The 72,089-nt window shown below is 42.7% G+C and overlaps 1 protein-coding gene across 1 annotated transcript; it reads right to left on the bottom strand.

Moving 5' to 3' along the window:
* Positions 1 to 17,906: 17,906 nt before the first annotated feature.
* Ubl3 (ubiquitin like 3) lies at positions 17,907 to 59,212 on the bottom strand. The gene is made up of 5 exons (XM_051205172.1): positions 59,062 to 59,212; positions 21,245 to 21,353; positions 19,426 to 19,512; positions 18,406 to 18,483; positions 17,907 to 18,115 (listed from the first exon to the last, which is right to left on the bottom strand). Exons 1-5 carry the CDS (start codon positions 59,086 to 59,088, stop codon positions 18,063 to 18,065), a joined length of 354 nt encoding a protein of 117 aa, XP_051061129.1. The 5' UTR covers positions 59,089 to 59,212; the 3' UTR covers positions 17,907 to 18,062.
* Between the last annotated feature and the right edge of the window lie 12,877 nt (positions 59,213 to 72,089).

The following is a 72,089-nucleotide window of genomic DNA, read 5'->3' as shown; positions in this document are numbered from 1 at the left end:
ACACACACACACACACACACACTACTACTACTACTACACATATGATCTGTCACTCCTTCTGTTTTCCTGTAAATGTCATGATTTTATTTCTCTTTACAGATGAGTACATTCTCAGGGTTATGTTTTGTTTTATTTTCCCATTCTTGGCTATTGTGAGTAGAGCAGCAATAAACATGGGCGTGTACTCATCTCTGTAGTATGTTGGCATGGAGTGCTTCAGATAAATACCCAGACATGGTATAGCTGGGTCATATGATACTTCTATTTTTAGCCCTTTTGGAAAACCCCCATACCAACTTCTGTGGAGACTGCATCAGTACACACTCTCCCAACAGTGTGTAAGGCTTCCTCTTTTTCCCTAACCACATAATTTCACACCTCAGGCATCTGACTTTAAACACAGCCTTAATAGTCTCCCTTAGGCACCGTGTAAAGGTGATTATTTACCCATTCTGCAAACGCCATTTCCCTGAGAGTCACTCCTTGTGTTCCTGTAAAACCTTGCTCGCCTGTCTGCTTTCCTGCTCCTTGTCTGTCCCACAGATGCAGGCAACTCTGCTAGAGTAGCGCATGGACTACTCACCTGCTCCTCCTGCTGTCCCTCAGCATCTAGCAAGGGCCTGATGCAGAGTAGGTGAGGTGGCTTAAGCGAGCAATGTCCCCCACAGGCTCAGGTCCCCAGTTAATGGAGGTGTTTGTGGAGGTTATGGAACCTTTTGGAGGTGCAGCCTTGCTGGAAAATGAATGTCATTGTGGGGGTGGGCTTTGAGAGTTTACAGCCTAGCACCTCTCCCAGTTCATTCTCTGCTTCCTGCGTTCTGTTGGAGATGTGATCTCTTGGCTTCCTGCTCCTGCCATACCTCTGCCATAATGGACTCAGCCCTCTGGAACTTAAGCCAAAATAAACAGTTTTATCCCTAAGTTACTCGTGGTCATGGTGTTTTATTTCAGCAATAGATTGTAAGGGATACAGCAGGTGTTAAGGATTAAAGTGATTCCTGTGCTCCAGGCTGATATGTTGTTGTCTTAACCCCCAATACCTCCAATGGGGCAGCATTTAAAAACAGGGTCACTGAAGGTATGGGTAGCTACAATGAAGTTACTGTGGATCCTAACCCAATAAGGCTGGTGCAAAAAGTGATTTTGACACAGACAGGGAGATGCCATATGAACATGAGGGCAGATAGTATTGTGTGTTTGTTGGAGACTGCCAGGGAGCCACCAGGAACTGGAGGGAAGTTCTGAGCAGAGCATCCTTTGCTACACTCTGAAGAAGCAAGCCCTGAAGACTTCTTGCCTTCAGCATCCCAAGGCAATAGTTCTCAGTGTTAAAGGTGCCCAGTGAGGAGGCTCCTTATACGGAGCCTTAGTGGATCCACAACTATGTGAAAAGGAGAACTTGAAAGAGTGTCTGGCCCATGGCTTCCATTCCCAGGAATGGCTCCTGAATTTGGTTCTCTGAGCTCCTTACCCACTTTTACTGTCTCCTCTGGACAAGAATGTGGACTAGAGATAATAAGATAAAGCTTTCGTCTTACACTGTGCAGAGTGTCCCACTCCACCCAAGGCACTCACATATTTTATGGAGTGCAGTTAAAGTTGCCATTTGCTTAAACTGATGTATACCAGTAATAAGAAGGAAGCATGCCCACCAGCTTTATCACCAGCACTCTGAAGGAAGAGGCAGGTGAATCTCTGAGTTTGAGGCCAGCCTAGTCTACAGAGTGAGTTTCAGGACAGACAGCCAGGGCCACACAGGCAAACCTTGTCTTGAAACACAAAGAAAAAAGAAGGAGCATAAGAACTCTCTCTGGGTATACAGCCGAAATATAAGGCCTGGGCTCAAGCCCTGCAGAGCAAAGTAAATTAATTAATTGACAAATATTTTGTTTTTAAATGTTGTGTGTATAAGTGTTTGCCTGTGTGCACATTGTGTTGTATGTTTGTGCACTTTAGAGGTGAGAGGGGGCATCAAATCTTCCTCTCCACCCCCTTCTCTCACCCATTCTCCTTCTCTCAACTTCCCTCTCCCCCTCCTCTCTCTTCTTCTCTATCCCCTCTCTATCCCTCCTCCCTTTCCCTCCCCAACTCTCTTCCTTTATCTCTTTCCTATTCCCTCCTCTCTCTCTTCCCCCACTCTTTTCTTCCTTCCTCCCCACTCTCCCTCCTCCCCACTCTCCCTCCTCCCCACTCTCCCTCCTCCCCACTCTCCCTCCTCCCCACTCTCCCTCCTCCCCACTCTCCCTCCTCCCCACTCTCCCTCCTCCCCACTCTCCCTCCTCCCCACCCCCACTTTCCCTTTGTGCTTCACTCACTGGCTGAGGTCCTCACCAGAGCTCAGGTAGGGATCATGCCATCCATGGAGTCTGGACCTATGAACTACATAAACCTTTTTTCTTTATTATAAAGGTGACCTTCCTGGGCTACTTAGTCACAAAAATGAACTAATACACAATACACCATGAAAGGTAAGTTCTTCCAAAATTTGCTACAATTTTTTTTAAATTGTGGGATCAGTATAATTATGCCCAACTTTTTCATATCTGGAAACTGTCTAATCTCTCTTCTATAGAGTGGGGGCCCGACGATGTGGCCCAGTTGTGGGAGGCATTCTGGGATGTAAGGTGGGAATGGGTGGTAACTTTCTAAAACAAGATCTTAAAGAAAGGCCAGGTGAGGGTCAGGGTGAAGCAGCCTGTCAGCAGGGTGGCTAAGTCATATGGGTCTACACCCATGTGTGTGCTTTTATGGAAGAAGGTAAAAGAAGATGGATGTACACCCAGTAAGTCTGGAGTCCTTCCTGACCCAAATTCACACCACTTACGTGCTCTGATTTTGGAGTGGGGGAGTAGAACTCAGAACTCTGTGGATGGTAAGTACACCCCCAACCATTGAGACTCACTCTTGCAGAGGACCCAGGTTCAGTGCTCAGCACCCACATGGCAACTCACACCCATCAGTTACTCCAGTCCCCTCTTCTGACCTGCATGGGTACTACATGGACATGGTGCACATACACACATGCAGACAAAACACTCACACACAGACATTTTTAAAAGTAGTGGTGCATCTCCCAGATCCTGTGCTCTGGGGGGGGGTGCTGTTGGAACCCCCTGGAGAGGCCATTGGTGGTGAATTTTCCACAGAACCTTGACTGAAGGACCAGTCTTTGTGTTTTACAGCCCACCATGAAGGAAGAGGGGAGGCCTGATTTTCTCCCATGACTTAATTGTTCTGCCAAGTCAATCATCCTGCAGGCTTCATGAGCCTCTGTCCCTCAGTGCTGACTGGCAGGTCCCCCAATAAACCCACCATGCTTTATATTCTGTCCCTTGAGCCTGCTCAGCCCCTGTCTTCGGACCTTATGCTGAACTCTTGCTCAATCTGTCACAATCAGCCTTAGCTGTGACCAGGAAGGCTCAGTAGACAAACCAGTAATTGAACATAAGTAAGCTGTTTACTACATCCATGAAGCACAGCCAGGCTCTGAGGAGAAGCAGCCATGTGATAGAATACTAGCCCTCATCACTCATCACTCATTACTCAGTGTAGGGTTCAGCTAGCTGTGGGAACTTGCTTTCCAGCAACTGAACAAGCCATTTCACCTGTGTGTAGTCAACCTCATAGGAAAAGGCATATGGCATAAAGATGTGGCCAAATTTGAAATAAAATAAGCTCAAGAGCATCGAGGCTCTGTGGATGAGGGAAAGAGCTTTTCCTGGAGTTTTTGAATATGTTAACATAGAAAGGAACATTGCGCTCCTTGCTCCAACGTGCACATCTCAGAGCTAAGGAACTGGTGGGTAAAGTTATTCTGGTATCATAGCTGATCAGAAGAAGGGTGGAGATGAAAGCCTGCCCCCAACTCAGTGCTGTGTGTCTGTCTGTTGTCCATGTGTGATGATTGGAGGATTCACAGGGAGGGTCTGGGGGTGGGGAGGGGGTAGCACTAATCCTACGTTAGAGGACCTGGAGCAGATGGGTACTAGACGAGGGAAAGCTAAAGTCTAACAGGCACAGGAATGAAGCAGGCATTCCTGAAGCCTGGAGGAGCCTAGACTGAAAGGCATTACTGGGAAGTTAGAGTTCAGGTCGGATGGTACACTGGTCAGAGTAGATGGTCTGGTCTCCAAGTGTCTTTGGTGATTGGTTCCAGGATCCCCTGTGGACACCAAATTCACAGATGCTCAAGTGTGAAATGACTGCCTTGAGCCTCTACAAATCCTCCTGGGCACTTTCAATCACCTCTGGGTTACTATAATACACAAGATACGGCAAATGCTGTACAAATAGATGCTAGTCCATACTGTTTAGTGAGAAATAACAGAGGCCCTGGAAGCTTAGCTCAGGGCTGTACCACTCACCTAACATGCACAGTGGCTTTAATCCCTTCACTGCAAGGGAATGAAACAAAACAAAAAACTGCAGATTCTAGACATATCCTGTGACTAGCACCAGGTGCTACCCAAAGGAGTCACTGGCAAGCTAGGAAGTCACTGCTTTCCAAGCCAGAACCATCGACCTGGCTGTGCAGCAAATGGATGCTTCTTGCTTAGTTTTGCTTTCCACACACTCAGCTGTGAATTGAAGTCTCACCCGGGGCCATCTGACCCAGGTCCTCTCTCTGCGCAGGTGTCAGGAGAGCCAAAGCATCCAGAGCTCACATGTTCGGTTCCAAGAAGGAGCAGCCATGCTCGGGAACCCACTGGCGTGGTCAGAAGGAGGAAGCCGCCGCTCATTTCTTGGCTAGAGGGCAGCTACTTCAGAAAGTGACTTTGAAAATATTTCTTTGGACATGTCATGTGTACTGTATTTGTCAGAAGTCCTAGAGGAAGAGTGTGTGAGACTAAGTCGGGCAGAGAGGAGAGGATAGTAATGTACTATGAGCTGATAAGGTAGATGGGGAGAGATCCTGTTGCCTGTCCTCAAATTCCTAGGACCACTTCCACACTTGACTCATGGTGGGTGCCTCCTGAAAGTTTAGTATTGAGAAGAGCAAGTTCAAGATTATCAGGGAATAACAACAAATGGGGCACTGTGGAAATTGGTATGGAGGTAGCTCAAAGTAGAAATGCCATAGGAGCCATCCAAATGCTTCTGGGTGTCCCCCTGAAGGGCTCTAAGCCAACATACCACAGAGATGCTTGCACATCCATGTTTGTAGCTAAGATATGGAACCAGCCTACCCCCCCCCAGATGAGTGGGTAAAGAAAGTGTAGTGTATATAGACAATAGAATTTTATTTTGCCATCTTGAACAATGGATGGGAAATGGATGCCTCTGGAAGTCATTGCATTAAGTGAAATATGCCAAACTCAGAGAGACAAATACTATGTATTTTCTCTTATATGCAGGTCAAAACCAAAAAGAGACATTGAGGTGTCCCATATGTCTACAGATTTGACCCTGGAAAACAGACACATAGACACACAGATACAAAGAGAAAAGCTGGGATCAGGTATGCTATGTTCATTCTGATGAAGTACATCAACTAACTATACAGTGCAACTTACCCAGCCAGGAGCCTCAGCAAGTTTATTGTGTGCAGCACAGAAGGGAGAAGTTAGCTAATCTTGGTGAAATGGCTCTGTAGGCAGCAATCTGAGGTTGCAGTCATCTAGCATCAGGAAGCTGCAGTTACTTGTTTTTGCACACACTATCAATTTCCACACCAGAGGAAGGCTTTGCCAGTTTCCATGAGTCTGAGGCATTGGTCCTTGTCAATAATATACATTTACTCAGGACTTCACCCATTCCTCAGACATTCAGTCAGGACTTCATCTCTCCTCACACATTCACTCAGAACTTCATCCTCTCCTCACACACTCACTCAGGATTCACCTCTCCTCACACATTCACTAAGGCTTCACCTCTCCTCACACATTCACTCAGGCTTCCATCCTCTCCTCACACATTCACTCAGGCTTCACCTCTCCTCACACATTCACTCAGGCTTCACCTCTCCTCACACATTCACTCAGGCTTCCATCCTCTCCTCACACATTCACTCAGGCTTCCATCCTCTCCTCACACATTCACTCAGGCTTCACCTCTCCTCACACATTCACTCAGGCTTCCATCCTCTCCTCACACATTCACTCAGGCTTCCATCCTCTCCTCACACATTCACTCAGGCTTCCATCCTCTCCTCACACATTCACTCAGGCTTCACCTCTCCTCACACATTCACTCAGGCTTCATCTCTCCTCACACATTCACTCAGGATTCATCTCTCCTCACACATTCACTCAGGATTTATCTCTCCTCACACATTCATTCAGGCTTCCATCCTCTCCTCACACATTCACTCAGGATTCATCTCTCCTCACACATTCACTCAGGATTCACCTCTCCTCACACATTCACTCAGGATTCATCTCTCTTCACACATTCATTCAGGATTCATCTCTCCTCACACATTCACTCAGGCTTCATCCTCTCCTCACACATCCATTCAGGCTTCATCCTCTCCTCACACATTCACTCAGGATTCATCCTCTCCTCACACATTCACTCAGGATTCATCTCTCCTCACACATCCACTCAGGATTCATCTCTCCTCACACATTCACTAAGGCTTCCATCTCTCCTCACACAGTCACTCAGGACCTCCTTGACTCCCCACAAGGCATAAAAGTAAAAGGGAGAGTTTCAGGAATGGGAGAGGTGTTGAATGTGATCAAAGTACACCATCTGTGTATGTGCTTTGTATGAAAATCTCACAATGAAACCCATGATCTAGTATAATTAAAATATTCCAATAAAATAATCAAGCAGTCAATGACTAAATAACTGTGTGAACCGTGCACATCAGCAGACTCTACCACTGCCTCTTCTCCTTGACCAGAAGAATGTGAAATACATAAATAGAACACATTCCAGGAGTCCACGGGAGAAGTGAGAAGATGGAGGTGTAGAAGATCGGGAGAGGTGTCAGAAGGGGAAGACAGAAGGGGTTTTCTAGCAGAAGCGAAGGTTTTATAGCCACCCCTGTGTGGAGGACAATCAGATGCCCGAGGACAAGCCCATGTGGAAACATGAGCTATATTCCTCCAGCCAGACAGAGACAGAGGGGACCTGGGCCATACCAGCAGATGTTGCCTTGGCCTGTGAGCCTGCCCATACAGCTTCCCTCCCCTCTCTGCCCACTCGATTTCTTCAAATTCTGGACCACTGCAATCAGAAAACCAGCCTGTAGAGTTAAAAAAAAAAAAAAACAATGCCAAAGCCCTAGACCTAGCTGAAAATCAAAGTGCGACAGAAGAAAGATGTGTGAAATGACAGTGAGTGCAAAGGAAGGAGACTGGACTGTTCACACAAGCAGAGGGGAGGGTAGACAGGCACGGGACCAGAGGAACCCCAAATAAAGGGGGACATGGGGAAGGGAGTTGGCAAGGGGGTCACCAGGCGTCACCATGTTGTGTACAAAAGGCAGGCCTGACGGCTCTGGACTTCTGATTTTATGGACTTTGGACTGAGATGGGGCAAAGGGGATTGTGTCAGTCTAGGAGTTCAAGGTCTACCTGGGCAACATTATCTGGAAGCCAGAAAAGAGGAGAGGAGGGGAGGGGACAGGAAGAGGAAGGGAAGGGATGAGTGTGTATGTGTGTGTGTGTGTGTGTGTATGGAAAGTCTTCCACAGAGGCCAGGTATGATGGCACAAGCCTTTAATCCCAGCACTCAAGGGAACTCTGTGAGTTTGAGGCCAGCCTGCTCTACAGGTGAGTTCCAGAACAGCCAGAACTACATAGAGAGATCCTGTCTTGAAAGAAAAAAGAAATTAAAAAACCCCAAACAAACAATAATCAAAGCCCCCCAAACAACAAAGCAATGTTTATGAATTGCTGAAGAGGCATGCCACCTAAGGTCATTACCTACTCTGTAACCCCGTCATATGCTGTTCATGTGTAATGGTGTCAGGCTTCTGCAGTCATCTCCTTGGGAAAGCATGTTACCAATAGAGGAATCATGATTTTAAAACAAACCCATAGCTATGCATAGTGGCTCACACTTGTAACCCTAATACCCCAGAGGCTGAAGCAGGAGGATTGCTGGGAGTTCTAGGCAGCCTAAATGACAGTGTAAGACCCAGTATCATTGTACCCCCCAAACCAGCACCATCAATAAAACAATGAAACAAACAGAAAAACCACAGGGCAGGAAGTTCTGATTAAAGACCCAAAGTCGAGGACAGAAGCCGTTTAAATATGGAGTTAAAACCAAACAGTCACAAGTACAAAGGAAGACTTTGTGGACATGTTAGGAACCTAAAAACGTACAAGAATAACCATGTGGTGAACAAAATTTACAGGAGCCCAGTTAAAAGAGATGGCAGCAGGGAATTTATCAGTGTCAAAGAAACTGACAAGCATCCTAATTTGTCTTATGTTGTGATGAAACAGCGACCAAAACAAACTCAGGAAGAAATGGGTCTATCTAGCACAGTGGTTACGGTCCATCCTGGAGGGAAGCAAAGGCAGGAACTCAAGGCAGGAACCTGGAGGCAAGAACTGCAACAGGCCAAGGAGGAACACTGCTTACTGGTTTTCTCTCTGTGGCTTGCTCAGCCTGCTTTATTATACAACCCAGACCAAACTTCCCACCCACAGTGGGCTGGACCCTCCTACTCAATCATCAAAAAAAAAAAAAAAAAAAAAAAAATCCGATACTAGCTACCAGTCTCCCCGTCCCAGTTCTACCTCTCCTTGTCTTCTTCCTCCCCCTCTTCCTCCTTGTCTTTCTCCTCCATTTGAAAGTCATTCTTTCCACAATTCTAGAAAGGTCATAGGGATCAAGTCCTAATGACAGAAGCTGCTGTGACGGTTTGGGTCCTCCTGCATTTCACTCAAGTGTCTTTTTGTTTGCTTTTTGAGATAGGGTTTCTCTGTGTAGCTCTGGCTGTTCTGGAACTTACCAGCTGTAGACCAGGCTGGCCTCAAACTCACAGAGATCCACCTGCCTCTGCCTCATGCGTGCTGGGGTTAAAAGCGAACGCCACCACTGCCTGGCTCACTTGTTTCTTTTATCAGCCCAGCGAAACTACCAACAGCTGCCACATATGAATCCCAGGTTAAGAAACCTAGCTCCGAGGCTGGCATGGATGAACCTCTAATGACATAGAAACAGGTGCTTCTCTGAACTCAAGGCCAGCCTAGGCTACATAGTAAGTCCCTGTTTCAAAAAATAAACCAAACCCCACCCCTAACTGTTCTGCCTGTCATCAATTTGAGCTCTCTGTATGAACAGAAAGCCCCCATGTAGTTTGCAAAGCACTTTCAAGTCTTCTCATTTTGGACACCCTCTCAGTTCTTTCTAATCCGCATGTCCACAAGAACAAAGGAATTCATGAATAGAAATATGGGGGAGGGGAATCCTGTGCCAAAATGATGGCTAGGTTTACTTGTGAACACAGAGGATTGACACTGACTTGTGCAAATGGTCTCGGGAAAAGCTCCAGACGCCAGAATCACTGGCAAGACTTGCAAGGTTGCTCCTGTCCCTGCTCAGCTATCCAAACTCAACTTCCTTACTTATTTCTGCTTGGTTCTGTGGAGGGCCTTGTAGTCAAGTCTTTCCTACTCAGGGCTCGGTGCCCACCCACTGTGCTCTCACCGCAGCCTGTCTTTTCATGACTTTCTTTCTCAGCCCTGCTTCCCAGCTTCCTGCTAGACAACACGCTTCCTGGGGGCAGAGACCGTTCCTTCTGGTTTGGAATCCCTAACTAAGGTTTGGGATGCAGGAAGCACTGGCTGTTTTGAAAAGGCATTTATCAGCCAAGGCCACTGATATGAGAGAGCGTAGTGATCTTGTAGCTAACCCACTGTGAAGACAGTACAGTCCTAACCTGTCAGGGAGGCCATAAAAACAAAGGGTGGGCAGAGATGTAGCCCAATGCCACAGCATATGACCAGCATATACAAGGCCCTGGGTTTAAACTCCAGCAATGTGAAAGACAAAAGAGACAGATCATGAAGAAGAGGAGGAGGAAGGGGGAAGAAGAGGAAGAAGGGGAAGCAAGCAGGTAAGACTCTGATGATGTCATACCCTCCATCATTTTGCAAAGCCTTTAAGCTCTTGGGACCTTTGAGTGTATCAGTCAGAAGCCCCCAGAACTAACAAGCATGCCTAGAAGCTACCTTAACCTACATAATGTCTCATGGATGTGCCCATGCTTGTCTCCTAGGCTAACCTAGAACCTGACAAGTTGACAATTTACACTAGCCATCACAGTCCTGAAATAAGTAGCTACCATTAACTCAAGACACAGAAAGTACCCCATAGGCAGCCACTGTCTCACAGACTTAAGTTCACAAGCATTGTTAAAGTGGCCCTCAGGGCGCATGCTGTTTTGTGATCATGGTAGGTTTCTGGTAGTGACTAAGTTTAGTCCACAGGGAAGGATTTGGGAAATGCAAAGGTGTGGTAGGAAGTAAGGTGTGAACTGGAGGCCCAGTTGCATGACATTTCCTATGGTCTCAGAGCCATGATGGTAATGCAGAGATCAGCATTCCCCACAGCTGGCAGAAGCTGGGCGGAGGGCCTTCGAAACCAAGAACCAGAACTCCGTGCACCTGCTTCCTGTCCATGCCAGTGGCCGGCCTGTTCCTGTTCCCGTCTGCTTTTCCCTGGCTTTCCCTTGCAGTCTTTTGAAGTGATTGTTTGCAGTCATTTGCAAGGACAAGACATCGCTCTAAGCCACAAGCATTCAGATTTAAGTTAATGCTAGACTCCAGCAAACACAAAAAGATTGGCAAAGCCAGAGGGATGGCAAATGCTGACAGTATGCAGAAATGATCAAGCATGGCTTCTTCCTCCTGGGTGACTGTTGCTTAAGACTGCTCCCCTACAGAGACCTCTGGCTGACATTAGCTAAAACCGCCTCCATGTTTACCTGCATACAACAAAACTGCTGCCTCCATTGAGATGTATAAAGAAATGTGCCAAGTTTCTGGATTGCTGTAACAGTTGGTGACGCTCTATCAGACTAGTGGGAGCACAGCCCTCCCAATCCCAGCTTTTCTGTCTGTGTATCTGTCCTTTCTTCATTCCCTCATAACCCGTTAGGTCAGCCTCTGAAGCTGGGTAAAGAATGGTAAGCCTGGGCTATAAGAGATCCTGTCTCAAAAATGTAAGTTCTAAAAACTATGTGATTCTAATATATTGCCAGGCTTGAGAATCAGTGATGTACCCTTTAAGTGTAAATTTTGTCTTCAATCTGGCAATATACAAATATTTTCTAAGTCCAGCTGACTCACCCCAGGCCTTTCTAACATTATTCACAGAGGTGTTTTGACATTTGTTATATTCGTTCTTGATTCATATATCCAAAACATAATATATATATATATATATATATATATATATATATATATATATAATGTGTGTGAGTGCATTGTGTATAAACACACACGCGTGCGCGCACACACACACACACTCGCTCACTCACATTTTCTTGTGGCTTTAAAAATTCTGCAAATAGCAGAAGGACATTCTTAACACAGGGTCTTCTTTCTCTGAACGCTATAAGCCCAGGGTCATTTGTGGGTATCGTCAGGGACATCTTTTATCAGAAATAAGAAACATCCCCAGCAAGTAGATACACAAGTTCATGGGGCTCTTATTGAGCCAAATCAGTGCCTCTGCTGGAGGCCAGGTCTGTTTCTTCCACCCACCCTGCAGCTTCAGGAGGCTAGCGCATTTGTCACATCCAGAGACAAATGACATCTTTTGCTAGGTCTCCACAGGATCCAAAATACTCCCATTACCAAATCTCTGTCTGGATGACAGTAAGTAAGGGTTTCACCTCTAGGTTTGGACAAGGTCCTCCTACTGTGCCAAACAGTGAATCCTCTCTTATCGAAAACTGGGGTAGCAAGTATGGGTGACCCTAAAAGCCATGTGTCTGACTCAAGTTTACTACGAAAACCCAGCAATCTGCCTTCACTTCTGGGTCAAAACAAATCTGAGAACCATGGTTCTGAACCCCTGATGGGATGACATTAGAAAGTCAAGAGATGAGAGAGCCTGTGGTGGAGGGGTGGTGACATTGCCTTCAATCCCAGATCTTGGGAGTCAGAGGCAGGCAAATCTCTGAGTTCCACGCGAGTCTGGTCTACAAAGTAAGTTCCAGGACAACCAGGACTACACAGAGAAACTCTGTTGGTGCTGGGGGAGAGAAGAAAACTAATCAGATGCTGTGAGACAACTCATCTGGTAAAGGTGCTTCGAGCAAAGCCTGAGCAAAGACCTGAGTTTGATTCCCAGGAAGTGTAACAGGCCCCCAGACCTTAGTACAACTGATACCATGATGGAAGTGCCATTCATTCATTCATTCCATAAAAGTCAGTGCACAGACCGTACTGTCAAATGAAAACAAAGACCTAACCCATCAGAGCCCACAGTTCTGGGATTCTCTAAATGTGCTAACCTTGCTTTATGGCTTCTGTAGTTCCGATTCTGGTTAACTGTTCTTGTTAACTAAGTATGTCAACCCAGGACGCGGGTTTTGTGCTTAAAAGCTCACCCAGAGAAAAGTTCGGGCTACACCGGGATCCCAAACACCCAGTGGTAGTTAGTTGCTGGTCGGCTAACCCAGTGGCAGTTGCTGGCTTGAACCTGTGTCTGAGTAATCTCTGGTGGAACTCTCACAACAGAACATATGGGGGAAGAAAACTAACTCCCACTATTTTCCCTGACTTACACCCCCCCCCCCACACACACACACAAATAAATGAATAAATGTAACAAAATATTTAAAAGCTTATCAGAAGCCTTGGCCAGGCAAGATTCTGAGTCATCAAACCATGATGTCACTGCAGTGTTTTACCTATTTTTTTTTTTTAACTTTTTATTGACTCTGGATTTCACATCATGCCTCCCGATCTCACTCATCTCCCTGTCCTCTCGCTTCCATCCTCTGCCCTGCAACTTCCCATAAGACAAAATTTAAAAGTCAAACCAAAAGAGCCAACCAACAAACCAACCAAAATAATGAGATAGGATATCCAAGGGGAACCCTATTGAGGGCCCAGTAGCAGAAGCCTTGAATCAGACCAATGACTCATTGCAATGAACACTTACAAGTAAAGATGTATGGACTAAAGGGAATACTGTGTGAATCACTGAGCCACACTACAGCTTCCATGACAAGATTTTTCTATCCATGTGGCCCTGCTTGGCATGAACACAATAGTAGCATGGCCCTTTAACTCCTACACCCCACATGGTCCCAGGTATGGACCCAGATCCTGCACATCTGCACCCATGTTGATGGCAATGGTAGCCTCAGACATCAGCGCAGATCCTGTTTGTCGTAGGGCCATGAACCTTGACATGGCTCTAGCCACAACTCAGGCCCATGTGATGCCCTGGTCCCCAGTGGCAATGCATATTACTTAGGTCAGTATGGGCCTGGCAGCAGAACAGCTCTTGAGCACTGAGAAGGCCCAGATCCTAGGAGCAGTGTTGCCATGGACATCAACATAGACCCTGGCTGCAGTAGAGCCACGGACCCAGAGATGGTCTGTGGCCTGGATGACAACATGGCCCGGTGTGGCAGCATGGATACTCAGGTCTGCATGGCCCAGGTATCAGTTGGACCCTCTAAGACCAACATGACCTCAGGTGTGACTATGGGCCCTTGGTTTGCCCGCTTTTCTGATGTGGAGCTAAACAGAAACCAGCAGCCATAATCTAGACTAGAAACAATATTTTATTCAGATCTCCTCATGACATCTATCTCTCACCTCATTTTTAACATTTTTGGCACTGAGATGAACCTAGACCAGAGCCTTGACAAGCACCCAATCATTCATTGAGTTGTATCCCAACTCTGGGCATTTTTTTTTTGTGTGTGTGTACCTATTTATTTATGCTTTTGAGATAGGATATCACCGATGTAGCCTGTGGCTGGACTGAAACTCACGAGGCAGCCTCTGCTAGTGTGGCACTCAGATCTGCCTTCCAAGGGCTGGGATTTAAAGCACATGAGGCACCACACACAGCTGGTCATGTTTCAATGCAGATTCTGGTCATGTTTCAATGCAGATTCAGAGCCGACAGGTTCAGCACCAGGTTCTTACGGTCCAGGCTCTCACTGGACACACACCCTACAGCCACATCTCATCCAACTGTCAGGCCCTTTGCTAACACGAAGCACATTTTCCAGGTTTGCACTGTTGTCTTCTTGACATTTACCTGGACTCGTGCATGCTATGTCCTCCGGCCTTTTTTGCAAGCTGCTTTCCTAAAATTCAGATCGAATGCCCTGTTCCAGCACATACAGCTCTGTGACAGCGCTGCCACCGACTACCCCTTGGGCAGGGATGGCCTATTTCTGTATGTATTTATTCATTTTTGAGATGGCTTTATCTACAAGCATCTTTACAGCAAACAGCTATTACCTTAATGGTAGGAAACCTGAGGCTCAAACATCAACTTTCCCGAAGTTACCCACTTACTCTCAACTGAAATCCGAGGATACAATGTTATCAAACTGGAGACGCTGTGAAACCCAACAACTGTTCTGAGAAACAATTAGTGAGATTCAGTAAGTGACATCTCTAGAGGAAAACCACTTGAGAAGGACGGTAGCAGGAGTTGGGGACACTACTTTGCCTCTGTAGATTTCTACATTAACTTTCCTGGCATTCAGAAAGGAAGCTTGGGGTCCCAGCTGGTGGCCAGCCCCTCAGCAGAGCTGCAGTCTGTGGCTTTCAATTGTCTCAGAAGCTTCTCCTAGGGTACCTTAGGAGTTCCAATATCCAACATGCCTGCAGAAACACTTGTAAAAGCAAAATGAGTTGGCAACCATCACTGTCATCCTGTGTAGCAGCCACATCCTGACGCCCACTCTACATCTACACAAACGTTTGCAAGCAACCCATTTGCAGAGGTGTTTAAAGGCAGTCGTCCAATACTTTTCTCATTGATGAACGATGTGATTGATGCTCCTTTCTCTAAATGTTTATTTACTAGGTCTACCCTGCACATCTTGAAAGTTGTCAATGGGGAAGACAGATATATATATATATACACATACATACATACACATATATATATTAGTTAAGGACAGACCCTTGACGTTGTGGCAGTGCACAAGACTCTGATAGTGATGTAGCTGCTGTTTCTTAGTTTTGCTCAGGATTCCTTCAACACAGAACTCTAAATGTGAGGTATGGGGTGACAGTCCACTGAGGAAGGCACCCGGGGAGTGGGATACATTAAGAGCCAAGCTGATGAACTATGCCCAAGAACTCCAGCACACCTTGGCCATGGCAGTGGTGCTGAGTAATTGCTGGCTGCCTGCAGTCTTGTTTGGCTAATGAGTGACCACAGAAAAAATGATGGGGGCGGGTTGTGGCATGCCCATCATAGCTGTTACCAATGATGATGGTACAGAAGCATGGTAAATTCTGGCTGGGTCATGGTGAATTTTATTTGAGAGCCATAACATAAACTGAAAAAGGAAAAAAAAAACAAATTAACAAAAAATAAAAAAACAAACAAAAAACCAAAACAGTGCACTGTTTACCATGCACTGGCTAATAGAAATGGCTGTAGCATTGGTCAAGCTGACATCAGGGACTTGTTTGGCCCTATGGAAAGGTCCTCTAGAATGAGGCCATCACATACAACATACCTTGGAGAGCCAATGGTTCCAACTAGAGAGGATGCTGAGGCTGAACATAAAAGACCCCATTGTGCAGAGGATGCTGGAGGTAACAGATGACTGGGTTCAGGCCTGGGTTCAGGCCCATTTGTCATGGGTCTCTGCACTGTTCACCCTTAGAGAAGCTGTGGCTATGTTAGGCAAAGACCTCCAATTTCAGCCTTGAGTATGATCAATCCCACTTCAGCCATCACAGTCCACCAGATTTTCTTTGAAAGAAGTCCAGCCTTTTCATGTACACATCTGTAAATTCTCTCATGTTTCAGTATAGAATTTTACTTCTTTTTAATTTGTTACAACTAAGATATTAGGTTTTGAGTGAGATAATGAGTCAGCTTCTTCCATGTAGCAAACTCCAAATGGAAGACTCATGAAAAAGATATGTCTAGTGTAGGGATACACATAAAACATACAGAAGGCCAATAGAGAGTATTTGTAACTGTCCATAATGCAAGCACAATTAACTGAAAGCCTTATCTCTGGGAGGACAGAGAGTAAGTAGAATCAAAGGGTTAAAAATGATTGCCTAGTAGTCTGATTTACAAAAGACTGGAGTCGTTATGACTAAGTACCCAGTTCACTACCTGCTGGATTCCTCTCTAGTCAACACATACAGAGCAGATGGATATGTAACATCTTCTGAATTTAGCACTTTAGTGATGACCAAGACAGAGAGAGCCCCAGCTGCTGGGCCTCACACACTGACCAGGTAAGTGGTGAAGACGCTGGGGCACTCTCAAGTAGCAAAGAGTGGTAAGTGAAGAATTTTAAAAGACCCAGAAGAGTAGAAAATGAATTGTACAACGGATGAACCAATGCTTAAAACAATTACTGACTTAAAATCACCAAGATGCACTACAATTTTTTTTATTTAGTTTACTGAAGGAATCTATTAAGTACAGGTTGCAGAAAGAAAAGGTTTAGTGCTATTTACATTCATTTTAAAACTCTGCTCTATACAAATTTAATTCTGATCAGTATGAACAATATTTTCGTAGATCTACTGCATATAAAGCCTCTTCATCAACGCATTTTAACAATGAATAAAGTAACCTGATTGCATTTAAACAAAGATGACCATCGAGACCATTGACATTTAATGTTACTGAGAGCCAAGACCCCCTCATTAAACACGGAACACAACGCAGTCTGCAACTTCATCTTTAGAAAGGCTGGATAAAGGTATTGATATGGAATACTGGTCTATATGCTACACGCCAATCTATATTTGCGTTCTACAGTTAGATATTTTATGTCTTTTTATTAAATATAATCTACACATATTTGTAATTTCATCCAGGAAGATTTCTTCCCAGTGAAAAAAAATATAAAATCTTTTTTTTTACAGGTTTAGATGAAATTAGCTCATGCTTTAGTGCTGTGCAAATTGTTTATTTATAGCATATCAATCTTTAAATTATTGGTAAAAATAAGAGTGACGCTACTAATCAGGTATGCCTTAAAAATCAGCTTGTGATTTTAATACAATTGCAAGCACTGATTCCAAATGCAAACTACATAAAGTAACAAAATTAGTATCTGGAGACTTTTTAAAAGGGTTCCTCTGTCCTAGTGAGTAAGCATAATGCAGGGCATGGTTATGGATGAGTGACAGTGGCAGAAGTTTCCAATTTTCTGATATTCAAATATGCGACCCGATCTGCTGCCAAGGCTTCCTACTGTTTCTGCAGTGACAGCCCCCCAGCAACTGGTCCTCCACATTAAGGCTAGGGACGCACTGCTGCCCACCCACCCTCTGTGCTGTCTGGATGAGCCCCCTGGCTCTAAGAGGACTCAGGGCAGAGGCCCCCTGTGCAGAGTGCTATGAGCAGCAGGCATGGCTTTTCCTTTGCTGCCCTGGGGACAGTCACGCCAAGTTTGATATCCTGTGAGGGCAGCCACGGTAGCTGACTTTGGTAGAATGCACCCAGCATCTTAGATCCCTTCCCGTTTTCCCTGTGTAACTGGCCTGGTGATTAACTTCAGTGTCCTCCAGTGCGGACTGTCACAGGAGTACTTCTGGGCACCACAGGTGCTGGCAGATTCTGCTGATGAGGAAAATAATGATAATCTTTTTTTTTTTTTTTTTTTAGTGCAAACTGTACTTGCAACACTTGATTTCTGACTTCTGCGGATGAGTCTTGGTGGCAGCAAGGTGACTTCCCCTGGAGACCACTGTGCATTTCAGACTGTTCAACACAGACAAGAGAGACAGGAATAAAGGACCAGATGAGAGTGTTCTTGGTTCTTTTTACTTTATAAGAACAGATGACAGAGTTCCCGAGTAATTCAGCCCCATGATGTGCAGGTGACTGTCCTACAGGTGTGGGACGCTGTTGAACCTCCTCTGCCCCAGCAGCATCAACAGACTGCAGCACATGCTGGCGACACGTCACAGGATCACGCAGCAGTTGCTCTCACCAGTCTTCTCCCGATTCCTCTGACCTGGAAAAACAAAGCCAGCCTGGTTTAGCCAAGGCGGGTCTTGGTGGAGAGGCAAAATGCAGAGGCATAGTCAAAACAGCCTGAGTTTTGTTCAAAGCTTGCTTTAAAAAAAAAATTACAAGCCTGTAAATAAGGAATCTTTTCATCTTGGCAGGTTTCAAAAACTACCTGGTGACTTGTTCCATACTCTCAATTCATATACTATGGAAATTTTCTCTTCAGCAAAAAGTCAAAGTGGAAACATGCATGTCTTGATGGTTCAAATGAGGCGCCTTCCAAGGGAGGCTTACCTTGTGAGTTGGGCTCTGGCAGGGTCTCTCTGGCCACCAAATGCATCACTGTTGTTTTGCCAAAAGGAAGTTTTAATGCTATGTAAAGAAGAGACAATCTGTTACATATATATCATTCTGTAAGATCACGAGCCAGGGCTGAAAGAAAGCACTTAAGGACTCCTGAATGGCTTCTGGCTGTGGCTCCTCCACAAGGAGACACTCAATCACCAGAGGGAAGTGTACAGTCACAAGTGACTTTTCTAGCTTTGCCATTGGCAAGACTCATCAATCTGTCTTACCTGACAGAAAGCACAGAGTCGTATAAAACGACTGCACTAGTCAGTACCCCTGCTTTTCAAGTCATGCTCTATGCAGATCTACTGACTACTAGTTGTCAGTGGTATTATCATTAATTCACAGCAGCACGCACACTCCAGAGTGTTGGGCAGCGGCAGTAGAAGTTGCCATCTAGTAGGTGGGGCTGGCACTTCTCTTCTGCATCTGACTCAACGGCAAACAGCAGGCATGGCTGCTGGCAGCAGAAGGTGAAGGAGAAGCCAAAATTGGAATGCCTTCCTTCACAGAAGACATTTCTACATACTGGGCAACATCCAGAAGACAGGATTTCAACTTTTCCTGTACACACAAAAACCCACTTTTCAGCCCAGAAGTGGCACTGGTGGGAAATGGTAAGTCTGGAAACCTCATTTTAGGTTAGTAACAGGCTGGAGCTGGAGGCAAAGGACATGCACAACATGCATTAGGTCCCGGGGTGCACTCGTAACCACACAAAAGGTGAGCACCTTGGCTGATGCCTCACTTTCTCTGGACCCCACTGACTGTCAGTGTCAGCTGACCATCATCCTATCCAGTGGAGCTTTCACTGTGCTCTCCTTTAGGGGAGTGAGATTCCATGCGATTAACAAGGATACAACTCACAAAGGGGACTCTGCAGTGTTTAAAGAGACCTGAAACTGACTGAACCACAGAATCCCCAGAGAATGACAGATCCAGGTGGCAGGAGAGGATGTCAATTACCTCCTAACGTGACGTTTCCATGTAGAAATCTGCCTTGATAAATGAGTCGCAGGATGTTTGGGCTGCTCACTTGTTCTTCTTCCCAGTCTGAAAGAAACAGAACTGGTTAGGGGCCTGCAACACAGAGGGGCTGTGCACTGTCACACTCCAGAGGCCACCGGGGAAGGCATGGCCCAGAGCCTCCACCACACAGGCCCTGCAGCCCTTGCTCCTTCCCCCCCTTCCTTTTGCAGCAAAGAGCAAAGAGCAAAGAGCGCCAACTTGCAGGCTGAAGTTAAACAGTGGGCTGGGATAGCTACTCTTAGTAAAGGGATCTATCATTTGAATTAGTCATTAATTAAGTGTATTATAATATTCCAGTGCTTGGACTGGTTGCAATGCATGCTCAAGGGCAGTAACAAGTTCCTCAAAGACTTTCTTAGAGCTCAATACGTTATGTCCATGTCTTTCTGAGGCTAAGGTGACAGGGAAAGAACAGCTGACAAACATGACAGAAAGCTGTGATGCCCAGCAGCTGCTACAGCACACTATGTGAACCCTTAGCTCAGAGAGATTGCTGTTCAAGCAGGATATGTTTACTGGCTGCTCACTGCTGCTGAATTCTGAGAAGTCTTGTGCACCTTTCTCAAAAATCCTAGGTTTTGCTTTCAGTAGGAGATAGTGGACAGCAAAGAAATAGTCTAGAATACTGAGGGTGAGTGATAGAAAAGAAGGGAGGCAAGTCTCCACTATGGTTTTGTTGAGTGTTCAAAACAATGTATGTGCATGCACTTCACAGTATCTCCTTGTCTCAGGAACTCAAGCATAAGAGAATAATTCATGCTCATTTTCAGGCACCTGTGCCATGCCTGTCCCTTCCCAGGTCCCACTCTTCTCCTGGGAATTCTGACTGCACTGTCTCTTCTAGATAATATCAGGTGAGCCACTCCCCTTAAGTATGAATTACTTTGCATACACTGCCTTTAAAAACCATTGTTTATAGACTATGGCCATGCACTCCTTTGCTACAGAGACAAGTGACAGTAACTTTAATTCATACAGAAAAGAGATTAGAATTGATTTTGCTAAACATACTCAGCATGTTGGTACATGCTTGTAATCCCAGGTACTGGAGAGGTTAAGGCAGGAGGATTCCAAATTTGATGGCAGCCTGGGTAACTTAGCAAGACTTTCTAAAAGGGAGCAAGGGCTACAGCTTAGTAATAGAATGAGTGCTTGACTAGCATGCACAAGACCCTGAGTTCAAACTTTTGTACTGGAAAAAATTAAATGAGATGGGCTAAAACAGTGTTACAGAGGCACCTGCCATGGAAACCATTATGGGCAAACCCTAGAAGTTCAAAGGGAAAACTAAGGGCTTATTCAAGGCAAGGCAGAGTCTCACTATATAGGGAGGAGCAACCACATACACTCCCCCCAAAGCATTCACTGTGGCACAGCTGAAAGTGGAATGCAGAGAAGACTTCACTCTTTCTGGACTTGTTCACAGAACTCATGCAACGTGGACTGCAGGTCAAGTCTGTTTCAAGCTTCATTTTCAATAGGTCCCATACAGAGAGCCCACGGGGCATGTGGCCACGGTAAAGAGACACTTTCCTTCTGTGTTTTGGTATGAAGGTTCATTCACTTGGAAGTGGACATGCACTGGACATACTCTACTAGCACTAAGGCAAACATGGCCACTACATCCCTTGCTCCTTCGCTGCTCTGTGGTGAGAAAGAAGAAACCGAGAGCAGTGACCCTTGTCAGGTATCTTATGCCCTCAGTACTTCCTCACAATGTGTGAAGCAAGTCGGGCACAACAAGCCAAACACTCACCCATGGGCCAGTTGTCATATACATGCTTTGCAATGTCGGAGGCAGAGTCGTTTGGGGAGAAGAGGAACTCCTTCGTCTTTCCACTCACCAAGATGAGGCGCAAATTAATCTGAAAGTAGACAGCGATGCTCTGAATACACATCTCAACTTGACAAGATGATTTGTACAGGTTTCCACTTATACCACATTCTGAGTACCAGTGCCATTTGGTGTCTTTCATTTAAAATTTTAATTATTATTTAAGTCATAAGAGTAAGAGTTCGTTATGGCATTCTGCATGCATATGTCATTATATTCTTTTCTTATTCAGCCTCCTCCTGAAATGCCCCAGTCCTGCCCCGTCTTTCCCTGAAACTTGCTGGTCTCCTTACTCTCCCTATTGGAACGCCCATACTACGTTCATTTCATATTGCTTAAATTCTTTCAAAGCAGTTTTTATAATGGGAACTGGCATGTAATTTTTACTCCCTGTTATTTATAATAAATCACACACACACACACACACACACACACACACACACACACACACACTTGTGAGTAAAAGAATCAAAATCACAGGGCCTGGGGAGTTAGTTTGGTTGATAAAAGTGCTTGCTGCAAAAGTGTAAGTTCTAGATTCAGATCCTGGGCTGCTGGTGAGTCAGACTCAATAATGAGAGACTGTCGCCAAAAAAAAAAAAAAAAAAGGTGGGATATGATAGAGGAAGACACTTGACACTGACCTTTGGCCTTGACATGCACACAGGCACATGTACACACACAGAGAACCAAAGTCATTATGTTTCTGAATATATGACAATGTTGGCAACTAAACTATAGACTACGACTGCTATTATAGAATTTGCTTTAATTAAAAACTTAATAAAAATGTCAGTCCTACAGCCTATTGCTAAACACACACACACACACACACACACACACACACACACACACACACACACACACACACAAAACCAAACAAGAATCCAACGATTTTGTGTTGTGAGTCAATATGTATTCCAACTAAGCAAATATTCCAAAATGTTCACTTCTAAATTTTATCTTCCATAATTAACTTTTTTATTGCTGTTGCTAAATTCACTGTATCTACTCATTTCCCTGTAAGACAGAGATATACATATGGTTTCCTACATCTTCAGGTCTCTGTTTTAAAGACTTTATTGGATGGCTAAGCAGTTACAGCACCTACCACTCTTGCAGAGGACCCAGGTTAGCATCCTGATACCCACGAAAGATGACTCAAAATTGACTATCTCTAGCTCCAGTAGTTCTGATGCCTTTTTCTGAACCAATGATCTCTCTCTCTCTCTCTCTCTCACACACACGCACTCTCTCTCTCTCTCTCTCTCTTCTTTTTTTTTTTTTTTAAATTGGGTCTGGTCCCAAGCTCAGCATTAGACAATCTAGCCTAGCTTCTTTCCATATGATCAGTGACTATCACTGTATCAGGGCAAACTGAGACATGGCCCAGGCTACCTCTCCTCTTCAGTTACTACTAGGTACTTTTAAAAAATTAAAGCAATCAGAAAACCTCTAGACCCCACAGTCAATATAAACACATCAGCATACCACAATACTGCACTGCGCTGGTTTTCCTTATTAATCAGCCATGGCAACAGCACCACACAGAAAATATGCTGGAAATTGCAGAATATCTACTCTTGAGAATGGAAACTCAACAACAATGCAAAATCAATTGGATTCTTATCAGACAAAATGGATTTGGGCTCTGAATTAGAACTTGTACTCTAACTGTATGAATAACTCAACAGAAGAGAAAAAAAGAACTCTATTGCAGGTGAAAAGCTTACTATATCAGTAAGTATTTAGAGCTACTTTTAAAATGAAATTACACTAAAAAACCTTCCTACAGTAAGAGAAATCCACATTATTGTGAAGAAGGTCATGCTGAACAGCCATCCTCTTTCCTAAACCTAAGCCTTTCTGAAGGCATTTCAGATTGTGGATTCTCAGCTTAGGGATGTTCAATAAGTCAAATCTGAGGAATGTTTCAAAGTCTGAAACACCTCTGGCCCCGTCCATCCAAACAAGGGTCCTCTCAATCTGTGCTATGCAGAAACTATCTCACAAGAGCAAGCTCAGGCAGCCATCTATAAGACTTAAACTGTTAGTTCAAACCCCAGCATTTTCCTATGAAGACATTCTTCTTGAGACTGGAAAACTAAAAAGTTGTCACTGCGTCTCCCCCACTTGGGGGGGGGGGCGCGTTAAAATGTGAGAGGGTACACACGGGAAATCTGTGTCTTCCTCTTTAATTTTACTGGGAACTCAAACTGTTCTTCAGAACTTTTTTTTTTTAAAGAGCTATTCTTATATGAATATAGAAATGTAACATTTTAACACCAAGTTACAAGATACTAACTACTGGTGTTCTCTGAAGATTCTTCACTGATCCTAAATTAAACATTCTGGCTAAAGGAACTGCACACATGCACACACCCTACGCCATAAATATACACTATGTTCTTAGCATTTCCCATTTAAAACTAGCACCATCATTAACCAATAAGCTGGTAATACACTTTTTCACAGTTCAAAAAAAAAAAAAAAATCAATTGTCTATTATCTATTCACAATACTAGAAACTTCTACCCTTGGTACATGGTACATGTGTTTGGTACCATCTAAGAAGAATTACTGTTCTTTGACATTTACGGGTGGACACACATTTTCTGTTACACAGCCCTTCTAAGCCCTCCTTAACCATCTAGGCAATCACCATATCCTTGGTACCCTGCCTCGCTCCAGAAAATTACCTAAAACTGGAGGAGTCTGAAGGAGGCTCCTGACTACAGAAGGATGGTTTTTCAATCTTCTAAATCCTCCGGATAGAGAAGCACAAGCTTATGACCACTCCAAGGCCAGGAATGTATTGGTCTTACAGTTAAAAGTAGCTGAAACTGATGGAGGGTCCTTCAAGGAAACTAGAGGTAAAAAAATAAAGTAACTCACCGCCCGAAGCACCTGCAGTGCCTGGCACATGCTGGGCATCTAGAATCCACATGGAGATGCAAAGTGGAAAGGTCATAGAGAAGGCATGAAGCCACATCTCAGAGTTACTGACTGTACACTGAACTGTGCGTACAGCAGGTAGCACAGGGGAGAATAATGACTTCTGGGTGGTGCTGTGGTGCATGGGTAGTCTCAAAGCTCAACATGCCCCAGTCTCCATGCTGTCGCTGAGTGAAGCCACTTCTATGCTACCATACACATATTTGACTTAGCTTCTAAATGAAGACAAAGTGAGTAATTAATGGGGCCAACTTGGTCCTACATGAGAAGTGTAACCTGCCTTGGCACTGCCAGACAGTCTGGGGTTCGTTAATACCAACGGAGGAAAATACTGAATTCCAACCACTCAGATAGGCAAAGCCACATAGGCTGGCCAGCAGTTAAAAAATTCCTGTACTGTAGTAAGAATCTACCCATAAATCACCACCCAGGAAGGTAACAGGGTCTTCATCCACACAGCAATGGGGTAAAGACACCTCTCTCAGGACAAAATGACTTGGTATGAATGGACTAGCATTCCCAAGAGGTGGCATTCAGAGCCCCCAGACCAACCACACTATAAATAACTAACTACTGAGGCAAAGCAAGGAAAGATGAATGTGACCACTGGTGACTATTCATGGTCCACACTCACTGACTGCAAAGCCAATGGAACAAGAGCCCCAGGCTTTCAAACCACCAGCCCTCTCTCAGAGATACAGATTACAAGGCACCTCATTTAGAACTTATTCACATAATTTGCTTAAATTGAGCAGGATAGAAAAATAAGGAGAGTTAAAGAATGGAAGACTGACTAGAGCAAAGACCATTGGAAATTATGGATGTGGACGACCCCTCTAAGAGGAAGCATGACTCTTGTCTACCAAGAGACCAGCATGCCGAGCAGAAAAGGAATTCACACTTCCTGATTAAAAACCCGAGGGGGGAACAAGCAGTGAGGCCTGGCCTATGTCCCCCAGTTTCCCTTGGGGATCAAAAATCAGCAGAAACAGCTGCCTCTGTGCTGTATGTCTTCAGGTCCCATGTGTCCTACCCTGCCACCATTCTTAAATAAATGGCCGTGGCAGAATGGGGAGTGGAAAAGGCCCTAGATGATCTCTTAGCAAGTCACTTTTAAAGGCACTCAATACAGCTCAGGGGAATTTCCTGAGTAATGGAAGCCACCCCAAAGAGTCTACACTATGTGAATTCATTTACAGCACTCTTAAACTGACAGGGTTGGAAGTGGAGAGCAGGCCAGCCTTGGGCAGGAGTGAGAGAGACCTGTATCTATGGAAGTAGGGCAGGAGAAGCTGTGGACCCAACTGCTGTGTCATGATGTGGCAGTGTCCTGGAAACTAAATTACACAGAACTAAATACACACATCCATTACATCCCTGTGACATGAGCAAGTCTGAACAGCCCATGGATTTTACCAATGTCTAATTCCAGTTGTGATGTTATAGTTCTGTAAGATGTTATCATTAGCAAGACTGGGATTTGTTATTTCTTACACATGCATATTGAGTTTTAAATTATTTCAAAATAAAAAGGTTCTTCTTCAGCTAGGGGTGGTGGTGCCTGCAGTTAGTCCTGCCTATCCTTGGGAAAGGGAGGCAGGAGAGTGCAGACCAGCCTGGGTGATGGCAAGAAAAATCAAACAAAAAATAATGCAAGGGCCCAACTTCCTAAACACATACATGGGATCTAACATGTACAAATTTCATTATTTTTATTTCCACTTGAAGATGACAATATTTTTAAAGTACACATTACATTAAAATAACTACTTGATTCAGAAAAAAAGATACTAGCCTGTATCTGTGACTTGTACTAAGATAATATAGGAAATTGAAAATGGTTATGTGGTTTTCCCTTTTCTAGAACTGATGGCTAATAAATGGCAGATTTTGAATTTTGTTAATGATTCTATAAAAGCAACAAAGAGTGAGGGAGGATCTAAGATTGATTTAAAATAAAAAACATCCAAACAAATTCATTGTCCATTCTCTCAACCATCTGAAACACACTGTACTTTGTGTTTACATCATGAAAAAAAAAAATGTAGCATGAAAGTAGGATTTCATAATCTTCATTAAAAGACTTATTTTAATTATAGCTACTTGAGTGTCTGTGTGAGTGTGTGCACACAAGAGCTAGTACCCACAGAGGCCATAGACATCAGATATCCTGGAGCTCGAGTTATAGCAGCTGTGACTCAATTGATGTGTGTGCTAGGACCCAACAGAGGTCCTCTTCAAGAGTGGTACAGTGCTCAGTAGCCATCTCTCCAGTCCCTGATGTCATAGTCTTGAAGACAAGAAACACACAAACAAGCCAACAGTGGGAAGGAGGGCTCTCTAGGATATAAAATTAGAAATGCTCAATAAGGATTTGTTGAGTGGGTTTTAATAAGAACCAAAGAGGAAGTATTCATGGGTTGCATCCACACAGAGCACAGCACAGAGAATGTAAAGCAAAGCCTACAGTGCAACTTACTAAGACATTTCACACTGTCTTTAACTACCCCACCCTGCCTACTGCCAAGTGGAGAGAGAGACCACATCCTCCCTTCAGTTGTGGGAGTGGCTGGAAGCAGTGCCTCACAGTCCCCTGTGGCCCTGCTTTTTTTTCTCCTGTTCAAAGCACATGCATCTTCACACAATCCTTGAAACTGCCAAGGTCCTACTTTCTTTAAAAAGTCTCGGCACAGGCCGTCCTTTACTGGAATGCTTGGCATTTCCCATCCCATGCACACACCTAAATCTCAGTACACAGCTCTGCTGGACTCCACTGGCTATGACCACACTGCTTTTGTGTGCTTAAGAGGGGAGGGCATAAGTAGCCCAGCTTCAAAACTTAATCACTGCAGATGAAATACTAAAACTATACTGTGGAAAAGAATTTCAAGAAGGAACTGGTGAAGCCAAGTAAGTGTTTTTATATTCCTCATTGAAAAGGAGCAGCAAAAATATTTGTGGAGTTTATTTACTCATGGCATCTATGAACACATTAAAGCTACACAAAATACTCAAGTTCCTGCCTATGACCTCACTCACCTTCAGTAGACTAAAGCCGGGAGTGCTGACTAACCACACTGACACCTGCTGATTGGGTTTTTACACTTTGACAGCACCTTATATGATACAGATTCCAATCATACATTTGTACACTAAACCCTGTGAGTGGGACACTCACTCAGTGAGGTACCCTGTTTCAGTCTACTCTAATTAGAGATAAAAGATCAGAAAGGTCTCTAACAAGTTCCTCTAGAACAATGGTTCTCAGCCTGTGGATCGAACCCCCCATAGAGTGGCATAGCAGACATTCTGCATATCAGATAGTTATAATTCAACACATTAACAAAACTACAGTTATGAAGTAGCAATGAAATAATTTTATGGTGGGGGGGTCACACGAGGAACTCTATTAAAGGGTTGTAGCCTTAGGAAGGTAGAGAACCATTGCTCTACAAAGTTTTACATCTCCCCATTTACTGTTCCAAGCAGTATTTTATGTTTCCTGAATTGCTCAACTATTTATTGATTAAAAAAAATTTCAATCATAACACAAGAAGCTATAAAACCATAGCAAGTGGCTAGCTTACTTGCTGCTTTTATATGTAGGTTTTTCTGTCACCAGGGTTAGAATCAAATGCACAAGTATATATAAAGTATCTAACATGACACATAGTAAGTGCTAATTAGCTAACATCATAAATTACTGAACATTGTAATAACCACAATCAGCCTAGCAAGTCACTAAACATTACTATAAAATATTCTCCCTTTAAAAACTTTATAATGTACATTTAGAAGTAAGTTTGGGGAACCTTGGTAAAATTAAAATCCTATGAGAAGACTGATAGTACATAGGCTTGGGTATTTGTGTGTGTGTGTGTGTGTGTGTGTGTGTGTGTGAGTGAGTGTGTGAGTGAGTGAGAGAGAAAGAGAGAGAGAGAGAGAGAGAGAGAGAGAGAGAGAGAGAACAAGCACACTCGTGAACTACTGCAAGAGCATATCGGTCATCAGAGGACAATCTGTTTTGGTTTTGCAATACATTAAAGCCTGTTGTGGGCTATTTGTACACTGTGTAAAGATGTAATGCTGTGAGTGGTTTAATAAAAAGCTGATTCAGCCAATAGCCAGGCAAGAGATACAGGCAGGATGTGCAGAAGAGGTAACTGCCATGAGCCACAAGGTAGAATGTAGATTAATAAAAACGGGTTAATTAAGTTACCAGAACTAGTTATGAACAAGCCTAAGCTATAGACAGAGCTTTCATAATTAATAAGAAGTCTTTGTGTCATTATTTGGGAGCTGGCAGAACAGAGAAAGACAATACAATCCCCCTCCCCCTTTTTTTAGCTTAGGTTTCATTGGCCTGGCGCTCGTTGAGTAGGCTGGGTTGCCTGTCCAGCCATCGAGCCTTCCTATCTACAGCCTAGCTTCTTATGCTCCTCTTCATGTATTTTACTATCTCTTCCTAGCTTCAATGCTTGGGAATTCTTGCAAATTACTATGGAAAATGTAATTTTAAAGTTCCAAATACTATAAACTTAGAAAACATGTTTCTGAAATCAAGTTCTGGTTCTGCAGGCATTACTGACTGACTATGGGTTATTCCTACACAATGTCACACAGGACACGGAACTAGCTGCTTCAAACTGATTTCAATATGCAAGGCTCTTACACACACTGTCACCTGTGTGAGTGACACTGAAGAACCTGCTCTGGGATCCAAACAGGACTCTTACACCTACAACTCACTAAGAGAAGGCTGTTTATTCGGGACAACTGTCCCTGACAACTAGGTAAGTGAGGGCAGAAGAAAGGGAGTTGGCAAAAGCACAGTAGTACAGATGTTTCTGGGGACGAGAAGCCCCTGGGGACAAGAGCGGCTTTCTCCCTCATCATACATGTCATGTACTTCAGAAAGTGGACAACTGTCTTTCTCCTGCCTGCCTCCTTTTAGGAGAAACACAGCACTCCATGTTTTTGCTAAATCAGTGTGACACTTATGCATTCTCCAAATGGTTCTACACCTTTATATGTACTGTCTCCAGTCCATCTCCAGTCACCTAGTTATGGGTGAATCCTGGCATAACATGGGATAGAGCTTTCAGGTGCCACACTTAACTCTGTCCTGGCTTTGTTCTATCATCGGGATATTCTAGACCATTCCCTTTGGGGTGTCTGCCCTTTGGTGACTGTCTCTTCCTTCCGACTCAGATCATCACCAAGCTGGCATCTACATTAGATGCTGGAACCTGTTACTTAGCATGGACTTTCAGAACTGAATCCCTCAAATTTGGACAGGAAAGGACAAAGAACTGTCCTGAGAGGCCAGCCATCAACAGCAAAGCATAATAAAGACCCTAAGTTTCTCCGAGATGAGGTGTGCTCCAATGCTCCTTAACTAAGGCCAAGCCCCTCTCCCCAGTCCCCTAGAACTGCAATACCTGACTCCAGTCTTCAGTAATAGAAGGCTTGATTTTCTTCTCTCTTAGGATACAAAACAAGTTCTGAGGCAAAAATACTCTAATCTGTGACACAAACTAAAAACTAGTCTTGCATTTTTCTGAACCATGGAACTTCAGAGGAAGATACTAAGAGAGAAAAAGGGTTATTTACTGAAAAAGAGGTTTAGAAGCAGGTTCCCTTAAAAAATCATTAACAATGTTTTAAATGCCAATAAATGGCTAAACTGTTAAATTCTGTCTTAGGTGTATTTTATTACAATTTAAAAGTTAATTGTAAAATTACAGTATCAAGTCTGAACCATTCCCTCATATGTTCAAAACAGTGCACAAAGATAAGCCACTTATTTGCAATAATTGCCCATGATGTAACAAGTAGTCCAAAGACATCACATGTGTGATGGCAGACTCATCAATTTCAATGGATCTGAAAGTCTCATCACCCTACTAACTAGTGAGGTACTGCCATCACCCTGTTGGAGCACAGCAAATTCCTCAAGACTGTGATGACAGCCCTGTAAACAAGTCATTGTGCTGTCAGTAACACACAAGTGTAGCACATACAATTATGTGCAGCATATAATGCTTGATAATGACCTTCAACTACCATGTACTGGCTTGTGTGTTTAATAAACTGTACCTTGTATCAACTGTACCTTGTATCGCTACTTTTGACATTCTACAGAAGTGGCTATGGCTGATGTAGAGCATTTACTTGCCTGTTGGTGGGCCCTCAGCTTAATCCCAGGTGCACATACACTCTCTACTATGAGCAGACCTGCTTTAAATCCCTAAAGTACCTCAAGTTAGACAATAAGTTATACAATGATCCTACAGAGAGGATACCAGGTACTGTAGCAAGACATAATGTGCTTACATTTACTTTCTGATCAATTGATCCATACAGGGTTATCAAATAGCAAGATTTATTTAGTCAAGAAACATAGTCAAAGACACCTTATCTCCAAAATCTTTTTATGGCCACACTGAATAACATATATGTGAAAACTATACTCGGTAACACCAGAAATTTGTTTTTTAAGATTGTGTGTTGGCTAGTTTTTATCAACTTGACACAAGCTAGCCACTGGACAGGAGGGAGCTTCAGCTGAGAAAAATGCCCCTGTAATATCAGCTGTAGGCAAACCTACAGGACATTTTCTTAACTAGTCATTCATGGGGTAGGGCCTAGCACATTGTGTGTGTTGATGCCATTGCTGGCCTGGTGGTCCTGGGTTCTATAAGAAGGTGGGCTGAGCAAGCCATGAGAAGCAAGGCAGTAAACAGCACCCCTCCATGGCCTCAGCTCCTGCCTCCAGGATCCTGCCCTATTCAAGTTCCTGTCCTGACTTCCTTCTATGATGAACTATGAAGTGGAAGTGGAAACCAAATAAACCCTTTCCTCCCAAGCTGTTTTGGTCATGTGTTTTATCACAGCAATAGTAATAGTAATTGTTCAAAACAATTTTCAGAGCAGACTGGGCTCAGAGACCAACTGTGGGCAGAATCTGAGAGTTAGAGAATAGGAACAGGAAAAAAATAGGGTGGGTTAAAGTGATGGCTCCAAACTTTAGTGCTAAAGTGTATGAGGAAGACAGGAGAATTTCACAGAAAAGAATTCTCAGAAAAGGGTTATTATCTAGAAAAGGATAAGTTTAGTCTTTCTTATTTCTGGTAGCACCAAATATAATTATCACATATACCATGGATTTTTGAGATGAGGTGCCTTTGACTATATGGTTTCTTAACTGAACCGTTTTATTAGATCAAAATAGGGAAAATAATGCATTTAAAAATAAGCCTCACAGTCACTGCCTGAAAAGAGGAGGCATCTTTCTTTCTTCTTCCTTCTTTCCTCCCTCATTCCTTTCCTCCCTCCCTCTCTCTCTTTCTGAATGACCCTGGTTGTTCTGGAACTCATTCTGTAGGCTAAGCTAGCCTGGAACTCAGAGATCACCTGCATCTGCCTCCCAAGTTGCTGGGATTGAAGGCATGAACCACCAGAGTTTTGTGACTGGAAGGATAAATCACTAACAGACCAGGGTATGTCAGCCAGATTCCATGTCAACAGTTCAGTGACATACACTTGTATAGAAGCAGGAAGCAATCTACTAGAAATCACCAAGAAAATAATGTTTTCTACTACTTTGCTGTTTAACATAATTAGGTGAAAATAAATTCACTATTCTACATGCATTCTAGAACGTGAACTCTGACAAAGACCACAGAGATAACAGAAGACAGTTGCTCCAGAAGAAAAGAAAGTCTAAAAACCATCTACTTCTTTACATTATGTCTGTCAACTGATTATTCCGAAGTGTTAGCAAGCACTCCTATTTATGAAGAAGATGTCTGTCTCGCTATGAAGAAAGCAATTGTTTCATGCTGCCTGTGCTCTTCAGTTCTATTCAGCTTGCATAGACAATTTGCATCAACCTGTGACTACTGATACTGTCACTTAGTGGTGCCCCAGATAGCTATGACCTCATAGGCTCTTAATATTGAGGATCTCATTTATTAATTAACATTTCTGGAACATTCATGTATTCTGACTTTAATACAATGGTGTTTTATTTGTTATCATTAATTAAAGTGTAAAACCCAAATATACTGAGGGTTGGTATAAGCAATTATTCAGCAGGAGGGCTTATAAAGACACAAACAAGGACAGAAACAACTGAATAATGGATGCATCAATGTCACTATTGTAATATTAAATACTATCCTTGGGAAAACACAGCATAAAACTGCATCTGTGGGAGCTAAGAGTGCTGCCCAGCATGAGCACTGGTGCAGGGGAATGGAGTGACTGCTTCAGACTATTACTTAAAGATCCCTGCATCATAAGCTATACTTGCTACAGACAAATCCAGCAGCATTAAAAACATTCACTCTAAGCTAGAGCTGAACGGAGACTGCCATGGTTTCCAAGAGGGGAATTTCTTGAATATAGAGAATGCAGGAAGAGTCTTTCAAAGTGTTGTTCCTACTTCTGTACAAGGCAGACTTTAAAATGAAGGCAAAGGGAAAGATGTGAAGTTCTTTAAATGAAAAAGGAGCAGGATCTCTGGAGATAACAGGGGTGATGTATCAATCACTTGTTGACTGACCCCTTCCTTCAGTAGGAGACAACAGGGGCCAGTACTTCCAGTTGAACCACTCCATGTAAGAGCAGGACTGTAGTGGCTTGTCCTATGACTCAGATGGAACAACAGCTCAGTTGGAAATCTGGACCCCCAACCTTCACTCCCACCGTGGAAACGCTAGAGCAAAACAAGCAAAATGGTATGCTCTGTGAGGACGACATAGTGAGCCTCAAACTAATGGTGCCACCTCCTTCTGGCCTGACTTCAGAGTAATCAGATCTCCCTGAAAGTAGTGTAACCCTTTGTGGATCATGCTGGCATCTTCAAATCACACTTGAGTAACTTGTCCCAAACTCTTCAAGGTCTCTAGCAAGCATGTAACATCAGTATCTAGAATCACTTCTGTACACCTTTGTGAATGGTGCTAAGTAGGGAAGGTGTTTGTTTCTAAAATAGCTCTAACATTTGAATTCAAAAGAAGTGACAGCCAAGCAGAGAGCAAAAGAGAAGAATTAAAGACACTGCAAATGGAGGTGCTGGCAGAGCTGGCCCTACATGAGAAATGGAGCTCCCAAGGCAGCCTTTGTGCAGAGTAAACACCACTTTCAAGTCTCTCTTACTTCTGTCATTTAAATTAAAACCTGACTACAAAAGAGAAGTTATAAACTCTGATGTAGCCCTAGTTTTAAAGTTAGCTGTAATGTAAGTTCTTACTCAAGTATGTGTGTTACCACTGGTGCGTGGTTCTGATTAGCTAGTCACACCTCTATGAACAGAACCAACTGTAGACTAAAAATATTCAGGGAAAAAAAATGCATCTGTATTGAATACCCAGGCATTTTTTCCTTGTCACTAGTCCCTAAAGAACAGAGCACGGCATTATACACTTCACTTTGGCTCTTACAAGCATCTACAGGTGGTTCCAACACTTGGAGACTGTCCTAGGTTATGCACAAGTACTACACCATTTCATAGGATTCACCAGCTTTTCGGGGTCCCACTGGGGTTCCTGACACTTCCCCCACCACACCAAGGACAACTGTAATTAGACTTAGAATTACAATTATAAACTGAGATTCTACTTCCTTTTCTGATATTTTAATGATCTGACCAAATCTTCCCAATTACTTGACGATTCTTTCCAATGTAATACACTAAATTTAAGAACTCAGTTGATCTTAAATTCTAGTGAACACAGCACTGAAAACATACTGAAAAGATCAATAGTTGTACTGCCTAGTTTTAAATCAACTTGAGGCAGGCTAGAGTCATCAAAGAGGAGGGGGCTTCAACTGAGAAAATGCCTCTATAAGTTCGGGCTGCAGGCAAGCCTGTAGGGCATTTTCTTAATTAACGATCTATGGAGGAGGGCCCAGCCCATTGTGAGTTCTGTAAGAATACAGGCTGGGCAGCCATGAGGAGCAAGCCAGTAAGTAAGCATCACCCCTCTATGGCCTCTGCATCAGCTCCAGCCTCCAGGTTGATGAACTGTTCCATGGAACTGTGCGAGAAATAAATCCTTTCCTCCTCAATTTGCTTTTGGTCATGTTTCATCACAGCAATAGTAACCCTGACTAAGAGAGTATCCGTTTCTTGTTTAACACTGCAAGTACACTGAGCAGGAAGGACAAGAAGAGATGCTGAGCATGAGGAGAAACCACTGCAAACACCATACAGCTACAATCACAAAGATGGGCAAAGAAGAGTTGGCACAGATGTGGAAACTATTTCCCTCAAATGCAGCCCAGTGTAATGCGGTGGCCACTCTGACAACACCTGCAGTCACCTCTAGTCTGTGTGCAGTCCACTCTCCTGACTGGTAACAAAGCAGAGGTCACATACACCTTTACTTATTGGGCATGTCTTATCTGATGACTCAGGGTAAAGTGACAGATTAGATTTCTTAAAATAGCAAATTAAAACAATTAATGAGGGAGGGAGACAGTGAACAGGTTTAAGAGTATGTGCTGTAACTGTAGTGACAGACAAAGGTCCATCAGAGTAACTCTTCCATTTCTAACAACACTTGAAACTTTCTACAAGAAAAACAATTTAAATTGTTGTTATAAATAAGGTGGCTGATAATTTTCCAGAGTAAAAGATTTTTTTTTTAAGAAAGAAAATAATTTTGCCATCATAATTTAGGGGCTTTTCTATGGAATCCTTAGATTGCTACAGTGTTTCCAGGATCCAGGAGATCTGTTGGGTAAGGATGATTCCTGTCTGCTCAACACCAGCTGTTTGTACAGCTCTTATGCCAATGACTTCATCCCCAAAAGAGACAGGTTGGTCAGTACCTATCATGTACCTAAACAATGCCTTCCCTGTTATAGACAAGACCCTGATTTTAGCTGCTGGGAAACTGTCAGAAATCAAACCTTCCAATAAGTATAATAAAACTATGTAAAAATCTTTCAAAGATTCCTTTGATGTGGGTGGTGCTCGCTGTGAATAACTATTTATACACACAGGGACACACCCATGCCCACTTTGCATGTGCTCTCGAACACATTCAGGCAAAATTTCTCTGCAGACTGGAGGAAATCCTTAAACTTTTCTTGTCTATGACACTGATTAATTTGTTATTTATTTGAATCTTAAAACATATAAATGTTTTCTGATAAAACTGTCCATACAAGCACTTTGGATTTTCTAGACTATACATCTTTTCAACTATTTCCCATCTTCCTGGACCTCCATTCTTTCAGGTAAAATAATAAATGATCTTTATCATGTCACTCTCATAACTTGGTCTGGATTCTGTTACTACAGGGAATACTACTATCATTTGCAGATTCTTTTTAAGCTACTAATGGGGACTGTTCTGAATTTAACTAGTATCCTACAGAACTCATATTCTAGATTTAGAGAAATTACATAGACATTAAAGAAAACCATCACATGAGGGAACACATACAATGCTTGGTATCTTTTCTTCAAACAGTGACATATAAATTACAAATTACTAACACCTTATCAAACAAACTGTAAAGATAAATTTTTAATGTAGTTTTTCTCCATATTTTATTCCTGTTTTCTGCCTCATCACCAAAACTCCATTCCTTCAGCAGGATAAAGTGAGGGTGAAAGATGACCAAGTGCTAGGTACTCTAATGAACCAAAGATGTGATTTTCACAGTCAGGCACAGCCATGTGTGGGATCAGAGAATCTGATCATTAAGGAAGTACATTGTTTCTGTGTGCTGCTGCCAGACAGGGTTGGCTGAGCCTTCCAATGCACTTCTTCCCACTGGACAGTGGAGAAAGAACGATTTTAATGCTAGACCAGTGTTTCTCAACATTCCTAATGCTGTGATCCTTTAATACATATAGTTCCTCATGCTGTGTGTTAAGCAATCACATTATTTTGTTGCTACTTCATAACTGTAATTTTGCTACTGTTATTAATCTGTGTTCTTACAAATATGTAGGATATCTGAAATGTAGCCAACCGCCAAAGGGGTCTTGACCCACAGATTGAGAAGTAATGTGCTAGAGTGAGTGGAAGCAATGTTCTGTCAGTCTCAATGCTGACATTACACACAAGCCAATGCACTTACATAACTGTGTCTAGTGAAATTAAAAAAAAAAAAAAAAAAAAAAACTTACTGTAAAGCCTGCATCTTCAAAGTGCTGAGTCTAGATTTGTGTTCAAAGAGTAATTAGCATCAATGAAAATGGCTGCACCTTAAGTGTCCTCTTCCTACCTGACCCTCATGGTCTAGCACACATTTAGGCCTGTAAATCCTGAGTGCAAATTAAGTATATGCATGCACATTACACCTCCACAACTAGACTGCAAACTGCTTGAGGGCAAATCACATTGTCTTTGACTCCTGGTTCTTCTCCCTTCTACTCTTCTTCCCACTATGAGCCAGTTTTTCACAGACAATAAATATCCTCATGAAAACTCAAACAAGAACTGCACCAGCTGACTGTCCTCCCCAAAGTGTGTAAATAAAACCACCAGGGGCCACTTAAAGAGGAAAGGAAACGACATGATTACCATGGCAGAGCAGCCTTTCATAAGTTCCCATGAAAACACAAGTTCCTCTTAAGGAGCTAGCAGCACCCTACATTTTCATAGTGTCTCTAGTTACTAGTCTCTTAGACCGCCTCAGTGGGACTAAGCTTTCATGAAGCACATACAGTTAGAAAACGAAGGCAAAGGCTTCCTTCTAGTGGTCTCATTTGCTGCAACACACCATTATATAAAGGCTATTATTTATCATAAGGGGCATCACTTACAGATTTCTTTTAATCTCTTACTAGGAACTGTTTTGATTTCAACTGGCATCCCTAAGATTTCATATTCTAGATTCAGAGAAATGAAAGATGTTAGAGAAAGCCCTTAGATGAGGGAACATGTATTGTAGAAAGAACATGACTCAGTGTCTCCTTTCTTTAAACAGTGGCATTTACAAATTACTGACAATTAGTAAAAATGCTTTCCAAAAGCACACCTTATCAAATAAGCTGTAAAGAAAACCCCAAGTTTTAGGATCTATTTAAGAATTCACTGAACTTCATTTTAGTAACTTTTGACATATTTTAATTGGTGGTGGTAACAGCAGGAATGATAGTATTTACTGTTTACTTACAACATGTCTGAAACTGTTGCCTGTAACTACACAAGGTGTAGTTATTTTCCATTAACAAAATCCAGCTTCAGTGAGGTTAAGCTTGAACTTCTGATTCTCCTGCCTCCACCTCCCAAGTCCTCAATGACAGGTGTGTACCACCATACCCAGTGTGTGGGGTGCTAGGGCTCTAACCCTGGGCTGCACTTATGCTAGTCAAACACTACCTACTAGCCACTTACTTGGTCCTACAACCCTACTTCAGGGTTTATGCTTTTAAGCAAAGACGTGTGTCTCAAACTCAAGTCTAAAGCAACATTCTGTGAAACCCTTCAGCATGGGGTTTTGAGCACTGTATGATGTACACTACCTTCAGCTGGATGATGTTCTACCCTACCTCCCAAAGCCCCAGTAATAAAGACATCTCCAGACATTGCCAAGTTTCCCGGACATTACCTGCTTGATAACAGGCTAAGTCATGGTGTTGGCCATCAAGAGCACATCTGTTGGCAGCAGGAGGACACTTTCAAGTTTTAAATTACTCAGAGGGGGGAAAGTATTTCAAACTGATGATAAATGGTTAAGTAAGAGGTCTTAATCATATCTAAACTCAGTAAGTTATATTATCATGTTTTCTTGCATCTATATATAAAGACTATAAAATCATGAGTCTATAACAGCACCAAAACTTTTTACTTGCATGAGTGAGTACAGTTCTTCAAAGTACTCTTTGGGGGCAAATGTACACAGTTGTTTTGTTGCAGGAGAGGGAAGTGTCAAATCATAATTTTAGAAGTGTTTCAAGCCTAGCTTATAGCTACTTGCCTCTCTTACTTTCGTGACCTCCTTTCCCCAAAGCACACACATACAAACCATGCCTTATTATCACACGTGACTTTTTCTCTTAAGCCTAGAGTGCAATGAAGTTTTACCACTACTTTCAAATTGTGTTTTGAATATTTTTGTGTGCTTTCATGGAAGTCTGATTTGAAAGGATGTATGTAGTTTTTGTTATAATTGTAGATAACTAGGCAAACAAGACAAAACAAAACCCAATGAACCCCAAACAGCAGATGACACTCAAGAACTGTAGGCAGGGTCACCAGAAAAAAAAAAAAAAAAAAAAAAATCTTGAAAAAGTGGAAAAACAGCCATCAGAAAAGCACCCAGACAGCTGGGGGAGATGGCCTTGCTCCGGATCACAGCAGCAAGAGCCACAGGAGAAGCTAGGACAGACCCCCTCTCTCCTCCTGGAGCCACTTCAGGCTTCTGCTGCTGTGTCAGCTGGGCAGCATGGAAACCCTGACCAAGTGATCCAAGACTTACATGGAATTCAAGACTGACAAACAGAATACAATAAGACCATGGAAAAGATAAAACCAATAATAGCTGTAGACACTGAATACTAGAACTTCTATAAGAAAAAGTTAACTTTTAAATAAAGTTGTACTCTATACACATAGAAGGAAAAGTAGATGGGGACCTTGCAATTTACCCAAATTGAAATCAATTATCTTAAACTATGATTAACATTATAGGAAACAAAAACCTATACAATAGGAAATATGTATTACAGTAGAGAGGAGACTGGCTTAATTTTGTTTAAAAATTATATTAATGTAATACACAGAAGATAGGAAAGGAGGGAAATACTAATAGAGGCAAATTAGTAGAAAGAAGGTATTGATCTCCCTTAGTACAAAGCTGAAATTTACCAAATGAAGACTGCATAGGACTGACCTACCTCAGGACATACGCAGGTCCAAGGGAAGACAGAGATAGGAAAGAAATAAACTGGCTAATTCATAAAGAAGTCAGTTTCCCATCCCCATTACTCATGTTCACAAGGAGCCACATGTGGTTACTGCTTGTTCATGTGCCTGGTACCAGCCAGCCATCTTGTATACCCTGCTTTTCCTAATAAGGCTCAGCAGCTATAATTTAAAGAGAATTCCCTATCCTGAGAAAATGATCCTTTCAGAGTAGTCACCTTAAAATTCAAGGATCCATGAGTTCCGATTTCTGCTTTATCCCCTTCTTCCCAAAATTTGTACAAGGATTCTGATGTACTTTTCTGTGCACAGATTATGGAACAGAGCCTATGGCACAGTAAGTCAAACCATGTCACAATGATCTGACTGTATGAAAATACAGCCTCATGTACCCATGTTCAATATACACAACACAGCCATATATACAACATTTAGGGCTGGAAGACTCAGAAAATAGTAAACTACCATCTGAATCAGAAACAGACAGGACTATTTAAAGTAGATGAATGATTAATAAACAAAAGTCTGTATTTAAATCCTTGGAAATGGGTGCTTATCCCATTGGCCTGCCCTTCTCATTGAGGAATATGGCTGTACAGTATGTGTCTTCTCAAAAGAACAGTCACCTACAGAATCTCCCCTACTAGTGCAACCAGAGGAACCACTAAGACCATTACTGCTCCCTCTTTTCACAAGTTTGTCATCCCATATTTTTACTGTATGGAATGGCTGAAACAAGTATAATGTTCAAAATGTTAAGATGTAGCTGGGGAGATGGCTCCATGGTTAAAAAGGAAAAAAAGTGCTGGCTGTGCAACCATGAGGACCTGAGCACCACAGCCCAGCATCCACATCACAAGCCAAGTATGGATTCATGGCGCCACACTTGTGTCCCCAGTGCTGTGAGGTCTTTCTGACGGTCAGCTATGGGATGAGGGAAGACTGCCTCAAAAGAGTAAGGCAGAGACTAACATAAGACACCAGACAATCCCCTTGCCCCTGGGCCTCTGCTTGCACACAGTGAGGTGAATCTGAACACATACTCACTCACACATATACTATAATTTCGTGTATATGTATAAAGATTTCTAGAAAACTATGGGCACTTGAAACACTTCCAGAGCCAGGCCTCGGTGGCACATGCCTTTAGTCCCAGAACTCGGGAGGCAGAGGCAGGCAGATCTCTGTGAGTTTGAGGCCAGCCTGATCTACAGAGCGAGTTCCAGGACATGCTCCAAAGCAATACAGAGAAATTGTCTCGAAAAACCAAAAAAGAAGGAGGGAAAGAAACACTTCCTGAATAAACTGGTGTTCACCCAACTTACAACCCCACAACCCCACTTTCTGTATCAGTAAATTATATACATGGTAGCCAGTGGATAAAATGCAGTGGAGGAAACCAAGTATTCCACACTGATGACAGCTCTCATGTCTAAAGAACAACTGATTGATTCATTAACCTTTACATTTTTCTTTTTCAAAAAGGAAAATAATCAGAAAATACCTAATGCCAGGCTGGAAAACAGGGTTCAGCAGTCTGCCAATTCCTACTGACTTACAATAGATTCCAGAAAAGCAACACAACAAACACAACAAACCACTCCATTAAGGATCAGATCTTGAAGCCATTCTGGGTCTATGTAAGTAGCTGTAATTGTTATGTCTGCCATTATCATAGTATAGTTCTGCAAGGTCATTTATGTAATGCCAATGTACAAGGCAGTCATTAATGATCTACTCTATACCATTAAAATCACCTCCTAAAGCCCTTACGATTTTGAAAAAATTACATTTTTTTTTTGTTTTGTTTTGTTTTCTTTTTTTGCATGTGTGAAGTTGGTTCTCTCTCCACTATATAGGGCCTAGAGATTGAATGAAAGTCATCAGACTTGGTGGCAAGCACCCTTAGTCACTAAGCCACCTCAGTGACCCCTAGAGAGCAGTTAAACACTCAATGTGTAGTTACCCTACTGCACTACTGAACACCACAGCTTTACAAAATATCTGTATGGATATTAGTTCATGGAACACCAACACTTCTCATTCCTGGGCTTGTGGATCAGTGGCTCCAACCCCCAAAGTTATATCTAGATGTAAAACTCCAAGTCAGGAGTATGGGTTTTTCCTCCCGCCGCCAGGTCTAGTCCTGCTGCTGCGCCAGCCCCAAATAATACACAGAGACTCTGTATTTGATACTATGCTGTTGGCCCGGTTACTTGTTTCTTATCGGCTAGCTCTGCCTTAATTATTAACCCATTTCTGCTGATCTATGTATTTCTCTTACCGGGGAGCCGGCGGCATACTGCTTTCTTCAGACTCTCCATCTTGACTCCTCCTTACTACTTCCTATTTCCTCCTTGTCTCCTAGTCCCTCCTATCTTCCTTTCCTATTGGCCAACAGTGCTTTATTATTAACCAGTATGAGAAACATATACAGAATGACATCTCCCATCAAGGAGACATGAATTTTTCTATCAGAAAAGTTAATTAGATTTCTTTAGGGCCTAGGAAATGGCTCTGTGGGGAACACCTCCCCTAGCATATGCTCAATTCATAGCACTGAAAAAAAAAAAAAATCCAATTATCTAAAGAACATTAAAACACAGTATCATATTTAACCATCAATTTCTCTTAAAAATAAAATAATATTAATCATCCATTCCTGAGTTCTTTGCAGCACCTATCACACTATCAGACAAACCGGGAACATGAAATGAGACGTACCCACAGGCCCCTGTCAACATGGAGCTCACTGTGTGGCCATGTGACAGGGAAGGGGCTGGACAACAACTCTAAGGTCAGAAGAGGAAGGCAGATGCAATTGCAGGCTGTGAAGACTTCAGGTTAGAAAAGAAAGGTACTTGGCACATTTGGGGAAACAGACAAACAGTAGCAACTTCTGGGAATTCATGGTTTTTTTTTTTTTTTTTTAAACACAGAGAAGCAAATTACTGTCAGTAAGAACCAAAATCTGAATAAACACTAAAAACAATGTAAGCCAAAGGCAAACATATTTTGATAAAATATAAAAAGTTGTAGTTACTAACTCACTGTTTAATTTACTGTTTTCAATGAGGACAAAGGAGGCATCAGTCAGCGCAGGGCTGGTATGCTTGGGGAGGTGAATCCCAAGGAAAGCAAGCAGTAGAAAGACATCACAGAGTTAGTGACACTTTTTCTGAATGTCTAATGAAATGAGGTTCAGATTTATAAAAGCAGCTATGTGTTCAAGAAGATTAACTTCTATTCTGAGTAACTGGGCCTACTCTAAGAGAAAATAGAGGTCCCATTTATGATGTTTCTAAAAGTAGAATATGTAATTTTGCTATAGGTTTTGTGACCTAGTTCCTCAAATGTTACAAGCAATGAAGTTGTTCAATAGTTACATCCTTTAGCGTTTACCTGTTCACCTACAGATTTTATCAAGATATACAAATACATTTTACCAGACAGCAAACTTAATCTAGAAAAGAAATTCATGGCAGCAATGTAAAAGTGCTAAAGATGAAACAAACTGTTGTTCACACAGAGATCATTCTCTACACAGTGAGAGATACAGCAAGTGCATAATGAAAAAGTGACACTTTCATTTCTGAGGCACACGGGCAGAGGAGAGATGACCAAGAGATTCAACAGCCAGTCAAACACGGGTGAGCACACCCTCTCTGAGGCACCATTAACAGGCTCAGGACTCAAGAATGACACATTCCCGTTCAACCTGTGTTGTCAGCACCAGGGGCAATGACCTAAGCTTGGTAAAGAGGGGCTTCAAGGGGATGCTATCTGAAAATAAAGCTTTATGAGAGACAGTGCAGGTAAATGGTCACATGTACTAGCCGTCATCCAAAGTCCCAAGACAGAATAATAGAGGTTTTTAGCAGAATACATTTTATTAGCTAATTTTAATGTCTACTTCAAAAAGTCTCGAAATAAAAGGAAACAAAGCCGCCATGCCTTGGGAGTTGTCTTGTCTATTTTAGAGAATCAGCCCACTGGTAGGGTAGGAGCAACTCAGGAAGGCATCTGCTTCTGCATGGAAATGTTATTAAAAGAAAATCAATTTCTTCCTCTTCCATTAAATACATGTTGAATAAATATTTAAAGAATATTAGTATCGGTTCCCAGATGACAATGGTATGACCCATCCCTAAAATCAGGAGCAATTGCAATGTTGCTCCAGTGTGACTAAGAACCAAATAGAGCTATGTCAACTGTGGCACACTGCATAGGGAGTCCCTCAGGAAAAGGGCTCCTCAAGGGAGATTCCAAAGAGAAGTTCATGAGAGAGAAGGCAAGGAGGGAAATGCAAACTTCTGAGATCCTATAGATGGAATGCTGTAAAACAAAAAACATAAATAAGCACTTGAAATGGCCATGAATCTACTATGGAGCAAAGATCCTAACACAAAACTTACTTTACCCAAGTTCATGCATTCTCGACACTAAATCTGTTAACACCCTGAAAAAGTAAATTTGGAAGTGCTAGAAGCCAAAGAATATATACAATGCATGATTAAAAAAAAAACCAAAAGGCCTTATTTTACTTTTGTTCATATAAAGACCACTTTAGTCCCCAAACACAAGCTTTTACCTCTGCCTACAACCACAAATAGCATTTGACAATGTTTGTGGGGGACAAACATCTGGGAAATTCTTGGTGTACTTCTCAGATTGCATGCAAATAAACCCATGTGGAGGCTTCAGATGGGTTCCCCAACTACTGAATAACTGTTATAACCCTTTACAGTCCAAAGAGAAAATTACAAAGAACACAGTTCCTTCAGTGAAGGAACTGAATTTATTTTCTGGGGCTACCTCAAGCTCAGTAATCTACACATTTGTAATGTGGATAATGTCAGCATCCTCCCATAGTTACTATTTTTTGCAAACATTTATTATACAATGATGACTCCAGTCCTTAACAAGTACACACTTAGGATATTTCCACTACACTTTCAGGATGCTGTGCTGGAAACCCTGCCAACTTCTTTGGACACCCACCCTCACCCCTGTCAGCAGGGTTGACTTAGAATGATATGTAAATGAAATATGAATGAAATAATTTAAACTGTGGGACGTTCTGTATCGTTCATATTAGCTATGCTATTCTGTGTGTAGTCCCTTTCTCCTATCAAAGCTATCTGGCCTTGAGGATGTTGTCTAAGTTAGGAAAATAACCATGGTAAATGCAATGCCCAAAAGCTGTACTATACCACCTTTAGCTGGGGCAAGGAAGAAATGTAAGACAGCAAGCCCAGATCACCCTCACAAGTTTTCATGATCAAGACATCTAAATTTAAACCGAGGGAAAGATCTATCACATGCATACTTCTCAGTCAGGAAGAGAAAGTTAATATCTGTAAAGCCTTCAAACCACAGGAATTCAGAGACACTTCACATCAATTATTGAAGAAACAGCCAGTCTCTTATAGAGCAAAGGAAAGAGAGGGTTAGGTCACTTGACCAGAGTATAAACACTGTGTGCTTCCTTCCTTTTCCTGCCAATAAAAAGGCAGAGAGAGGCCTAATGAGTTCTCAAATAAAACCAATCAATCATTTTAAAGGATATTTCTCTGGCCAAGAGCTATTTCTAAACAATGGTGTGCTTTCTGTAACTGTTAAAGTTACCATATTTTAAAGGTGCTTATTTCATACAACATGTATGGAACAAGTGTGTTTGTGGTCAACACTAACAGTATGCAACAGTTTGCATACTCAGATAGCAGACTTAAAAACCCCCAAACTGGAAATCTCCTCTGTAAGGCTCTCCCCCTTTCTCAATGTTCCCCAAACAAAAGCCGTTCTCAATGCTCCACATTTTAAGGCCTTCATTTCAAATTTTTAAAGGAAAGAATAATAGTGACTATATAAACTTTGTATCTGAACTCTTTATAATAATACTGATGTTGACGTTTTTAAGGCATGATCATTGAATTATGAATGTTTTAAAAATAACTACAATGTAGTTATACAATCAAGTATTTTGTCAGTTTTCTTTTTACATGTAAAGAAAAAGTTAGAAAAGAATCACATTGGCAAATCAGAAATAATTAAAAAAGAATCCAAGGATGTGTTTTCACTCAAAGAATTACTAATCAACTGTCATCAACATCAAAGAATGGGCAGCAAGATCTGAGATCTGTCACGGGATAACTCAAGGGCATCACCATCCCTCAATTTTACTATAGGAAACCCCAAAAGATTCTGTCTCCAATGTTTAGATACAAATCTACCATGGTCTCTTACTTAATTCACAGCACTAACACAGGCTACTTTCTTGCTTTGGTGGAAAGTTCTAATAAAGTTCTGCTCCTGCAACCCCACCTATTTTGCCCACCAACTCCTCCACTTGAAAACCCCTGACTCCTGAACCTTGTTTTCCACACGTCCAATGCTGACCTCTCTGGCCCTGCCTTAGGGGGAAGCAACCCTTGTACAGGACTATAAAGGCTTGCTTTAATTACTTGCTTTTTTAATTAATTTGGGTGGATGGTCTTTGGGATTAACAGTACTGTGCTAGGCACAGGCAGGGGTACAGAATGATAAGCCAATGGCTTTAAATCAAGTCTGTATATTCTGTCTAGTGGGTAAACAGCAGTATTTACAATCGCTAGGATAGAGGTAGCAGTATTTATGAGAGCAACCGACTCTGTGGTGCCTATCCTGAATTCTAGACCGATGAGCACCATTCTCATCAACTCCTGAACCTGACTTCTGTCTGCTAAGCAGCCTTCTACAGCAAGTGATGCTCTGACTGCTCCCTACACATTCTTGAACTATCAAAACCAAAGATGTCAATATCGGGGCAGGAGGTTAGCTCTGTCCCTTGAGCGCTTTATACCAAAGGGAAAAACCATCCTGCCAATCTGGTGTTTTTCTTGTCTCTCTGAGGAGACAGCTCCGAGGAGACCGCTTTGACAGACCGACCGCCTCCATTTGTTTATGGTTTACAGCATGAGCGTACTAAGTGACTGGTAACTGGTCACACTACAGACAGCACCGGGGGACTAACACCTCAAAGGAGGAGGGGCACACTTTAGGGAGAAAGGGAAGACTAGACTGCAAGGAGGAAAGAGAAGCAAAGAAATTAAAGCAAAACAGTGGACAGGCAGGGCAACTGCAGAGACAAAACTGTAACCCAACTCAACTGCTCAAGCCTGAATGCTTTCCTGGCTGAGAGCCTGGACCCATGAAGACTGGCCACTGTCAAGCAAAACAGCTGGATAATGACTTTCAAAAAGCAAACCTAGAGAAAGGACGCAAATATAGTAACAGAAAGAAATCTTGTGGACGCCGAGGTGATAAGGACAATGGAAGGGAATTGATTTAAGAGACTTGGAGGAAAATAATAGGCTCCACCCAGCACAGTGGCATCTAAATATGGTTGCTGCCCATATTAATGGGGAAGAAAATGAGACTACTTTGTATTAGTAGTAAACAAAGCTGGAAGCAAAACAAAACTTTAAAGGACTGGCAGAACAGTGAAGACTGGTGGTAAGGAACCAGAGACATCCACTGAAAACAACTACAACATGCTATGTCCATCCCAGCCCCTGATAATTTAGCTTGTTGAAGACGGATGGATGGAGGGCAGGAGCAAGGGCACGGGATGATGCCATCCACTTTGGGCACTTGCCAATGGCTAAGGAAAGGTGCAGAGAGAGCTTAATCCATCTTACTGGCCCACAAAGACAAATCCTGGGATTCTGTACTACCAAAGTAGCCAGAAATTGAGGACCCCAGGTAAAAAGGGACCATCACAAAGTAGTAAGCCTGGTATCCGTTCAACCTCTGCCTTAAAGCATGTGTGAATCACATAACACAGCTCAGAGTTGGGAAAAACTAAAAAGGCTAAAAAGAAAGCTAAGGAGCTGAGCGGTGGTGGCCCATGCCTTTAATCACAGAACTTGGGAGGCAGTGGAAGGTGGAAGTCTGAATTCAAGAATAGTCTGGTCTACAGAGTGAGTTCCAGGACAGCCAGGACTACACAGGGAAACCTAGTCTTAAAAAACCAAAACAGATAGAAAGCCTTGAAGAACTTTTATCTAGCCTCACTCACTATGCTTGAAATTCAGAAGAAGAGGTATCTTGGTGAATACACCAACTTCCACACACCAGAAAAGAGGCTATCAGAATAAGCTAAACTTGACCATATGTCACATCTCAATTACAGATGTGTGCACTTGAGAATGTGTCTCTAACTGCCAAGTGAGAATATAAGAGCCTACCTGGAGAAATAGACTGTTACTCAGATCTTCTATAATTTTTCATCACAATCCAAGGAAAAAGAATCAGATAATTAAAAACAAGAACATAGAAACATTTCATAACAATGTGTAATGCACCCGAGAACACACAAGTACATAATGAGAAACTGAATCTATAAGTACTTTAGGACTTCACATATAAACTCAGTAACTGGCTATTGGAAAGAGAAGATAAATGAATCAAGGCAAGTTGGCAGAAAATATCAAAATTGACAAGGCGGGGGGGGGGTGTTGTTAATGGACCAATAGAAACAGTAAAATGGCCTAACATTCTTTATAACTCAAGTCTAAAAGGGAAGAAGACAACTGAACACACATACTTAATACAGCATGCTTGTAAACCTGGCACTCAGCTGAGACAGGAGGATCATGGGTTTAAGACTAGCTAAAGCTACACAGAAAGAGTGTCTCAAAAACTAAAGGAGAACACACTAGGAAAATTTCCAAGTGACAAAAGGTAGCAAGCCAAACGCAAACTCAAAGAAGGTGTCTACAAACTGCAAAATAACTACCAGGAAAGGCTCTAAGCAAATCATAAAGCCTGAAAACCAAAGACAATTAATAATCCTAAAGGCAGCAAAGAAAGACACTAGCCACAAAAGGGATAAGAGACACAAATGGTGACTTGAAGGCACAGTGAGGCCACATGCATTAGGAACTATCTTGAGGGCACTCAAGTTATAGAACCTAAAGTTAAAGATGAAAGAAAATACACAGAAATTGCATACAGAGACTTCACTACCAGAAGACTGTACACTAGAAGCAACACTGAAAAGAGTTCTTTAAGTAAAAGCAAAAATCATACATACACAAACACAGCAATATAGAAAAAAAAATTTAGGACCCCAGAGTATAACTGTTGGAATAATTTAAGTATTGACTTTCTAAAAACAGCATCACTGCTATTACTACTGTTACTATTATTTCAACAACAATGTCTTTGGGTTTAAAATAAAATAAAGAGTTAAAGAGGAGTGGAGTGGACTAAGATATGTAAAGCCCTTCCATTTTCTTGGTATTGAAGGCAGTAACTTTAGCCCAGGCCCAAGTAAGGCAAAGAGTGTGGTAGAATATTATTTTAAGGTGTGTAACTTTTGTTTATGCTGCATTTCTTTAACTCTGTGGGATTCTTTGCCTGTCTAAAACACCTGGTGGTCCTAATAAAGAGATGAACAGCCACTAGTGAGACAGGAGCACGGATAGGCGGAGCTAGCACATAGAGCATAAACAGAAGGTGAAATGGGAAGAAGCAAGGAGAGAACAAAAGGAGGAGGCCAGCAGGGGCCACCACCCAGCCAGCCAGATTAAGAGTTATATAAGTAAGAGAATGAGAACAGCCCTGAGGCAAAAGGTAGGAGGGTTAATTTAAGATAAGAAAAGCTGCCTAGAAACAAACCAAGCTAAGGCTGGACACTCGTAATGTGTAGTTATTTGGGAGCTGGGTGGTGGGCCCCTCAAAATGTTCAAAAAGCCAAAAGAATAAAACATAACATTACAAAAGAACATGGTCATCTTCAGTGTAAGCAGTGAAGACAGTAAGCAGATTGATGATAAACACACTAAGGGTGCACAGAGTAAGTACTTTACATTTTCCAAAAGAAAGCAAGAAACGGAAGGACAGATGGTAATAGTGGAAAACTGACCCAGCGAAGGCACATAGTAGTTGTCACGCTGTAACAGAGCCCACTGGGTGATATTCAGACTCATTTCAAGGCCAAAGAAAATTGTAGAGGCCAAGGATAAAAGTAAAAGATGGCAAAGGCTGTAAGTAGATTGCTCCAATAGAAAAATGGAAAAGCCATGAATTCATTCTTAGCCAATAACCCAGTCTCACAGGCATAAGGCAGTACTGGAGAGGACTGAAAGATAAGGTCAGTACAAACATGGAACTGTAATGCACTTCTTTCAACTGAATGTTGGGAGGGGGAAGCAATAGCAAGCTACAGGTACAGCCCAATGGTTGCCTAGCATACACAACACGTCAGTATGAACCCCAGAATCACAAAGCAAAAGCAAGCAATACAGATATAATAGACTTGGCATCGTTAGTAAATCTGACTTAGTTTTAAAAACTGTAAAGCAGATAGGCCTCAAACAAATAACCCATCTGTGAAATCATAGGACAAATGCTCCCAGGTAATAACAGCATTAAACATGGTGTCAATAACAAAATACATGGAGAAAAATCCCCAATGCTTAAATGTTATGTAACACATCTCTAGGTAACCCATGGGTAAACAGAAACACCAGAGTGAAAATCTTAAAGCATACTCAATTATTTTTTGAAGTTTAAAAATGTTTTGAATTAAACAATAGCAAAAAGAACATAGATTGAACTTGTGTGATCTATCTAAATCTGTATTTAGAGGGTTACATCCTACATGAACAAATGCATGTACTAAAATGAGAGTGGCTGGTAATGAATGAATGAGACTAGCGAGTTAAATTGTTAAAGTAGAAGGGAAACGTTCAAATACAAACTAGCAGAAAATGAGCTTTAAATTGGCTTCCTGAAATCACCAAGATGAGGAGACACAAATTACCAATAATCAGATAGATTTTAAGAGCGTAAGTCACCAAAATGAACAGGACACTGAAAAACTTTAAGGCAAGGTGGAATGGAGGTGAACAGTCAGAACTCTAAAAAAGCAAAACCTGACACAGTAAGAATGAAGAGTTCTGCATGAGCTGAAGAGACAGTACCAGTAATCTCCAGAGAAAATCCCAGATGGTCTGGCTACTGAATTCCTTACATTTATGGATGAAATAAAATCAATATTCACAAACTCTTCCAAAAAATTCAGAAACATTTCCCAGATCATCTTATGAGGTCGACATAACCTTGACACTTATATCTCCCAAATATTTTTTAGAAGAAATTAAAACTGCTAATCAACCTTTTCCATGAACAAAACTGCAAACATTTGATGTGAGGAATAAGCTAGCATACTAAAAACTGTGAGGCTGAAGAGATGGCTCAGCAGTTAGAGCACTTTGATGCTCTTGCAGAGATCCAGGTTCCATTCCCAGCACCCACACGGTCATTCATAACTACCAGTACATCCATTCCGTCCAGGGGATGTATTGTCTTCTTGTGACCTCCTCTGGTATTGAGCATGCATGTGGTGCATACACAATACATACACATAAAGAAAAAAAATCTGAAAATAAAGTATTTTTAAAAAGAGAATGTAGCTAGTCATGGTGGCACACGCTTCTCTAATCCCATCACTAAGGAGGCTGAAATAAAAGACTGGAGTTCCAGACTAGCCTGGGCTATCCAGATACACTGGAGACCTGGTCTCCAAACAAAACCCCAAGGGAGTGAGAAGAGAGAAGGCATGGTGAAATGACAGATTCATCTGGAAGGTCAGAAGTTATTTATTTATTTATTTATTGGATTATGAAACTGGTACCTCCATCAATGAGTTCAATAAATTAACATGTTTTTTGGCACAGCAATTACATCCCTAGACCTTTATTTTAAGGAGTACTCACAAGACAGGAAACAGGTTTGAGAACAGTCCTTATAGTACTGCTTCCTGCTGTGATCTGCATGTGTCCCAAAGAGTCAGGCATTAAGAACTCCATCCCTAGCAGTGGTGAGGTGGGGACTTACAAAAGGGATTAGGCCCTCTCCCCACTCCTCCCATTCTCCTCCTCTCCTTCAGCATGCACTTGTGAGTTCTCTAGACTTGCAGCAACAGGAAATGGAACAAACGATGTTTGCCAATATACAATTAGTTAAATAACTGACATCTATTAGAATCACTTTAAAATTACCATGTGGTTCTATCCTTATTTGTATGGATGACGTTTATAATATGTGACTGCATGAAAAAAACAAGTACTTCTAAGACAAAATTTACTTTTCTATTAAAGAAAATTAAACACATCATGAGAGCATTCTGTCTAGACATGGTGAAGTGTTGCCTAAATTAATCACCTAGATGAGATATAATGATAAACTTCAACAGTTTTCTTCACCAGGAAGAACATTTTCTTCTCAAAAGCTAGTCATTACAAAAAGAAAATCCAGTCATGGAATACTGCCCAGAGAAGACCACTAAAAAAACGCTAGCAGGTTTGACTCAAAGACAGTCCACATTGTAGACAAGCAGTATGAGGATAGAAGAAAAAGGCTCACTCAGTAACACTCAGTACATGAAGCATTCCAACAGGCACCTGGACAGCGAAGTTCTACCATGTAACAAAGGTGAACATAATACTCAAAGTGCCAATACACTTAAAATACTCCAAGTCTAGCAATTAGTGATGCAGCAAGCTGCTCTAAAATCATGCCAACCCCAAAGGCACCAGGCATACTGCAAAGCTGCACAACACAGTCGGTATTCATCTCAACCCTGAACAATCATCAGTGACCCGAAGCATGGTCTGGGAAGAAATCTGAGGTATCAGTAGAAACTCAGCAGTGCTTGCCTGGGCAGGGGAAGTACAGAATGCCCATTTCGATGCCATCAGATCCAAATTCCATCATGACTTGGTGCTCCTAGCTATGAGACTTCAAGTTTCTAGTCCTCTCTGAACCCAGGGTGTAAGAAAGTAGCACAAGCTCTAATGATAATCTCACTGCAAGTCAGAAAAGCAACAGATAGTGAAGTTTTCTAAGACTGCAGAACTTCAAATGAAGAAGTCTCCTTATCTCAAAGTTATTCCTAACTTTTGACACTGTCTCACCAGGCTCCTTCATTTCCCTGCCATTGGAGCAGGCTGTTGAAAGACCCAGTTACTAACCTACCTCCATCTCATGCATGGTGATAGTCAATCCTGGTCAACCCTAGTACTGAGTTAGGGTCCTCAGGCACAGACAGCCCGGGCCCCTCCCTCCTTCAAAGACTGTAGTTCCTTAAGCTATGAATGTCCTTGCTGCAAAAGCAAACCCTAAATTCTTTTACTATGGATGTATCCCTGGTGGTCTTTTCCAGGTGGGCATGAACAATTTCTTCATGAGTGTGTCAATCTACAAATTATCTCTGGTATTCAGAAGTTTAAACAACGTAAGGAAACTACAGGCTCAAACAACAACAACAACAACAACAACCCTATATAGCTCTAAAATACAACCAAGAGCCAGACAGTAAACTCTCAAACGTACAGGCAAGCAAAGGCAGACCAAGACCATGACATGAACTAAAGATAACATTAAAGGGCATTTTACTTTACTGAAGACACACTCCTGAACAACCTGCTCAGACATCTTTTGCTCTTCCTTAATGTGCATTATATTATAGAAAGCTTAATTTTTATATCCACAGTAAATTATAGTCAGACCCAATAAACAGGAGAGTAAGCAGGCATACTGATTCCAGGAAAAAGTACATATCAAACACCAGCTAAAATGTCCAACAAGCTTGGCCACTTACTATACTAGCTTCTGCACTATCTATGCCATATGTATACAGACCTGCAACAAATTCATACAACACACTTACTTCACAGAAGTAAAACAAATTAAAAGAGTAATGCTTGAGTACTTTATATTTAACTACATATGAATCTGTTTTGATCTTGCAACCACTAAAAATATTATCACATTAATAAAAGTGCTGTTTCTGAATATGCCTCTCTGGTTCTTAAAACTGATTTTCCTGAAGAAGGTAAATTTATTTTGACAATGACTTTTCTTCCATTATTGTTATATTATTTGTTCTGATTTTTGAGACAAGGTCTCTTAGATAGGCTGTGATCAAACTTGTGACTGTCTTGCCTCAGCCCCGCTTTGGCTGGAATTATTGACATGTGGTTTTCAGAGCTGTCCTAAGGCAAAATGAAAACCCTAGCTCAAAAGTGGGGCAGATCCAGAGCAGGACATGTCATTAGCTCACAAAGTCATGGAAGTTTCCATTCCATTACCAACTTAATTTATCTTAAAGGCAGCTATTTAATGAAATTGTTAATAAAATTTAACATTTCCTGATGTCTTATTTTTTGCAAACTAGTTTTGCCTTTTGCTTCTGAATAGTTAAAATTCACTGGAATTCTTTACAGAGAAGGCCTTTCAAGAAATGGGCAATACTTAAACGTGCTCTTGGAATGTTCTCTCCAAAGTACTAGAGCTCTGTCCATCATTTCAACAGCAGGTTCTATGAACTAGACGTCATAATGGATCAGTCAACAAAACCTCTGAGCAGCTGCATTTCATAAGTGCTGCTATTGGGCTACTCCTCCCAGAATTGGTACACTTTCCTCAGCAAACTCCATTCACAGATAGGATGGATGGATGGATGGATGGATGGATGGATAGATGGATGGATGGATGGATAAAAAATAGCTCACCAGCACCACAGGAGTCAGAAGATAGACAGTAAATTCTAGTATTTTTATTCTCAGACCTTGACTGACTTGCCTCACTTTATAAAGCAGTGATCCAAAAAGGGCAGAAAACTCAGGCCTCACATTTGCATACATAAGTTTGCAATTACAGTGTCTGCACTAAACCTGGAACAGAATTGACAGCATTCAAATGTTGGCCCTAAGCCATCAAAACTCAGCTAGACAAGCTTGTGGCCCACATTATAATCACAGTACTAAGAATGAGGCAGGAGGATAACTAGTATGAAGCCAGCTTGGCAACATAGCCAGTATCTGACTCAAAAGATAAACAACAAAAAATTAGACTAAGCACTCTACATCCTATTCTAACCAAGCAACAACTCAAAATGATCACGTTGGGCTGTCTCAAAACAATCTTCATGAATTTGGGGGTGGGGGGGTGTCAATTCAAAATGACCCAAGGTGCCTGCCCAGGTTATTATGATTGAAGTCACTTCAATTTCTTCTTCCAAAAAAGGAACTTGACAGATGGGTGGTAATGGCACACACCTTTGATCCCAGCACTTGGGAGGCAGAGGCAGGCTTCTGTGACTTGGAGGAAGCATGCTCTACAGAGTGAGTTCCAGAACAGCCAAGGATACAGAAAACAAAAACAAAAAAGGAACCTGAAAACCAAAACACGTATGTGTTCCACATTATGCAGACTAGTAGAGCAAGCACCGGTTATCACTAATATAAGGATATCCAAACTTTAACAGTATGCTTTTCACATACATTCAAAGTGCTAACCAAAGCAGACAGCATAAACTTCCTATCTACTACTAGTAGGTATGAAGCACTTTTACTTTTCTCTAAGTAACAAACTGTACCACTTCAACGAATCAAAACATTTTAAAACACCAATTCTGATTTAGAAATCATGGAAGATGTAACACATCTAAGACACTTGTTCCCACACCTGACCAAGTATCAGACATCAACAAAAGCACTGAAGGAAATGATTCAGAGAGAAAGAAAAGTCCTCTTGGACCTAGAGCAAACAAAAATCCATTTCAGCTCAAAAACTTGGAATCACAGTCAAGTAAATCATGCAGAGAAGACCTCAATAGAGAGTCGCTGCTTACTGTGCCATTATCCTACAGACTTGTGAGCTCTACTCACTGACTCCTTATGAAGGGCTCTCCTGACTTCAACAGGAAAACCAGCATATGTATGTGGCAGGAGAAAGAAAACAATGGAAGGAACTGTAAGCAAGGAGGGAGTCTGGCATTTTATCTCGGATACTTTTCCCATAGTCAATTCTGTTCCCAGGATCTTGTTCTGAGCATGGCTCCTCTTCACACATCATTTCATTTTAACTTAGGAAACTGATCAAAGTTTACACTGAAAGAAAATTTACTTTAGTTATTCCCTGCCCACTAGAGGGCTCCAAAAATATTTCTTTTGTGAACAGAAGTAAAACAAGCATTACAATTAAAATATTCTATTAAACACATGAAATGTACTAACAAAACACATGAAATGTACTAACAAAACTGTCATGGTATCTTTTGTCTCCAGACTACAATCTGTTAATTAGTAACTATTCATCAACCTAACAAGCAGTTAGAACTGCCTGAGTTCACTATCCTCATACAATCTATTTGGTAGTTTCTTTTCCTTTGTTTTTGAGACAGGGTCTCACTATGAAGCCTTTAATGGCCTTGAACTCACAGGATCTACCAGTATCCACCTCCAGAGAGCAGGATTAAAGGCATGGGTCACCACACCCAGCTCACAGGTGGTTTGCAGATAGTTTTTGATATAACAGATGTCATAAAGTCATGAAATGCAATTCTAGTCCAAAGTCCTAAGTGGTCTCCCAAGTGAAGAGACATTTTTATTAACCTGTGCGCACACGCCGCGTACATGCGCACACACAAACACACACGCACGCACGCACGCACGCACGCACCAAGACCTTTCCCAGTCCCAAGTGAGGGCATCACCATTCCCTGGTTTCCTCCCTATTCCTATCTTCATAATAAATGTCTTTTTGTAGAGCAGCTCACATGTCACTACACAAACAAGCAATGGCTAATGCCCAAGGAAGATCACAAACTGTCAATTCAGTTTTTAAAAACATATAGGGAATTACCATTTAAATATGACATATTATAATGAAATTCTGTTCCAATATTTTCAGTCTTTTCCCCACAGCCAGGTTGCTTTACTGAGGTATTAGTAAATGTACTTCCAACTCTATCATTAACAAGAAAAAACCCAGCATCTCCTGTAAATACACTTATGTTTCTAGAATGCATGAGCACATGCGTTCATGCATGTATGCGTGTGTGTACTGCAGAATGGTGAGAAGGTTCCTTGTAAATTATTTTATATAAGGTGTAACAAATGCATTCATTACAGAGGCACTTTGTCCTAAATTTGGATTATAAAAAATGCTTTTTATAGCAAAACAAAAACATATTTAATGCTTAAAAGTAAATTTTAAATGATAATTCTATTTACAAAATTAAACTGATGTTAAAATATGGGTTGCAAAATGAATCACAATGATAGCCATAAGAGGACTTTACCCAAAAGTCAAATAATTTAGCAATTATCATCTGTCTGGAAGGAATTTCGGAAAATGAAACAGCAGGGGCTCTCTCTGTGCTCCACCCCAACTCCTGGGCAGGTGCCCTAGGGCTGACAAGCACCATTAAGATGTTACAGACAGAAGAACATTTGTTTCTAACCAGCACCAAGGAGCTGTCAACACTGAGAGGTTCACATTACAGCACCTAACAGAAAGACGATTTTGCACTTGCAAGTTCAAGTTCAGAGCTCTCTGACAGCTCTTATCCTAATTAATTTAGAGTCAGGCTGCAAGGAAACATTACTTTGTGGGAATGTAGATGGTTTTCAAATAAAGTAGTAGTAAACTGTCCTCACTTTAAGTGGCCAATGCAAACTCAAATTGTCAGTTACTGGTATGAGGAGTTCAACTATGAAGCATTATATCGATGACTTCAAGCCAGCATTTAATGTATCACATGTATTTTAAGTTGGGGAGTCTTGGAACTTATCAAACAAAAGACACTTCTGAAGGAAAACTAAAATTTAAGTAATGGAAAATGGAGGTTTAAAGGTTATCACAATCGCATCCTCCATCAGATAGAGGAATATGAGACACAAACCCCATGGAGAGCTTGGAAGTCTGCATGGCATCAAGCTACCTCTGAAGCGCATCATCAGGCATTCTATGTTTATTACATAATACTGCTTTGCCCTTGCATATCACCTTTAATCAGAGATCTCAAAGCACCACTGAGTCATCAGGGCCTTAACACACAATCTCAAACACACAAGTAGTTAGAGTTTGTAACTGTATCTATTAATAAAACCTTGCCCCTACTTCAGCCCCCCAGTCCCAACACAGCTTCCACTCTTCAGAGAGGGCAGTCCCCCAAATCACCTCAATGTGTGGCTGCTGTTGTACACCCCACGTTTTCCTTATCACTGGGCCTAAGATAAATGCCACTAAGAAAGTAGTGGCACTGCTTTAATGACACAAACCTGTTTCATTACAACTTCTCTGACAGAATAAATGGCACTCAGGTGGGTGTAGCCGGCACTGTGCTAATGATGTAAAATGGAGGCTTTACAAAGAGCAAATCTTTGCCGGAGGCGATGAGCCCACAGATCACTCATCAAACAGGGGAAACAGCATTTGCAGTTCTGTGTGGAGACCTCTCCAGGCAACTTCGAGAATAGTGTAAAGGGAACCATGGCTGCCACTCCAGCAAGAGACCATTCCCTGGTGCACATCAAGAAGGAAGGAACAACTGAAAGGAGCCAGCGGGACTTTAAAGACTCCAGAAGCAAAGGCTGTGAGCAGTGTGGCCGCCCAGCAGACAGACCCAGCAGTTCCTTTGCATTTGAATAGGGTAGTAAGTGGAAAAATCAAACAAACAAAACGTCTTCAAGCCAAGGTCAAAATCCATGGCTTAGGACCACTTTCTTTTAAAAATATGTAAAAGAGCCCCCCCATAGAAATATTTGACATTTTAAAAATGTAATCATTAGGTGGTATTGGTGGCTCACGCCTTTAGTACCAGCACTTGGGGACGCAGAGGCAGGCGGATCTCTGTGAGTTCAAGGCCAGCCTGGTCTACAGAGAGAGTTCCAGGACAGGCTCCAAAGCAATGCAGAGAAACCCGGTCTCGGAAACCCCCCCCCCCAAAAAAAAATAATCATTAGCAAAGTTTAATTTTGGTTTTGCGCTGTAATACACATACATCCAAATGTCAACCTGACATAAGTGGGTATGATTACATTAACTTCAATTCTTTCATAAACAGCATTATTCATCTCCCTGTTAAATGCATTTTGTCTGCCCTCGGAACTGCAAAGTGTCATTTCGCACTCCTACAAACCCACCCCTCAGCACTGTAAGGCTACAAAGTAACTGTCACACTCAACCCTAACCTTTAGAAACCGACGGGAAAAGCCTCAATAAACAAGAGCACTTTTTGTTTCCAGTCCTCGCAGCCCAGTGATCCAGGCTCAATAAGCATGTTTCATTGGCTTAAACAAACAAAAACCTAAAATGCATCCCTGCTAAATAAATATATTACCAAGAAACCTTGGAATATCTACATATAAAAGGATTCCTTATGTGATCAGCCTAGAAGAAAAAAAAAAAAAAAAAAAAAAAAAAAACTCCTAAATAGCTCCGGTGGTCAAAGCTGTTCAGCTAGACCTTTCGAAGGGTTCGCAGCAAGACTTTTTCCAGAGGTGCGCCCCTGTCCCTGAAACGTATCAGGCGTGCACCTACTTATTGCCTGAATGATTTTGTCTGTCACTGAGCGAGATTGCCTCTTCCTGCCCTAGGCATCCAGCACGGCGCCGGTCCGCGGCTCTGCCCACACTGCCCCTGACGTTTTCCCGAAGCGTTTAAATCCAAGCCTTCAGAGCCTTCTAGCAATCGGGAGGAATTTCCTCCGCTTCCAGCTGCATTTCCGTGCCTCCGGCAACTTAGAAAACAACCGAACCACTGATTCCCCGTGGTTAAAAAAGAAAGAAAAGAAAAAAGCAGCGGCAAAACCACACCAAAAACCAGTGCTTCCTTAAAAAAAAAAAAAAGGGGGGGGGTGCTTGGGCAGAAGCTCGAACTTCTCCAAAGCCAAGCGGGGTGGCTTTGACACCAGTGCCATCCCCCCCCCCGCGCCTCCGTTCCCCTCGGCCCCAGACACCTTCGCCCCCGACGCCGGCGTCTTCTCCGGATTAAATCTGATTAAAAACCACAACGCAATCCGAACGTCAGAACTTATCGTTCACTTACCATATCCGCCGGGACATGACTGGACATCTTGCCTTTTGAGAGTGGGCCAGAGGTTTACGCAGAAAACAAAACAAAAAACAAGAACAGAAGTGCTGGAGCTACGGGGAGTCAAAGACCTTCACAGTTCTGATCGGTTCCTGGCTGAGCTTTTCCAAAAAGGAAAAAAAAAAAAAAGTATAAGTTCCGTGGGAGCCCAAGAGGTTCTGGGGCGAGAGGCGCGAGGGGAGCCGATCGTCAGCAGCAGTAGCAGCGCCAGGACCCGCCGCGCCAGGTGGACGGAGCCGAGTGACACACGGACATGGAGCGGGGTGGGAGGGGGTTAAATGCGCCGTCCTCCTTCCCGGGCCCAGGCGGTGATTCACACGCGCTCGCGACTCAGGTCGTCATTAAAGCCCCGGCGACGAAGTGTACAGATAACTATGTGGCTACACATCGAGCGCGGGGCTGAGGGCGGCCCGGGCCGCCGAGAGACTCAGCGCGCGCCGCGGGGCCGCACAGCCGGGCCGCGCGCAGCCGCGCTCAAGGGCATCGACTTCGCCGGCAGCCGAGCCGAGCCGAGCCGGGCCGAGCCAAGCCGAGCGCAACGCCGTGGGGCTCAGGCCGCGGGCGCCTCAGCGCAGCCGCGCGGCTCCGGCTGCATCGCGTCCGGACTCCGGCCGCCTCCGCTTCGCTGCCTTCCGCGGCGTCTTCCGGGGGCTCCTCCCTCTGCTAGGGAACAGCTCCCCCTCAGAGTCCTGACTCTCCGCCTCCTCCTCCACTTCTCAATCCCACACGCCCTGGGCGCCTCCTGTCATCGCCTCAACCCAACATGGCGGCGGTGGCGGCAGCAGGAGCCCAAGAGCCGACTTGGGAATAGCGCCCCCTCTCCGCCCTCGTCCGCGCTCGTTCCTTTCGTCACAACGGAGCTCCCCAAGCATCATGGGAAATGTAGTTCGTGAAGGTGAGGGGAGGGGGCCGCAAGGGCGTCTTCGCTCTCAGCGATGCCACGCCCCCGCGTAGCAACAGTTGCTAGGAAAGGATAGCTCCCTTGTTTCGCCTCAGCTTAGCCTCTCTGCCCTGAAGTTAGGCCCTACTAGTGTCCTGAAATGCTACCTATGATCATGCAGATTGTTGGAGGAAAGCAACTTGCACGGAGAGAGTCCCTCGCGCACGGCGTAGACACAGTTAAAATAGGACACTCCTTGGTGCAGGAGCATGCGTTTTAATTATTCCAAGTTCTTCACATCCTGCAGTCTCAAACCGTTTTTATTGAGTGAGTTAATCTTTAGGTCTCTTCAACATGACAGTTTGAAGATCTGAAGAAATCATTGATTTTCAATAAGACCGTGGAAGTACAACAGAAACAAGGTTTTCATGAAGCAAGATGCGATGTTTGAACACATTTCCAGAAGACCCAGGGCCATAAAGCTACAATCTACTTAATCGAAATGACCAGAAACTATATTGGGCACAATTGTGCTATCATGGCAGATCTGTAGCAGACGCTACATGTGGGTTCACCCACTTATCAGCCTAGTCCCTGTTTAATCCGGTGATGTAATTGTCTTATGAGTTTAAAACAGCATAATATAATACCGGTGTTGGAAGATTTAGGTGAAAAATATGTCTACCATGGATATAGCATTAGAATACACAAACCACAGGTATCCACTTGATGCTTATTCATATCTTAGGCATTTCGGAAGGGCAATCTCAACATGATACCACCTCTCTTACCTACAGCTGTGTGACCTCACTTGTGAAGCAGTCTTGCCTACCTTCCAGGGCTAAAGTCTAAGTGCTGTTGATGATGAGTGTATTTATGCATGGCACATACGTCATTTTATAAATAACTGCACGTTTTCTGATGTGAACTGTTGCTACTATTACTACTAATTCTCTCTCTCAGCAGACAAATGTACCAAGCAATCCAGCCACTGAGAGTTCAAACATGAGCTATGCTGTCCCTATCTGCAGGGAGCACATTGTCTGGGAGCCTGTGTCATTCCCCAGAACTATCTCCCCAGTCAGGTTTTTCCTCATCTGATGGCAACTCATGGGACACTTAAGAGTACCTACCTGTCACTTGAGTGGCCTGGCTGAAGAAATTCCACGCACTCCTAGGGGCCTATATCACTTATTTCAGTATCTGTGGGTTCCATGATTTGCCACAGCCCCTGTTAATGTGGTTTCTCTTTCTCTGTATTTAATAACTGTAGTACCCTTCTCCACCATCAACCCTCCTGGAATTCAGGACAATTGTAAATCTTCAATCTATCAACAGAAATATTGGATTACCACTTAAAGACACTCACCAATGTTAATTCCCCATGCCACACCTACCTCCTACACACACACACACACACACACACACACACACACACACACACACACTGTAGTTTCCCTGCCCATGGCTCTGCAAGACCAACTGCTATTGAAAGGCAAGAAGTAGGGCAGCAGGGCCAAGTAAAGCTGTCCACCAGCCCCATTGCCTACTTCAGGCCCAAGACTTTGGCATTTCTGCTATAGGATGCTGTTTGCTCTGGCCCCTTCTATGTAAGGCTGCATCCTTCAAAAGTAAACTCACTGAGCCTTGTTGCATTGCTCAAATAAGACAGGCTGAGATATTGTTATCAGCAAAACTCATTGGACCCTTTCTCAGACAAAACTAAGGCATGAAGGAGCATTTCAGAAAACATACAGATTTTTTTTCCTGCTGTGCTGTCTTTACTGTTGGCTTCCAGGCTCTAGAGAGTGAAGGGAAAGCCTGCAGAGAGGAGCCTGACTGTCCACAGCAGGGAAGGGTAGCATCTCTGTGTGCTGAGAATCTATTGTCAGCACCACTGGGGAAGAAGTGAATGACACAGCATTTTTGATATGGAAAAACCAACCTCACAAGAAATCAAAGAGCTAACTCTGCCACAAACGAGTTGTGTGCCCTTTGCTGATCTGCTATGCCTCTCCAAACCTTCCAGGGGAGCCTCACCTAAATCTCCAAGGACCCTTCTAAGAATCTGTGATGGCACCATGACCTGTCAAAAATAGCTCCCTCAAATTTGTAGAGATCAAAAGGTTTCCTGGAGGGGCACAGGGATGAAGAAAATGCTAGAAAATGAGGTTATGGCAATGGTCACAGCTGGGTATGGTGTTAGAAGCCTGTAATCCCAGCACTTCAGAGGCTGAGGCAAGAGGATGGCCGGGAGTTTGAGGCCAGACTGAGCTGCATATTAATACCAGGGCAATCTAGGTTACATACCAAGACCCTGTCTCAAACAAAACAGAACAAAATTGGAAAAACTGTGAACATTATAGAAACTACTGAAGGGGGAACTTTAGAAGTTCTTTTAAAGTTTTTCAACTTCGTGTGTGTATGAAAGAGAGAGGTGAGAGAGAGAGAGAGAGAGAGAGAGAGAGAGAGAGAGAGAGAGAGAGAGAGAGAGCACCTTCTACACATGACTGCCCTTGAAGGCCATTCAGGGGCATCAGATCCCCTAAAAATGGAGTTATAGGTAATTATGAAACACTCTGTGTGGATGCTGGATGCTGGGAACTGAGTCTGCATCCTCCGCAAGAGCAACCAGTGTTCTTAACCACTAAGATATCTCTCTAGCCCTAGAAGGTTTTTGTTTGGTAATTGGGGGATAGGGGGGTTGGAACAGGGTTTCTATGTAGCCCTGGCTGTCCTGCATCTTGCTCTGTAGACCAGGCTGGCTCTGAAGTTAGTTTTTTAATAGCAACAAAATACATATAAGTAAAATTGACCAGCATAACTTTTTAGTTGTACAGTTCTGTGACATTAAGTACATTCATCTGTGGAAGAGTCATCCTCGACACCCCTCTACTCATTAAACAACAACCCGCCTCCCCTATCCACTACTTTCTGTTTAGATAATTGTTTTCGACTCTATTCAGTACCTCATGTGAAGGGAAAGAACATTGGTGTTTTTGTGAATAATCTCTTTCCTTTGGCATATTATCTTCAAGGTCCATCCACGTTTAGCTTGTAAAAAAATTCCCTTCATTTTAAAGGGTAAGTTATATTCCATTGTATACATATCTATGGGCAGACCCTCTCACTACTGAGGACTGGCTGGATTTGACAGTGTATAAACCATATCTCAATAAAATAGTTTGCACAAAGTCAGCCCTAGCTGCCATGTAAAGGGTCTAAAGCAATTAGAATCTCAGAGCCGTTCTTTGTTTTCCCAAGGAGACTGGATGAAAGTGAGGCCAGGAGAGTAGGGTGGAGATTGAAGTCCAGAAGGCCTTACAAGCAGATGACAAAATTAGCATAGGAGAAAAACCTGCCAGCCAAGGCAGACTAGACATGGCAGGAGCCACTGGTACAGTCACAGAGACACTTGAGGGTGTCTGAAGGTGACCTGTGGCTCATGATACACTAAGCTTCACACCTCTGGGTGGAGATTTAAGGTCACTGACCAGACATGTGATGCATGAAGCACTATGAAGAGCAGATGAGCAGATCGAACACGGAAAAGCCTGTGCTATGCACATGATCGCCCAGGTCTCTGCTGTGTAACTGTGCAGCACAGCTGCTGTGTTTCTAAATAGCTCTGCTCTGTCCTGCTTCATCCTTTGCAATGGTCCTAACAATCTGTCCTAGCTTCTGCTACCATCAGTTTATCTCCCTGGTCACTTCCTTGTCCTAAGACACAAAGGCCTGGAACTCTTTTGGGCCTGCCCACCAGCCCCAGATGTCCACCTGGATCTAAAGAATGACTTGACTTATGCTGAGGGATGATGGTTCAGTCAGAAAAGCATCCGTGGGACCTGAGACAGACCATGAATATTCACATAAAAAGCAGTGTGCTCAAGGAACGCTAGGGTGGGGGAGGAAGACAGACAGACCCCCTAGCCAGCCACTGTAGCCAATGGGTGATCTCTGTACTTAGAGGTTCTGTCTCCAAAACTAAGGTAGAGGGAGAAGGAGATGGCTCAGTGTGGAAAGGCATTGCCCACAAAGCCCAAGGACCTGAGTTCAGATCCTCAGAACCCATGTAAAAGCCAATTTTAGTCATTTACGGGACAGTAGGAGATTCAGTGGAAGTTTGGAAGCTCACTAGCTATCCGCTAACCATCTAAAACAATGGTTCTCTACCTTTTAATGCGACAACCCTATAATACAGTTCCTCATGTTGTGGTGACCCCAAACATAAAATTATTTTCCTTCTACTTCATTACTATAATTTTGCTACCATTATGAATTGTAATGTAAATATCTGTGTTTCTGATGGCCTTAGGTGACCCCTGTGAAAGGATCATTCGACCACCAAAAGAGTCCCAACCCACAGGTTGAGAACTGTTGATCTGAAACAAGGCAAGAAGATTAACACCCGATAGAAAAGATCTTACCACTACATGAGGACCAGGGCATTGTGCACCAGCATCACAAGAATATACATATACACTCAACTCTCACAATGCATATGCACACATACACACACAGAGACACATACATCCAAATCACACACATACACTTCATATCATACGTGAACACAAACTCAAGTCACACATGGGTACACACATATTTGAATGTGTATTCAAGCACTTTCACATCACACATACACACAGACTCACACATGTACACACCTATACACTCTCACATCAAAACACAGACATAGAGGCCCACACATACACTCACATCACACACACACACACACACACACACACACACACACACATTAAATTTGAGAAAAGGTGGAGAGTGGTTAAGAAAAACCCCTGATGTTGTCCTGTGGCATCACATATATGTGCTTGCATACACAAATAAAATAAACATAAAATTAAGGGGAGGGAACCATGTCCTTCTGTGAGGTATTTATGTAGTCACTTCACTATACAGTTCATTGTTTTTTACAAAATGATCAGACAGTAAGTCAGTGCCACAGAGACAGGCTTCCTCAGTGCCTGGGGGGTGAGGAGACCCAGTGAATGTGCCATGCACCACGAAGTTGGAAGGGTCTGGGCTTGGAATATAGTCTGGGCAGCCTCTATCTGCATTTGCTCAAGGTGATCCAGTCTACAGGTGCCCAGAACTCAGGCACAGACCAAGATTTTCCAGTGAGAAGGGACTGGGACCAAGGAGGTCTCTAGTCATGACCAAAGTTCTTAAGTTGAGTCTCTTCATTGAGTCAAGCCAGCGTAAGAGTCATGTCAAATATTTAATTATAAAATCATATCATGCCTATGCAATGACGTAAGACACAGAGACAAAAGATTCTCTATGAGTTTGGAAGTGTCTTTCCATGCTTTTATGAAAAACCCAGCTCATCAGGACAGTGCCCTCCTCACTCAGAACCTTTTGCTGACCTCCATTCCTCTCGGAGAGTTACCCTAAGCAGCTCACCTGAATCACTGCCCCTCATGATTTGCCTCCTCCCTCTATCCTTTCCTAACCCCAGTGCAACCCCAACTCCCAACGGCCACTGTAGTAAGGGAGAGCTTTCGCCACTTCCTCTGCCGGTACCCCTTGCCCTTCCTGATCAGCCCATCTGTTCATCTGTCCTTTCAAGCCTGAATGTCATGTACATCAAGGGTTCTCAGTCTTGTCTCCCTTGTGCTTTCAAGTGCCCTCTGCTTGTTCCTACAGTGGTGTTCATGCCTTCCTGACATTATGCCTTTATTCACCTGGTCTGTATCTCTTAACAGACTCCCTGTAAAGGAGGGTGGGGAACATCTTGGGACAAGGACTTGGTTGGTGTCAGGGAGAGGGCAATGTCTTGTAGTCAGACATCATAAAGAGGGGAGAGCAAAGAGCAGCAGGACACAATTCTCCTTGGACCACTGAGGTACAGCCATGGGTAACTTTACATGTAACGGTTCAAACTGGGTGATCCGACAACCCATAGACACTAGAAGAGGGTAGCTTGTGTTCTGTCCTATACCAATGTTCCACAACGCACTTCTTACTGACATGATCCCACTTTTATCTACATTGTGGGGACCACTGAAACAGCAGTTGCTGGTGAGGAAGGAAGCTTAGCGATGACATCATCTCTGTTTTTCTTTTTAACAAATGAGGAAATGAAGACTTCTTGAGAAGCAGCCACATTTTCACAGTTAGTTTTAAGGTGCCTGAGAACATGTCGCCTCTAAGATGTTCTGAGAAATAAAGACAGAAGAACCCCTGGGGTGTTATGGGTTTGTTGAGTTATTACATGGCTTTATACAAAATCATGACAACTATGCCCCCGAGTACAGAATTTACTACCAAATTAGTATCATAAGATACAATGATCATTATTCCTGGTTTACAATGTAATAAGTAATCAACCCACAATTATAAGGCTATTTCATGAAAAAAAATGGTAATGCCAAAAATAATAAAATTCTATTCAAGACATTTTCAAACTCTATGTAAGCAATATATTCCCCTCAGTGTAGACAAACACTGAGGTTATAATTGCCCCACTATGGTATGCACTTTTGTGAGTGTTTTATTTTTAATTTTTTATTGATTGAATTTTTACCCATCATTATTCCACACATTCAAATTTTATTCTTCTGCATTCATCAAGGAAACACCAAGTTCTAAGTGTGGCAATACCCTTCCACAATCCCAGTGATTGGGAGACTAAGATAAGAGGGTTACAAGTTTGAGGCCAGCTTGGGTTCAAGTAAACACATGAGTAAATAAAGCTACTGAAATTATATTGATATTTAAGAGAACTTTATTGAGTATCAATGATATATTTCACCAAATCCCCAGCTTATACTTGAAGGTTTTCCATTAACAAGGGGCCATGAGAGTTAGAAGATGGCTATAGCCAAAGAGTGGCTTCTCTGTTGTATCTGACTCAGTCCTTGAGTCAGGCCTTGTTGGGCAAGGGCTCACATGTGTGGATTTCATGACAGTGTTTCCTAAGCTGAATAACCCTGTTAGTATGCACCTTCTCTAGCACACTGACAGAAACTTCAGGTAAGAAGCGATCCTCACCAGCTCACAGGAGCAGTGATATAAAGAGCTGATCACCCTCTAACTTGGCATCTAGTCTGGCTGCTAGGAGCCTGCCTATCAGATTACATGCTCATCTTTTTTGCAAGATTCAGAGATGATTAATTGATCAGGGTGTCAACCTTTGACTTGATGCCTCAGAGAAGAAAGAACCTGAAATGAACTTAGAGAGAGAGAGAGAGAACACCCTGACTAAGAGTGTAGGCCACCTTTGAAAACACAACTGACATTTGCTAGATGTAGAAGGTGAGTAACTTGCCTGTTTTCTCATCAGTCGAATTTTTATTTTTATTTTATTTTATTTTCTGGAACTCTCTCTGTAGACCAGGCTGGTTCGAACTCACAGAGATCCACCTGCCTTTGCCTCCTGAGTGCTGGGATTAAAGGCGTGCACCACCAATGCCCAAGCAATGTTTTTAAAATGAAATAAAATTAAAACAGAAAAGTATATATTTAGACCATTTCCTCAAAGCATACAAATTTGGGGCTAGAGAGATGGTTCAGAGATTTAGGTGATTTTTCAGAGGACCCGAGTTCCATCCCCAGCAACCACATGGTGGCTTACAACCTCCTGAACACCGATTCCAGGGGATTCAACATTCTCTTCTGGCCTCAGTAGGCACTGCATCCACATACATGTATGTAAGCAAAACACTCCTATGCATAAAATTATATATCTTTTGAAAATCATAGAGACTTAAAGCTTAGGAAATTTTCTAGCATGTCATAAGTGTTGCTCTTGGACTGGTCTTAACGAAGCAAGCTGCTGCTTTTTACATGAGATAAGGCATCAGCTGAGCCGGCCTGAGGGTAGTGTTTTTACTTACTACTCTCACTGTCTGCCTTCTCTTATAGAGATCAATGGGAATGCATTATGGGAAGATTAGCTCAAGGAATAAAACAGTAAGCAAACAAAGCTGGGAACATAGATTCAAACCGAAAGACCCACAGAGGAAAGGGTCAGTCAAGTCAGGGATTGTATGGATTTGGAGCATATGCTTAGCTGGTGGCATGCACCCTTACTCTAGTTCACAGGGAGCCTTTCCCTCCTCCTTCCAGGTCTCTGCCCCTGCCCACTTCAGATATTGGCTCTGTCTTCAGCACCTTGTCCCAGCAAACCAGCCTTCTTCTCTCTCACAAAGGCCTGCTTTCCTTCTCTCATGGCTCTTCCACTGAGCGCTGACTACAGACTGCACAACTTTCCCCCGGGGAAACAGCAGAGGAAAAAGGAACCCTGTTGATAAATCTGCTAGAAGAGCTGAGGAGCTGGCTCTACCCCACACTAACCAGGGGACTCCTCTAGAATGGAAACACATTGCAATTGTCTTTCTTTAAAAAACAAAAGAAACAGGCTGACTTATTTCTGCATGCTCTCCTCCACTCCCCCCACCCTTTTGTTCCTTCCCTTAACATCAACAGTCTCCCAATCTGCCACCCTCCCTATCTGAGTCTTCTGCATTCATGGAGCCAACCAACTATGCATTGATAATATTTGAAAAAGAGCGCAAAGCTGCATTTCTCACTGAGTAGATGCACATTTTATTCTCCTGTGATTCCCTAAACACCACAGAACAACCGCTTGGGTGGTATGTCTACCATGTTAGGTATTGTATATGAATGACAGATGACTTCAAGGACATGGGAAGATATGTGTAGCTGGCCAGAAATACTGAGTAATTTTATATGGGTACTTGAGCGTCTGAGGGTTTGGGCATCTGCAGTGATTCTGGAGCAACTCACAAAGCAATGCCTTGCATTCTGCTGGGACTCAAAGCTGCTGCATGGCAGCAGGTCACACTAGAATCCACATGCATGGTGTCTCTGGGAACAGGGCAGCAGCCAAGGTCAAAGCCATGTTTTGGGGTGCTGCCCTCTTCAAGAAGCATCTGATTTCTCATATCCTGCACACTTCATCCCAGCTCGTGAGCTAAGATATTCAACTGCCAAATACCAAGGACATCTTTAATATTTTGTCACCCTGGATCACTGCCCTGAGCTCTTGACATCATGAGCCACTCCCTCACCTGGGAATGAGCTCTGGAGTCAGGATGGATTCCAGGTTTTCCACGCACTGGTACCATGGACACATTTGCTAAATCTAGGTGAAATGTGAGCATCTAGGCTGTAAAATATGGCCAATGAGATGCTCTGTTTTATAGGGCTGCTGTGAGGGCCAAAGGAAATGGTTTGGGAGGCATTTAGCATAGTGCAGGAGAGAGAAATGTTAAATCATCATGATGGTTACCTTTTTAAGAATGACACTGGGTTTAAGTGAGGGCCCCTTTTCTGATTTTTGGACCACCTTTCTGATCACTTTCACTGATGTCTAGACTGTACTTGGCCCTTGGATGTTGATATTCTCCATCCATGTGGCTAACCGTAGGTATTTTTTAATCTCCTTTCTCTCCCCTCTCTCCCTTCCTTCCTTTCTCCTCTTTTGGTGTCTGAACATCCTCCACTCCACAAGCTGCCAATATCTCATTGACGTCTGATTTCACGACTCAGGCATAGCCTGTCCCGCTGGGCTCCAGCCAGATACCCTGGCTTCCTACTAGACCTTTTATGGGGTTGTCTGGCTGGAATCCCAAAGCCAAAACATTGCAAACCAAAGCATCCCACACTTGTCCTAAGCCTCCCTCTCCACCTTGTCGTTCGTCTGCTTTTTCCTTAGCATTTTCCCATGGCTCAACTCCAGCACCCACATCCTACCCAGGCTACTTCTTCATGTATCCGATGCTGACCAATCACATTTTATACACATTTTTTCATCCTTAATTTGCATTTCCACCATTTTTCCTGAGACCAATTGCCACTTATGAAGTTCTCCTGAGTACCCTGGCTCATATCATCTAGTCAAGAATTGCGTGACAGCATTGTGAAGACCAGCCTCTAGAGACAGGAGCAGCAGGGAAGAGGAAAAAGGAAAGAAGGGGAAAGAGAGGAGAGAGGAGAGAAAGAGAGATGGGGAAGGAGAGGGGGAGATAGAGAAGAGGGGGAGAGAGGGAGAGGGAGGGAGAGAGAGAGGGGGGACAGTCAGACAGAGGGAGAGAAAGAGGGAGGAATGGGAGGTGGGCAGGGCCCTTTTAAAAGGGAGCATAGTAAATGTGCACAGGTGGTGCTCTTAGTGGCTGCAGCTGAGGGTGTATCCTGTCAAAACCCCAAGGACAGGCCAGTACAGATGTCTGAATACTAACAATCAGAGGTTCCAAGCACTGGATAGAATGTTTGCCAAACTGTAGCAAAATATTGAAAATAATACAATGCGGTTTTCACAGAGAAAACATTTTCCAATTCACACTTATTCTTTATTGAAAAAGAATATCCTTTTCTGATGTGTGTGTGTATATATGTGTAGATGTTCATGTGTATATATGTATGTAAGTGTAAGGGCATATGTGTGTGGAAGTCACAGGTCACAGGACAATCTTGGGTGTGGTTTCCCTGGAACACCATCTACTTTCTTTTTATTGTTGCTGATTTGAAGCAGGATCTGTCTGTCTGGTGTGTGTGTGTGTGTGTGTGTGTGTGTGTGTGTGTAACAGAATAAGTATACTAAGCTTGTTGACTGGCGAGTCCCATGGATCCCCCTGTCTCACCTTGCAATGCTGGATTGCAAGCATTAGCCAAGCCATTAACCTTTCATATGGGTGACTTCTGAGGTTGAAATCAGATCCTTCTGCTTGCTTCTCCACACCCTTTTTTCCTGTCTTTTTAATGTTAAAATTACTGCTTTTGAAGCTTGGACCCATCTACAGTTCATCAGAAATGGGAGAAGGATTTCTAAGTCCCCACCCCTGATCTACTAGGAGGGTGAGGGGAAATTAATGGTTTCCAGAGAAAGGGAAAGTCTTTTTCTTTAGTGGTGTAGGTGCTGGTTATTTGCCTATGCTGCAGTATATAACTCCTCCCCCCGTGTTCATGAAAGAAAGCCTGATTAAACTCCGTGGAATACACCCACAGACCCACATACCCACACCCCCACACACCCCCACACCCACACACCCACACACCCGCACACATGCACACATGCATACACATAGACACATACACAGACACGCTAATAGACAGACACTTATAAACACATTAATAGACACAGACACACTCATATACAGACATACATATACACACATACACATATATACACACACACATATACAAACACATGTACACATAAATACACAAGCACACACAGACACATACACACAGACACACTCATAAACAGACACACATATACACATTTGTACACAGACACATACATACATATATACAAACACATGCAAACATAAACACTCAAATATACGCACAGGCATATACACACATAGACATACATGCATACATACACACACACACACACCAGAATAGAAAGAGTTTCGTTGAGAAGAAGAGATTCAGTGAGAGTAGGAGGGAGATAAAAGAAGGCAATGGGGAGATGAATCTGATATATGTATTATGTATGTATATGTATATACATATTATTATCTTTAACCTATATATAAATATGCATATCACACAGAATACAAGTATATTATTGACAGCTGCCATCATGTGGGTCAAATGATCTATATGTAGGACCCCAGTCCCAGTTTGGGGCTGCCTCCTCTCTCTGGTCTGACTCCAATAGAGACTTTTCACATTGACTCAGCAACAATGATACTTTTTGGATTTATAACAGAGTTTCTCAGTGCTTCCAAACTCAAATCAGAAACTTTGCAGGAAAATGGATGTTAAGCAAAATCAACCAATCTCAGAAAGAAAAAAACAAAAACAAAACCAAAAACAAAAAACCTGACTGTTCTCTCTAGTGCAGATCCTATCCTATACGGTAGCCATGTAAAAGACAGCAAAGAAACCCTTTGATGTCAGGGCTTAAGAAATAGTAACTTCTCAGGAGACACTGAAAATTGGATTGTTAAACAGACAAAACAAGGAAGTGTTAAAAATTGTTTTTGTTTCTGCTTTTTGTATTTTGAGAGTCTCCTACCATCTTTCCATTGAAAAGGCATTCCTTTGTCACATTCATTGCATTGTCTTGAGTAGGCAGGGAAAACAGAGGTGGGGAGGAGGTGGGGCAGAG

The sequence above is a fragment of the Phodopus roborovskii genome, unplaced genomic scaffold (assembly GCF_943737965.1).
Source record: "Phodopus roborovskii unplaced genomic scaffold, PHOROB, whole genome shotgun sequence".
Taxonomy (NCBI): Eukaryota; Metazoa; Chordata; class Mammalia; order Rodentia; family Cricetidae; genus Phodopus; species Phodopus roborovskii.
Note: the sequence above shows the minus strand (reverse complement) of the source record. Positions and strands in the feature narration are given on the sequence as shown.

Coding starts and splice junctions, on each gene's coding strand:
- Ubl3 (XM_051205172.1), bottom strand. CDS start 59,088: ATGTCCAGTCATGTCCCGGCGGATATG. Junction 19,513..21,244: donor ATATGACAACTGGCCCATGG/GTGAGTGTTTGG, acceptor TGTTTCTTTCAG/ACTGGGAAGAAGAACAAGTG. Junction 18,116..18,405: donor GCCAGAGCCCAACTCACAAG/GTAAGCCTCCCT, acceptor TTGTTTTTCCAG/GTCAGAGGAATCGGGAGAAG.